Source organism: Drosophila subpulchrella, chromosome 3L (assembly GCF_014743375.2).
Source record: "Drosophila subpulchrella strain 33 F10 #4 breed RU33 chromosome 3L, RU_Dsub_v1.1 Primary Assembly, whole genome shotgun sequence".
Taxonomy (NCBI): Eukaryota; Metazoa; Arthropoda; class Insecta; order Diptera; family Drosophilidae; genus Drosophila; species Drosophila subpulchrella.
In genome coordinates this window covers 15,508,889-15,563,432 of record NC_050612.1, presented here as the reverse complement: position 1 = coordinate 15,563,432, position 54,544 = coordinate 15,508,889, and the positions used below count along the sequence as shown (strand labels likewise).

At 40.8% G+C, this 54,544-nt stretch overlaps 4 protein-coding genes across 5 annotated transcripts; all 4 read right to left on the bottom strand.

Annotated features, from left to right (window-relative positions):
* Positions 1 to 7,881: 7,881 nt before the first annotated feature.
* LOC119555032 lies at positions 7,882 to 10,735 on the bottom strand. The gene is made up of 3 exons (XM_037866179.1): positions 10,595 to 10,735; positions 10,429 to 10,526; positions 7,882 to 9,738 (listed from the first exon to the last, which is right to left on the bottom strand). Exons 2-3 carry the CDS (start codon positions 10,438 to 10,440, stop codon positions 8,242 to 8,244), a joined length of 1,509 nt encoding a protein of 502 aa, XP_037722107.1. The 5' UTR covers positions 10,441 to 10,526; positions 10,595 to 10,735; the 3' UTR covers positions 7,882 to 8,241.
* A 1,063-nt stretch (positions 10,736 to 11,798) lies between these two features.
* LOC119553224 lies at positions 11,799 to 14,676 on the bottom strand. Of its 2 annotated transcripts, XM_037863482.1 has the most exons (11): positions 13,933 to 14,676; positions 13,564 to 13,653; positions 13,271 to 13,504; positions 13,140 to 13,214; positions 12,997 to 13,092; positions 12,813 to 12,938; positions 12,639 to 12,761; positions 12,461 to 12,580; positions 12,286 to 12,411; positions 12,181 to 12,231; positions 11,799 to 12,118 (listed from the first exon to the last, which is right to left on the bottom strand). In XM_037863482.1, the coding sequence occupies exons 1-11, from the start codon at positions 14,503 to 14,505 to the stop codon at positions 11,900 to 11,902; spliced, it is 1,833 nt and encodes a 610-aa protein (XP_037719410.1). In that variant the 5' UTR covers positions 14,506 to 14,676; the 3' UTR covers positions 11,799 to 11,899. The 2 variants fall into 2 exon arrangements, with proteins under 2 accessions (XP_037719410.1, XP_037719411.1); XM_037863483.1 differs by lacking the exon at positions 13,140 to 13,214.
* A 624-nt stretch (positions 14,677 to 15,300) lies between these two features.
* LOC119553483 lies at positions 15,301 to 16,473 on the bottom strand. Its single transcript, XM_037863893.1, has 3 exons — positions 16,457 to 16,473; positions 16,217 to 16,355; positions 15,301 to 16,157 (listed from the first exon to the last, which is right to left on the bottom strand). Exons 2-3 carry the CDS (start codon positions 16,227 to 16,229, stop codon positions 15,385 to 15,387), a joined length of 786 nt encoding a protein of 261 aa, XP_037719821.1. The 5' UTR covers positions 16,230 to 16,355; positions 16,457 to 16,473; the 3' UTR covers positions 15,301 to 15,384.
* A 32,027-nt stretch (positions 16,474 to 48,500) lies between these two features.
* On the bottom strand, positions 48,501 to 50,529 carry LOC119555092 (mediator of RNA polymerase II transcription subunit 15). Its single transcript, XM_037866310.1, has 2 exons — positions 50,350 to 50,529; positions 48,501 to 49,603 (listed from the first exon to the last, which is right to left on the bottom strand). The coding sequence occupies exons 1-2, from the start codon at positions 50,480 to 50,482 to the stop codon at positions 48,687 to 48,689; spliced, it is 1,050 nt and encodes a 349-aa protein (XP_037722238.1). The 5' UTR covers positions 50,483 to 50,529; the 3' UTR covers positions 48,501 to 48,686.
* Between the last annotated feature and the right edge of the window lie 4,015 nt (positions 50,530 to 54,544).

Below are 54,544 nucleotides of genomic sequence, written 5' to 3'. Positions count from 1 at the left end.
GAAGCGGCGGCAAGGACGGCTCGATGCCAAGAACCTCTCGACCTGAGATGCCAAAGGTGCTGTGGAAATAGCTAAGGTTCAGCAGAGTTCAAGTTAGGAAGTTAGGATTGAAAAGTGTGTCCGCCTAAAAGAGAGACCTTCAATAGAAAGAAGCTATTTAAGAATCTGATAGCCAACCGTATTCAAATTGCTCTATGTCATCTAAAGTTAGTACCTACATTTTCCGGTAATGAGTATCAATAACGTCTTATAAAGTATGGTCACAGTGAAAAATTTGTGAAATGGTCTCTGAAATTCGGAAATTCTACTCCTATAACTGATCTTTCAATTTGTCTATTCTATATAACTTTCTTGTAGTAACGAAGATTTTAAATTTTATACCACTACTAAAGTAGACTTACAGGAAAAGTAGAAGTATGAAAATATGATATCACTTTTCTAAATATCATAGCATACTTTCCGGAGACCAACTGAGGCTTAAATAAAAAGGAAAACAGGAATTGGTCTTTGAGCTGTTATATTTTCCCAAGGGATATCAAATTTAGTATGTGGGTAGATGAAAATTGGGGGTATATTTGGAACAGACACTTGAATTTTTTAAGATTTGAAGCTTTGAAAGTGAAAATGGGGGTACTTTTGGAACAGACACTAGAACCTTTTAAGATTTGTAACTTTAAAAGTAAAGGGTACATAAAGAGTCGCTAGAAAATAGCCAGACTCCCAGCTCTGCTCCACCGCAGTCGACGCTGGCGTCAGCGCAAGACGTGAAAAACAAACAGGCAGAGCGACAACAACAAAAGTAGCAAGTACCAGGCGACTGAACGTGGAATCGCCAGACTGAACGGGGGTGGCAGTGCCAGTTGGCGGGCGTCCCGTCTCCGTCACCGTCTCGTCTGTCCGCCGTCGGCGATATATGCCCGAAGACCCGAGCTCTAAATCCAAGCCGAACCCAACAACCGATTCCGAATCCGAAGCCCCAACCTGTCATCTCGTCCTACCTTTGGGGTGCGTTTTACGGCTTTAGTTTGGGGCGCTTGTACATAGAGCTCTCTGATGGGTTTTTCGGGTTTTCGGGCTTACGTAGAGCCCGCCATGGTAACTGCCTCCCTTCCACTTCATCTCGTCGTGCTTGTGTGTATCTGTATCTCTCTTCTGAGGTGGATGAGTGGTTTCGGTTGTGGGTCTGACGAAAGTCGCTTGGAATTCCGGTATCTGTAGCTTGAGTCAGATATATCTATAAGCGGTATGTACACCATCAGACAAACGCGGGCAATTATACCTATTTTTGGGAATTATTATTGACTTTTTGGACTCTATAATCGCTATTGGGGTGAACCCTGTTTAGAAACACGCTATGATCGATCTTGGGCTAATGTAATTTTTATTTTGAGATTTATATTTAAAAACGATCTTTGTTTTGAAATCTCCCTGATCTTATAAAACTAATTTAGCAGTTTTCTATTAGAACTGAAATACAGATAAAAACCTGATATTTTGAAAGTAAATACAAAAATGTAACTTTTCAAAATGTTTAACTATTCGGTTTCGCCCTTCCAAATTCGTAGATCCCGTTTTAGATAATTCGGACTAGAAAACCGTGATACAAAACGATCTTCCCTTTTGGTCCACTCGAATCGCCAGCCTGTAAGTTTTAATTTTCGTTTGGCATCGGACCAATTTAAACAAGTTTTCCTATGGATACTCCGTATAAGCGAGTCGTGATGCAGAGATGCTTGGCTCGACTTCGGAATCGGGTTCGGGTTCTTGGGACATTCAATATAGGCATTGGAGACTCACATCCGTTAGCAAAGTGCCAAGGCAACTATAGCACATATATATAAATGTGAGTGGACATACAAAAAGTCCATTCCAAGCCAAAACACACATATCTTAGAGATGCTGGGAAGCTGATAGCTGTGGCCATGTGTATCTTGTATATATAGCTGTAAGTTGAAGTATCGCTGCCCGGTTTGGTAGGTGATTGGGTTTGGGATTGGGACTAAATAACAAAATAACTATGGCGTCGGCAGCGACGCCGGCAGAGGCTGAAGCCATGAGTTCGAAGCGTTTTGATGGATTAGTCCTAATACAAGTTGAAGATATAAATGGATAACGCTTAGTTTGGGTTCGTACTTTTCGGTCGGTTCCCTTCCATTTCGATGCGATTGTGTCCGGGTGGTGGGAAATCGCACACACAGCATATATCCCGGCTGGTATATATTGGGTGTGTGTATATATATGAGGAAAAGTATTGGAAAAGGTATAAAACCACAGCATCAACCTCTGCGGCGGGTGGTGATAATGGGTGGCTTCTGGGCTGGGTGGTTGTTCTGGGTGGTCTGTGCGCTTGGGGACTCTGGGTTTTCGTTTCCTCGGATGCTTGGATGCTCGGATGCTTGACGATGACGATGACTCGACTCTATTATATTATATTCCAGCAGCTATCCGCTACTGACCAGCCAGGAAAACTTTTCTACAAATGCCTTTTTGCGGTGGAGGTGAAACGAAAGTAATGGCGGCAGTCGCAGGGGGTAAAAGCCCTTGGCAACCTTTAGAAAACGAGCTGGAGCATCGAAGAAAATGACCTTTCCTTTTGCCATTTCATGACTCCGAATTCGAATCCGAAGTGATTGCGATGAGCCAGGAACGGAACCCTACAAGCACACACCCTCAAGCACACACATTTGGCCTTGCACAGTAATATATAAACAGTCGACAGTCTATAAATCGCATTTCTCTAAGCCGAACGTTCTTAAACTCGAGAAAATTGTGTGGTAATAGGGCTTAATTGGTAGCGTTTGTGCCGCTTGTTTTTTTGTTTCTCTAAAATTTTAAAAATATTTGTTTAAGCTTTCTTGTCTTGCTTTTGATTTTAATAAATTTACAAATGTGTATTTATAGAGATCAGAAATCACTGCCGTTTCAAATTTACTTATAAATGAGTCTAAAAGTATGTAACAATACTTTTTCAAACTGATGGTCCAATTCTGATTTTTTTAATTTTCAGTAATTTTTGTGGACGTAAAATGTTTAAGTAATATATCCTGAATACTTTTAAGGGACAAAAATATTTTATAAACATATTTAGTTCATTCAGGTTTCAGGTAGTAATGTTCCACTGTAAGTGGGAGGGCCGCCCACTCGCCCTGAGCTCGACTAAGCTCATCTATTATGACCTTTTTCTGGAGAGATGCGGGGATTTAGCCATGGAATTTATTATGGTTATGTATTATATTGAACCTAGCTCTCGTCCTCCCCCACTTCAACCACTGGGACAGAGCGAGCATTGTGAAATCGTTGCCACGACCCGAGATAGTATTTTTCCATTACCTTTTTTGATTAGGTCCCGGGCCTTGGCCCCTGTTGCTCGCTGGATTCCTATGCGATGCCAGTTTGAGGTTCGGTTTGGGTTTTGGTCTCAGTGTTCCGTTTTGGTCCCCCGACTGAAGCTGAAGGTATGTAAGAGGCGAGTATCTCCACTGGTATCGCCGCATCTTTGGCTCGTCTCCCCATTGTGCGCTCTATAATCTATATGTGATGTCCGCCTGCAGCGTCCGTCGGTCGTTCAGTCGGTTTTCCTGATTATCTGCAGCTATATAGAGCTTTGGTGTGTGTGGGTATCTATGCGACGACCGTCGCACCCAAAAGCACCATAGGGACCTGAATTTTTCCTAGTAATTTCCTTTGTGCCCTCTGCCACTCCAGTTGCCAGTGGCCCATTCGCTTTCCCCCCGCTCGATTCTCGATTCCATGCCACTGGCCCCTTGTTAGCACAGTCGACGCCGCTGTTAGTAATCCCAATCCCAATCCCAGTCCCAGTCCCTATTCCGATTCAAGTCCCCCCGCCGACCTTGCGATGTGAACTCATTGCCGTCGCTACTACGAGTTTATTGCCATTTCCATATCGGGGTTTTACATTTCGTGTTATGCCCTAAACAACTCGGTGGTGTAATATCGCTCCATTTGCACTATGGTGGTGGAAACTGGATATTGCAAAATCCGTTCGAAATATCTGACTATGAAATATGAGCGATATCGAACTTGTAAATTGATCACTTAATATAGTTTTTAAGATTTTAAAGGATTATGAGATGCTGAGTTGTTGATATTTAAAGAATTAAGGAAAGCTCTATAAGACAATTGGAATTTTAGATTTATAAAATTACTATAAAGTTTTGGGATGTATTGGTATTTGACTTTTTGTGCTGCTTTTGCCTGAAAAGTGTAAATATTTAAAAGACTTACTTTTAAGCTATTTTTCCTATGAGCATCTAAACAACTTGGTAAAGGGCATATCCGTGCCTAATAGGTGGCAGTTCACTTTGTGACTAATATGAATTCTGTTGAAGCCTTAGTTGCCTGCAACTCAAAGGAATAAGTACTTTTAATGAGCCACAGCATGCAAATGAGGATTATCACTGGCATGTAACTATGTTAGTCTAAAGTCAGATTGAACCTCTTACTTGTCCTTCACCACACATTTGTTGTAGTCAAGTGATAAAAATAGATAAGGTATTTCCCCTTTTTAAAGTACTCATTTTTTAAAGACCCACTTACCTGATACATATATTGTTTTAACTAATTATCAGATTTTATATTAGATGTAAATATATCGTTTGGATTTATTTATTTATTATCAATTACCTTTATTATATATAATTTTATACAAAGTTCTACGATCACACAAGTGTATGCAAATCTAAGCATTTTATAAGTTTAAAAATAATAATGCTATTAAAAACGCAACATAAAAACCCCTGCTGTACATAAAAGCTCCCCATCGCCTAATACCATAGGGAATCCCCAGGGCTAGTCATCTCTAGCAAGGCAAACATGCGCAAAACTGAACGATTTACTTTCATTCCAAAAAACGAACAAATCGATTTGTTCATACCAAAATCGAACCCAAATGAAATTCAATACATGTCGTTGGCCAAGATGATTGGATTGGTATTTACAGCGGCCTTCCAAAAGGAGTCGGAACTGTCAGACTGATGGGATTTTTGGAGGTACAGATGTTCGGAGGGAAAGCTGCTCAGAACAGAGGCCCTCTTTGGTACCCTCATTCGAGTCCTCTCGACATCTTTTGCACAGTAAAGATAGATTACCATCTATATCGAAAGATGTGTGGCACCGAGGGAAGACGAAGTGCGAGTACGAAAAACGAACTCGAAACGCTGGAGCGGCGCATGACAGAAAGCTAAGGGCCCATCGTCATCATTGTCTTCAGAACCTCCAGAGTCTCAGCTCAAGGGCCATCATCATCATCATCATCGTCTGCCTGCAGCCTCCAAAGCCCAAGAGGCTTATGCCGAACCGACAGCCCAAATCAGAAGTAAGGGGTATTATAAGCCCAAACAGCAGAACCAGAGAACCAGACTTGTTTCGCCATCATCGCCATAGTCGTCACATCCAGTCGGTTCTCACGTTTTCCGCTCGGAATGTATATACATTAAATATATCTGCACTCTAGATGAACGGGTATTCGTAGAGTCGCTCTTGAGCCGGGGTCTACAGTTTTGGCGAGCCAGTCGTATTTGGCATACAATGGAAACGATTATGGCATCGTTTGTATGTTTGGTGATTAAAGGGGTCGATTGGGTGAGTCTGTATGATGAAAGAATCGATATTATATATGCAACTAAATGCCAGCCAAAGTAAATAAATGAAATCGAATACATTTACAGGATGCTAATGGATAAAAGGGGCGATGGTGAAACAGGTAATTCAGTGGCGGTCTTCCCCCGGAAACTTTCCCAATATATTGAATGATCTTTTCAAGATTACTCATCGAGTTCGTTGAATTTTAATTTGGTGGTTCGTTTTACCTATTTCAAAAGCAAGTCAAGGTAAACCACCGATTTATTGGGACTTTTGTTTTATCTACATTATGTACATATACTGCAGGGAGAGGTTAATAGATTGCTTTGCAAAATACGCACCAAAAAGCTTTCCCGGTTCTAACAATGAACAACTTTTGTATATATAAAAGATAAAATTACCTTCATAAACTTTGGGGAACATTGCATGGCAGTTAGTCACGCCATACTCTCAAAAATCCACCCTTGTGGATGAGTAAAGCGCCCGGAACCAGTGGGACTCGATGATTCCGACACAATAAAAAAAGTTACACCCAGAAGCGCTGTATAAATGCTATAAATAGAATAGGCCCCCAGAGCTCTAACATTTATAATCTTAATAAAATGGTACGCCTTACGATATCCGAATAAAAAGGGAGAAATAAAACCGAATCAAAAGTTTATGCAGGCCCATTAAATTGCAAAGGGCCTTTAAAATACAAGTTTATTAAAAGGATGCTAAGCATCGACTTTTGGTATAAATAAATAAATACACTTTCAAAATAATAGGACTTATTAAAATTAATATTAAATAGGTTTTTCATAGACCACATAATGCCCTTTTCTAGAGTATATATTGGATAATGCCAACCCTTTTAAATACTTCTGCACATCCACCGATCACAAACAGTTGTGTAACATCATAAAGCTCGTGCCCGACAAAACCCGCGTCAACTGTACCCAATTGGACACTTTCACATGCCCTGCGGCTATACATCCTCTCCGTCCTGCGATTGGCATATGTACCATACCATACTATATATACCAGCCCGAACCCCGGTAGCACTCGAGGGTAAAAGAAGAAGCGACGGGCCAGAGGATGAGGCTGAGGTAGCTGAAGAGCTGTATATATAGTCTGTCCTTTTGCTCGTCGTATATCCCTCAACGGCAATTCCGCTTTCAGGGTTTTATGTCAGAGCTCTTAACGCGCTGGGGTTTCAATTTTGTTTTGGGGCGCAGCCGTGTGGCAGTAACCTGAGCCAAAGTTGTTGTGTTTGCATTGATGTTGCTTCTTCTTCGTGTTGTTCTTGTTCTGGCTCTACCTTTATCGGGGAACCCCCCAGCACCTAACCCTACACTCGTAGGTTTTCCGCTTCTGAGGGTGCTATAGTCAAGCCGTCGCCGTCAGTCGAGTCTGACGACGTCGGTCGGAAATCCTTGAAATGAAAGTCCTGAAGCTTCAGCTTCTGCTGCCCAGGAGGGTTGCCCTCGTATGGCGAAACTTTGCCGCAATCGAGAACGGATGGCGATGTAGCAATGGCGATGTGGCATATCCAACGCTCCGTAGATGTAGACCCGATTGGATAATCGTAGCGCTCTTACCCTGCAAAATGTAAACCCAAATATCACATAACTTAAGATGAAATTATGGACAATTTTCCATCTATTCAAATAAGTTATGCAAATTTAATAATAGGTATATCTATGATTTTTTGGCTAGGTAATAAATATTCAATATGTTTTTAAAAAACTTAAGGGATCAACATTTAAGGAGTTTAAAACCGGACCATTTCTAAGTACTACACATTAGTGCAGGACATAAAATCAATAGATGATATTTTTTTCACTGCACGTATATGCTTAACTACCTATAAGTGTGAGTGTGATTGTGAGGAGTGTCCACCTCCTGGCACCGCAAGGTCCCTCGCCGGGATGCTGCGCTGCTGGCATCCGCTCCTCCCAGCTCGTCCTTCGACCTTTGTCCTTAGCCGCACCACCTCCGGCTGTACTACCCATCTAGAATTGATGTAGCACCTACGGGGCACCGTTCCATTGCTATTCCCTCTCCATCTGCCCACTTCCGGAGCTTCTGTTCCACGCACGTTCAACTTCAACTCCGCTGCAGGTCATTCGGACTCGTTCAATCTCATCCCACATCGCGAAAAGTTTTAGAGGACGAACGTAAAGTTTAAGCGCTGATTGCGAGTCTCGCTGGAAAAATGGCAAGCTATTATGTAACCTGGTCAAAGACCCAGAGAACAGCCCCATAAAAGACCGGTAGACAGATATTCGTAATGTGTAATACCTTGACAAGGACTTTGTTTTTAATCAATACTTAAGAACAGTAGTTTAAGTATTACAATAAGTTTTTTTTACAAGAGGTGGAATAGGAAATTTGTATTTCTTTTTTATTTTTTTACCTATGAGACTCGCAGTAAATTAAATTTCTTAATATAAAGGAATTCATTTGTATTTGATTTGAAAATATGGTCAACATTCAGAGTAAATTAACATGTTTAATTTAAAGGAATAGCATAATATTTAAACGACCTTTTTTACTGTGTTGTATAAAGACAATCCTTCCAAACTTTATATCAAAGCTTAACATATTTAAATACTTTTCAAGTTTTAGGACTTAAGGCACAAGTATTTGGTTGGGTTCCTATTCTATGGATTTGTTTTGTTCCCCATTCTTTTTCGCCCCAGTCTCGAAGATCTTCTCCAGCTGGGTGAGCAGGCCGATGGCTCGGTAGTTCTCCTCCATCAGGGCGAACTCCTCCAGGGGCTTGAGGAGACGCAGTGCATCCTTGTAGCTCTCCACGCAACGTGGCAGATGGGCCTCATCGCTGGTCTCTGAATAATGACCGGGACTGTTAGCCGGTGGCAGTTCCGTCTCCCCAGAAAATGTCTCACTGAGCGATTGAATCTTTTGAATTTTTAGCCCACAGGGCTCGGACTCTTCATCCTCCCCCAACTTTCGTTTGATGGCCCTCTTCGGGGAGTCAGCATTTCTATTCTCGTCCTCATTATCCTCATCGTCATTAATTTCTATAAGTTCAGGTGGCACCTCGATGGCCACACAATCGTCATCATCTTCTGGCTCCGACTCTTCGGTCTTTGGTTCCACGCGTGGAAAGTGGACAAAGCCAGCTCTCATCTGCTCCTGTGTCTTCTTGTGGGCCAGAGTTATCTTGTGTTCATTCCGGCTGCAGTAACTCACTATGTCGCGCAGGTCCAAGGAGAGCGGAACTCGGCGATTGGTCACCGGAACACCCACCGAGAAGGTGAAGTTATAGCGACTCTTGAAGTGCTTGAACCACACCTTGTCGGGGAAGAAACTCTCGATCTTCAGGATGTCCCTCAGACTAATGGCCACCGATCGCAGGTTGTCGATATCGAGTCGACCCTTGTTGTGCAGCTGGGATCGCTGGATGTATTCGTACATGCACTTCTCCAGGAACGCAATCTTCCGCTTGCGTCGCAGCTGCACTTCATCCGAAGTGGCCTGATTCTGGGTGGACGTGGTTACCAAGGTCTTGGTGCGGTACAGAGGTCGATCGACGAACCTCTGGACGTCAAGGCTCGTCGTGGCCGAGGAGGGTTCCGGCGATCTGGGCGCCAGACTACAGGCCATGGAGGTGTGTCGCCCACAGTAGGACATAATGTCCCTCAAATCCATCGATCGCGGCGGTCGGCGGGTTATGGTGATCTGGCGATTCGACAGGGTTATGTTGTAGGCCGCCTTGAAGTGATTGATCCACGGCTTGTTCGGCACAAAGCCGTCGAGTCGCATGAGGTCCCGGAACTCGATCGCCCGGTTGCGGATCATCTCCTCGTTAATATCGCTGTGCAGATAGAACTGGGCCCTCTGGATATATTCGTACAGGCAGTGGCCCAGAAAGTTCAGTTTGCGCCGGCGCAGCTCGGCATCCTTACTGGCCGGCTGACTCAGGCGGTTGGTGGCCTCGTGAAACTCCAGGATCGCCTCCCGGTTGGACATTATGCTCTTGATCTGCTCCCAGCTGCAGTTGAAGTTCCGCGCAATCTTGCTGTACATCGGCACTATGTCATACTGCCGGATGGCGGCCACCCGCTCCTCCAGAGTCAACACGTTCCGGATGCGCTGCGCTCCATTGGAATGTTCGTGCCCATCGTCATTCTGCAATTGGATTGTGGTTTACTTAATGGGGTTCTTGGAAAGGGAAGACAAAAAACTGAGGACAGCAATCCGATACTAACAAAGAACAAAGCTCTGGCTGTTTGAATTGAATATTTGGTACATAGGTTAAAAATAAGTCAACATAAAAATAATTTTAATATATAATTAATAATAATATCTATTCAACTTATTATTTGGCTGTGGTTAAATATTTTACTTATATATTTTGATGCAGTGCAGGGTTACTTTCAAATTATTAAACCTCCTTTTCATTAAAATGTTCATATTCGATTTTGTATTTTTTTTTGCACACAACCGCCAAGTGCTTACAAAATTTAAAATTTTATGAATTTATTTTTCCTCTACTAATTCTACTAATTCAATACTGCAATTCTTCCTTGTTTTAAGTTTTAAAAAAATGAATCAACTCCTATCGAGATACAAAACTAGTGACGATCCCACCTTCAAAGGTTCTATCTTAAAATCATTTGTGACGAAAAATGATTGTACGATCGATTAAGTACGAGTACATGTTCTGAAATGTTCTCCTTATTACAAAGGCCTTGAAAAGTACTCGTATATATATATATTTAAGAAATATTTTCCTAATCGCGTTCTTTTTGTGAGTTTCAAATTGCTAAAATAGAAGTATTTCCTCTCAGTTACTCACTGTAAAAAAAGAGTACTTACGTCGGAGTACATTTCCTCTCTCACACATACAGGTTTCTGCGATGTGGTACGCTCTTCTCCACTCTCTTTTAGCTTGCCCTCCGATGAAATAACGAAGTCTGCGCATAATGAAAGTTATTCTGGATTGTTATACTATTAACGAATTCATCAAATTCATTGTACATACCTCTTAGTGACTTTTTAAACCATAAAAATTGGTTTTACTCAAATATGCAGCAGTTTTTTAGGCACATTAAACACACAAAATCTGCAGCAGCACGATTTCAGAGTTTCCAGAGCGATTGCAAATCGAAGAATGAAAAACATATGTATGCACATGCGAGGCGAAAAGTACGATCGGTACTCTCTGATGCTCTCAGAGAATGTAAAACCGGATCTTTGCGAGCGTTACGAGAAATTTCGCTCTTTCGTTTCTCTCGCGCTCAAAACCTACTGCTCCCCCGACGATCGAGCTATATCTTTGTGGTTTGGTATGGTAAGGCATGCCTGGGTTTTATTTTTAGTCAGATCGAGAGTAAATAATCTCTCGCCAAAGCAGCTATAACTGGTTTTACATGCCAAAATAAACCCATTACATTATCACTCAATCTAAACGACAACTGGCTTGCAATTTAAAATCTATTCCCATTTATTCTACGGGTCAACTGATACATTGAGTATTTTTTACCGCTCTTATCTCTTTATGAACTGTGATTTAGTAAACGACCGTTAAGGTAAAACATTAAAATAAGTAAATCTGTGTAAAATGCCATCTTATGTACATATTAGGTGAAAGGTTTTTTATCTGGTCCAATACATAGTAGTTTACAACTCCGAGTACAATAAAAAATAAAACTAATGCCCAAAATATCGAAATTTGTTAGTTGCTAGAATTTTGATCATGCAAGTAAGTATGCTCGATCTCGGTTATATACTTAACCTTCTCTCTCAATTGCTTAGAACTGTTTTCGTCAGCTTTTCGTTCAGATATATGTATCTGGGTTTAATATTTCGATAGTTCCATGGTAATAGTGTAAGAATTGTCCAACTTCATGAATAGACTGTTTTCACGAAAGAAAATTTCTATTTTTTTGTTAAGTCCTTTTTTCAATTTGTCTTGACCATAATAGTCTTTTAGGCCTTCCATTTTGCATTCGCTAAGAATCGAAAATGTGAACAAAATTGTTAACGCTAAGTTTAAAAACATAATGTACTTACCAAGTGTTCATAGCTCAAGAAAAATTATAAAAACAAATGTTATTATTTCAAAGATAAGACGGTGGCGAAGAAATGTAAATTGCAGAAATAAGTGTGGCCAAAAACACACTGGAAAACACGAGATAATTGCTAAGCCCATATCAGCATTGTTGTAGATATTTTTCGCATTTACATTTAAAAAATTGTTTAAAATTAGTTTAATAACTTCATTTCGTTATGGTACATGAGACCTCGGCAGTAATCTAAAGTTATTTTTAACGGCTTAAAAATAAAATCAAAGATCGAAATCTTCCTTCTTGGGAGGATGGATAATGGATTTTTCGACTTCCGTGAGTAGGCCAATGGCCCGAAAGTTATCATTTAACATGGCGTACTCTTGTAAAATTTTCAGGTGTGCCAGAGCCATATTTTTACTGTCGATGGATTTTAGAGTATCTTGTATGGATGTGATTATTTTGGGGTCGATAGAGTCTTTGCTTGTAACCTGGTCCTCCTGTTAATGGTAAATCAATTTATAAACTATTTACTTAAACAGTTTTTGATCAGTTTACTCACCTCAACTGCTTCCGACTTAACAGCTACGATGACGGGAAATAATTGAGTAGGCTGCAAAAAATTTTTTTATAAATTAAAATACTTCTGCTTTGTGGAAAAATTCACCTTATTAACTATGTCATTCGATATAGTTTCCCGAGTAACATGCGATGTTTGAAGGCGTTTTCCGGTTTGAATTTGTTCTTTGGGTTGCCTTAGCACTTGCTTAACTCGGGTCAGTACTTGAGGAGGCTAAAAATTTAATAAGTTAAAACAGTTTTAATTTATAGGTAAAACTCACCTTATTAAGTTTGTTATTTGAAATAGGTTGAGGTGGACCTTGCGCTGTTTGGGATCGTTTTCTGCTTGGATTTTGTACCTCAGGTTGCCCAGGCTGTTGTTCAACTCGACCAAGACGAGGCTAAATAAAAGAGTTTCTGAAATCAAAATCAGTTTTAAATTTTAAAGGAGAAACTTACCGCATTAGCTTTACCATTCGAGATAGTTTCACGTTGAGCTGGTGCTGCTCGAAAACGTTTTGCGCTTGGAGATTCCTCAGGTTGCCCCGGCTTCTTCTCAACACGACGAAGTTGCTCCGGAGGCTATAGAAAATATAGACTAAAAACCATTTATAAGTCAAAATTCAAACTCACCTGATTCACTTTGGCCTTCGAGATAGTTACTGACCATTGACACGGCGTTTGCAATCGGTTTCCACTTTGATTTTGGTTTTCAGGTTGCCCAGGTGTTTGTTCATTTAGGCTTTGTAGATGAGTTGGCTGTAGAAAAGAATTTCAGAGCTCGAAAATAGTTTTTACAATTAAGCGTAAAACTCACTTTATTAACTGGCACTGCTCGAAGTCGTTTTCCGTTTATATTTAGTATTCCAGCTTTCTCAGGCAATTGTTCCACTGGTTTGAGTAGCTGCGGGGGCTGTAGAAAAAGATTAACGACAGTTTTAATTAAACGTCATTCCTCACCTTGTTCACTTTGGAATTTGAGATAATTTCATTTTCCAAAGACCTCATTTCCTCGATCTCTTTCAATTCAACGGGCTACAGAATTATTTGGATGCATTCAATTTGTCGAAAATGTATTTGTTAAAACGAACCTCTATTTCTATTTTTATCGTAGATTCCGTTGAGCTAGAATCCATGCACACTCGAACTTCTAAATCATTCGACTCCGACTTTTTAGTTACTGTTTCTTTGGCCTTGCCCTTATCATCAGCCCATTTTTTACATACTCTACAAAGCCTGGGTTGTCCTTGTTTATTCATCTTGCTGAGGAATGCACATCTCTTGCAGCCAGTTTCATTGCTGTTATTCTTGACACCCTTGGCTTTCTAAAATAGGTTTTAGATTTATTAGTATTGAGCGAATACTTGGAATATTCTCTACTTACAGATGCTTCCAAAACCAGGGCTTCCTGCAACTTTTGGTGTTCTGTTTTCGGTTTTTCCAGTAATCTAGACTGTTGTTGTGGTTTCTGAAACTATAAAGAGAACTGTTAGCAAATAAACGTGCGTATAAAAAACCCGATCCATTAACATCACATACTAAAATATCAAATTCTATTTGTATGATCATGTAATTATGATACTAATCATTATTATTTTTGCAAAGTCTAATTATAGATGCCGCTTGGAGTTGGTGTTTTTTTTTAGTTCTTTGAGCTTTCCGTATAGATGATGTGAAAAACATTAGGATGATCAAATGAATACATTTACATTTTTGAATAGGTACCCCCTTTCATGATACCAAGACGACTTACACTCGTTGGCTTCTGAAGTAGTTGATCGCTCCTAACGATTCTGGCCTTCTTCAGCTGGTCCAGCCGATCCTGCCACCGCTCGCAGAGTACCTTGGTCTTGTGCTGTTCCCGCACCAGGTGAAAGGAGTTGGTGACGTCGACCTGGCGGACTTTTGCATCGGTCTCCTTTACGATTTTGCTCCTCAGGTTGACCAGACGGTTGTTCACATCGGTAAGTAGGTCCTCCATTTGCTCGAGGTGCTTGGTAACCTTGAAAATCTCGGCATCCTGCAGGTGGACCAGCTTAAGACGGTACTTGGTGATGAGTGCCTTGGCCCGGATCTGTTCCTTGGCGAAGGACATGGTTTTCTCCTTGAAAGACATGCGCCTGGCCTGATTTGTCTCCCTTTGCAGACGAACACGCAAATATTCGAGCCTGTTGTTGGTGTCTTTGAGGTAGGTAGTGGCTCTTCGGAGATTTGACTCCGCGATGGCGAAGGCGGTGGCCTTCGGGGGTCGAAACCCAGGTGGAGCAGGACCAAGAGCAAATACCCTTGACTGCAAGTTGTCTGGTAAATTCATTTTTTTTGCCATGATTTAAAACAAATGGAAAATTAGTTAAATATGTGTCCAGGGCTGCCGAATTCTCGAGTGAGTGGTATTGCCAAGCTGTTCCATTTGGTGTTGCCAATACGCAGTTATCGATTACGGTTTACCAAATTAAATGGAGTTATTAGATTCTTAAAAACTAAAATTTTACTCATTTTTCATTTTTACACTATTTTCTGTACATTAAAGCACGTAGCATTTATTGTTTTTGAATTGTCTTATCAACAAACTGCTATAATTGATACATCACATTGCCAGATTGGTTCATTTTAGTCAATACTCACACCATATTTTCAGGGCTGGTGTGTGTGCTTCCAAAATTCAGCAATTCATTTGGACTTTATAAATGATGTGAAATTTGCCGTTTTTGAAAAAATGCTATTGCAAGTTTTTTCTTATTACATTGAATTATTTTGTAACTGATTACAATCATGTTGTATTTGGGTTTTGAGCTGGTTGACATTAGTACATTCTGACACCACATTTAATCAGAGCTGGTGTTTGTCTTGGCTTGCTTTTTTCACTATTGCGATGATGCCAGATAACTTGCTTCTAATTCAATCACATTTTCATTAAATAAAAAATAATCAACTTTATGTTTTAATCATTCGAACATCCATGTAACTAGGTATTACCTCGTGTTCTAGTGTGCTGGCATAGAGTAAGAATTCCTACTCTATGGTGCTAGCACATATGTATAAGATCTAAAAAAATGCCTAGCAACTTAAATAAACTACAGAAACTGATCAAATTTTATATGTATAATTTATTTAATTACTTAAAATAATAAAGGGGTAATTATAGGACATGTTCCATTAATTAAATTTATTAGTACTAGCTATCTTTAATGGCTATGAGGTCTCTTTACTTTTGATCCACTTCGAAATCGTCGCTTTTTGGCGGATATTGAATGGCGTTCTCCGCCTGCATAAGCAATCCGATGGCCCTAAAATTGTCCTGGAACATGGCGTATTCCTGGAGTGCCCGCAGGTGTCTCAAAGCATCCTCCTTGGTGGCGATGGACAGCTCGTCTTTGGACTCCGCCAAAATACTGGGTTCCGGCTCTGCGGCATTGAAGACCGTGACCGGATCAGCTTCCCTGGTCGGTTGGCTTGGTTCTTTGTTTCCTCTTCCGAATTTGGCATCAGTTTCACCCATTGCCAACTTTCGTTTGCGATATGGACGCTTCTGCGGGCGGGGAACAACTGTCCGGACAGTGGTGCCGATGGATAACATCCTGCCGCTCTCCATTTCATTGACCGGATTGTATGCCTCATCGTCCCGCAGAAACGTATGCATCGCCGAGTAGTCATCCATGGTCAGGACTTGCGTCCACGGCACGGGCTCGTCCTTCAGAAGCTCTGTCATGTCGTCGTAGAACTGCCAGTTGGGATGGTACTGCGGTCCCTTCGCCAAGTGTTTGCTCTTTATGCAGTAGTAGGTCTTTTTCAGGTTCCTGAACTTTCGATCGAGCTGGGTGGCGTCTATATCTGTCATTCCCTGACTTTGCAGGGCTACGACCATTTCCCCCCAGACGTCTTTGATCTTCCTTTTCGGGTTTCGAAAATCTGCCTGTCGCTCGCTGTAGAGGGTTAGTAGCATCCTGGTGTTGGACGCATTCCACTTCTTTTCATCGTCTGTAGGATATTCTACTTAGTTTTGTTTGCATTTATAAGTTTTTATAAGTTTTACTTACACTTTATATCCATTGTTTACAATAGCAAAGAAAAGTTTCCTAGGCTGCGCATTTATTTGACGGCGCGACCATGCTATCGCAGGGGAAGGTATCATTATCATGATCCAAACATCTGGTTGTGTTTTGTGTCTATCGATAGCTATCGTTGATTGTGCGTAACATGGAGATGGCAATGCCATTTGGATTGAAATAAATGTAGCATATTATACGAATTTATCTTAAATAAGTGGACTTCATTACCAAGAATTTTTATAATTAAAGTATCGAAGCAGCTTTCCAAGTTCTAGGGGGACTAAGAGTATTGATTTGTTTTTGAAATGGTCCATCTTAGTAAACTAATTTGCAGACGGATGGAAACTGGGATGGAATATACCATAAGTTATCGGTTAACTTGCTTTTGCAATGAAATTTATACATTAATTGTACTTAGGGTCTGTCCATATACTAACGGGATCACAATTTTTCCGATTTTTGGCCCCCTCAATCAATTTATTGAGTAAAAATTTTTTTTTTCCAAGGCGTAATCATTTGGTCGACAATACCCCCCACACCCCCTCTGTGATTACGTAATATATATTATAAACATATAATCGATATATCGATATTTTGATTTCAAATAAGTTTTCTTCGAATATCAACCAACTTATTGCGGCGCCATCTGCCAGCAGAAAAGCCTAATCAATACTATACTAGTTGTATTACCAATCGCTAGGTGTCGCCACTGGCAAATTAAAAGAATCAAGCGTTGCCAGACCGAAAAAATGCTGTCTCATCTTAAGGGGAAAGGAGTTGTGAAGAAAGTGGTGAGGGGTTGTTGCAATGCAGAATGCGGGTCAAAGAGCAAGACGATGTTGGTGTTACCAGCTCAGGAAAATTATGACTCATGTTCATGAAGAGGAAGAACACTTGGCGCCTTGATTTAAAAATATTGCATTTTTTATATTCCTTTCTGATTTAACCAACAAAAAATTGTGATGAGGCATGAAATCCCCTTTCAAAAAATTAAGAAGTTGTTAGCCATCAAGTTAGTCTTTTCGTAATTATTTATTTTCGTTCTTTTGATTGCCTATATGATTTTCCGCGACCCTACCCTATAGTTCCAAAATATTATAATTTATTAAATATAATATAACTACCAACTTTATGCCATTCTGACCCCAAATTTTCTTTATTTCGAGTCACTTAGCCAGTTAATTTATTGGGCAATAAGAAAAACTAAAGCCAATGGAAGTCGTATCGTGGAATCTAATTCAAACGCAGTTTTCCATATCAACCCAATAGAGCGTAACGTTAATTTAATTTCCGCTCAAAATAAAGGAAAAATTTACATACGCGCACTGGAAGCGAATGTTTTGGCGTATCTCCTTAGAAACACCTGTGCATCGAGGGGAATGTGTGAAAAAGTTGGTCAGAAGATCTCAAGAAGCGCACTTCCGTTCTGGACTAGGTAATAACCGTGAATGGTTAAAAAACAGTAGTATATGGTAGCAGTTAAGTAGTTGCAACCCCAGAAAATGACTTGCTGAGTTTTCTACAATATTTTGGTAGGGCGTTCAGCGGAGCGCAACCTTGTAGAAGGTGTGTGGACCTTACAGACCCTTTATATGGAAGGCCCAAAACCAGAGCGATATAATTGTTGCGCAAGCCAACTCACTGATTTTCCCATGAGGAGTTCGACCATAAAATGTGGGAAAATAAACTCTCGGATATGATTGACAATGGGTCTCGGGGTCTCTTTCGACGTTTTTAGACTCTGCCCCTGGCAATGGCTTCATTATGTTGAACAGTTTGAAAATTGCACTTCGTGCTGGCGGATTTCAAATTCATTTCGCTTTAATGTGTGGCGCTGCCTTTGGGCCCCGAAAATCCCAGTTAGTTGCATTGTGGAAGCCAAGGTGAGATCGCTAAACAATCGACCAGTAAGTTGTTCTTCTATGGATTATATTTCACCCGAGCACTGAAAAAAAGGAGAACTTGAACTTGCAGTCTATAAGACTCTTATGGTCCTGTAAACATGATCTATATTATGGTAACAATTTTTAAAAATGTATTATATTATTAATTGTTAAAGCGATATGGAAATTTAAGCTTTGATTATTATTAAGACACTTCTATTTAGAAGCTATCCGTTTTTTCAAGTGGAAGCCCCAGCGAAATCCACTTCATTTGAGCTACACAGTAGACAAGATCGGTTCATTGGGAGTTCAATGTTCGCGGGTCACGACTTTGACTCCATCGAGCAGACATAAATCGGAGCAGCCAACAACTTGATGCGGGGACTTTGACAGACTGCTCGAGATTTGCGGTTTCCTTGGGACTGCGATCGGATCGGGATCGAGCCCAGGCACTTCAATCAATTGACGGAAGTGCCTTTTTCGCCAACGATCATGATCATGATGTATGTTATTGGCCCCGAACCCCAAGCCTACCCATTTGCTATTTGTCAAATTTTCATTAGATGGCCATAAATTGAAATCACGCGGCATTTGTTTTTGGTCAGCACACAAATAAATTTCGCGCTGCCGCACTGATTCTCACGATCTCAGGACCAGATGATAGGATTAAAGAGAGATGAGGGGTACGGCAGTGGGTATGCCGGCACTAAAACTTTCTAGCTGTTCACACCAGCTGGTCGCCCGATCTGAGTTTTAGTCTTGGCCAATCGCCACCTGCACTTGGGAGTTTGGCAGATCTGCCAGGGGTTTTACACTCGGAAAAAATATTATCCATGAAGGGGATTTATATATCTGCCAGGGGTCTTACACTTGGGAAAAATATTAGAAAAATAGATTTTCAAACATTCGATTAGAAACTTCTAGACTTACTCCTCCACTTAAGAGTACTTTAAAATTGTAATGCAGAGCCCAACCAAATAAAGCTTCACCATCCAAATTGTATACCTTAAATTCTGTATACCGTATAGTTGGGTGCCTAGAAGCAAATAAAACATCGGTTAATCAGAAACATCTTTTGTCACACCATAGTATAATGACTCCTTGGTAGAATTCTAGAATACCAAGCCACCTTTTTTTGCAGTGCATCGAATGGTGCTAGAGCAGGATCTGAGATGCTGAACCTGGTCCCCACACGTTCGAGTATGTTGCTTGGCTAAAAGCGAATTCCAGTTGCAAACCCATTTTTGGCACGATCGCCGCCGACCACAAAACCTTTTTGGGAAGAAGCCGCCACAAGGAGCATTGATTTGGAGTTGCATTTGGCTTGGCTATTGGTATTGGGTATTGGGTATTGCCGATTGCCAGAAGGCGGGCAGAACGCACACGTGGATGCGATATGGGTATGGTATATGGTATATCGTACATGGCGTATGGGATGGTGCTTGAGTGGGGGCTTTGGTGGGGGCTTTGGTGAGGTTGTGGCATGTGTTTTGGGGAGTGCCCAGGGGACTGCGGGCAGTGAGAGTTCGCAGGTGTGTGCTGCTGTATCTGTAGCTTTGGCTTCGGCTCCGGACCTGGATCGTGATTGCTGGCAGTTGGCTTTGACTTGGTCTTCGATTTGGATTTGGACTTGGACGCCGGGCATCCAGCTGTGAGAACGCACCCACTTGGCCAGTACACACACTCGCTCGCACACCCGCACACACACCCACAATCGGTGGGTCCAGACGAGGCCAGCGGCAAAGATCGTGTTCATGCGGTGGCCTATTGACCACACAGAGAAAAAATAGTGGCACCAAATGTTAAATAGTACAATTAAAAAGGATAATCTTTTTCATTTTCTCCGTTTCGATATTACAAATTACAAATATGAATAAAGTAGTGAACAATTGTCCAAGTCTTTGAAAATCTAGTCTATATATTTAGGTAGATAGATTACAGATTATGAATATAATATAATCTTGCTTAATCTAGATTAATGTTTTATTCAAATAATTTTAATTTTGAACAACATTATGTTGCCAAATATACCTTTATTGTAAAATTATATGGTAAATGGTTAATTTGACTAGTCTAACATATTTCCAAAAGTGTATAACCAGCATACATATGTTGGAATGGGATGTTTGCGGTTGCTTTTCGCTTTGTGTATCCCAGAAAAGCACTGTGCCCGTGCTGATTGATTAATCATTGCCGGTAATTTGATTTTGTGCCTTTTGTGCGCAGTTCCACCGTTAGACGGTCGGCCAGGCCCATTACTATAGCTCTATAGATCTCATAGCTCTCAGAGCTACCATAGTCGTACACTCCGTGCTCCGATCTGCTCGACAAGCCTCTTTCAGCGCTTTGATTGATTGTTTCATTGCATTTTGAGCACTGGGCCTGAGCTTGCCATATTCACCTGGTTGCCAGTCAGTCATACAATATACTCGAGAAACTCGTGAAACTGCGAGACAACCGACATGTGTTCCCTGCATCTCCATCTCCAACTCCATCTCCGGCTGACTTATGGATTTGTTTCTTTTCTGGCCCCGGCCCCGTCCCCCTCGCTTTTCTGCATGTCAGCTTAGCTGTCAAAATCCTTGAGCCGACTACAATGTCTAAATGGCTGGCACACTTTTGATTCGGCTGATTAACAACTCGCCAATGGAGCTGCCGTTTGACAGTTTTTTTTCGCGGAGAAAATCGGAGAAAGATCGATGACAGTTTTGGCTGATCTTCGGCCTGACGGATGGCCATAAATTAATCTATTTACCAAAGGCAATGAATAATGCAGAGAATATTTTATTTTAAAATTGAATTAAAATTATAAATCTGATTGATGGCAGTTGGGGATTTTCAATAAGATATTTGCAAAGAGATTTTCTTTAAGGCTTGGCATTGAAATGTTTTGACTTTTGGAATATTTATAACTGTGTTAAAAATAGGAAGTCGAAAAAAATATATTTCGAAATCATCCCACCAGGTCATACAAATGCATTGCAACGAAGAGATTTCCCATGGATCTTAATAAGCTTAATCGTTTAATATTTTTGTGATCCCCGCCAGCAATCAATAACAATAATATGCCCACATAATCTAGGTTTAGCCCCTGGCTTTTCTTATCCACTGGGCCAAAAAGGCACACCCATCTCTGGGCGTTTCCCCGTCGATGAAGAGGGATCCTTTATGGGAAGTCAAGCGGAGGACAAAGGCGTTCGCTGACTGGAAGGCGTCGAGTCCTGCCTCTAAACACCTGGGCCCTGGATGAATGCAAATACCTGGGAATCACAATGCGGTGAATCACATTGTGACGTCACAATGTCGCAGTATGTCAGCGGCTGCTTTATCGAGATCCGGGCAGATGACAACCCCTAATTGAGGTTGCCGCTTGCCACAGCCCCTGACGGCAACTTCTTCTTCTTCTACCCCAAGGACGCTCGCCAGGACTCGCCGGGCGGCGCAAAAAAACAATCGCAAAAAAAGCGAAATCAAATGGCGTACACTGGCAAAAATACTACTATTTTTATTAAAACAAAAATTGATATCACTTAAAAGTAACACAATAGATAAATATGAAAGTCCAATAGATTTAGCCAAAAGATAATGCCTTTTTTATTGCATACTTATAGGAACCTATACAAGTAAATTGAAATGCTTATCATTGATTAAAAAAATCATCAAAGGACATTAGCTAAATTAGTTTCAAATGTGAGTCACAAAATAAGAATTCAATAAGCAGCAGTTAGAAGGTTTTTATTATCTATGGCAACCAAACTTTAATTTTAGTTTAAAAAAAAAATTAATTTATCTTTAATAGTTGTTCCTTATTTATTTCAATGGCACATTTTCCCTCAGTGCAGCTGATGACGAAAACAGCGCGCAAAAGTGCAGCTGATGCTGTTGCTGATGCTGACGCAATCGTGGGAAAAGTTCGCGGCAGCAACCCTGACAACCCAGAACGACCACGACAACCCTTGGCCTCCCGATCGGGAGGAAAGGAGCCTCACAGCTGGTCAAGATGACTTCGATTCCTGATCCTGAATTCCCCGGTTCCTCGATACCAGCTGCCAGTCGTACAGTCGCGTCTTGTTTCACGGACGACGATGGGTGATGGCCTAGGATGATTGGACTGGATTGGATGGACTGCGGAGTCGATGCCATATGTCAACGCTGCGCACGCGCAGATACAAATGTATCTGTAGCGGGAAATCAGTCCAATTAAAAATAATAAAGGTGCAACTGCGGACCGTTCGGCAGCTTGTTAGTGTGGACCCAACTGCCAAGATGGCAGATTGCACCCAAAACAATAGCCCCTCCGATATTCCTCCTTGTTCGAAAAAGCGCCTCTAGGCGCGTGGGAAAGCCAACAGAAAATAATAATAAAATCTGCACCTGCCGCGCCCCTTTGGCAGAGGAAAACCTGCGTTCCACCTTATTTGGCTCTTAGTCGAAATATGTATTTGCTTTATGGGTTCGTGATCGAATCAAAAGCGCGGCCATAAAACCGCTAAATTGCGGAATTCTAACAACAATTTGAACGCAACACGAACATGCACCGGAAAAAAATGGGGTGAGGATGCGAAAACATGCTGTCTCTAACCGAATAAACATAAGTTCTAAAAACAATTTTTTATAGATGGAAATTTAAATCTTAAATTTGATTTACTCAAACTTTAAAAGTAATTTGGTTTACATTCCCTAGAGAACACTTTTCAACCAATTATCGCTTTATTAGAACATTTAGATGATGCAACACTACTTACAACAAGTTTTCTATGATCCATAACAACCTTATACCAGATCTATCAGTTTTTTCTCTGCATGGAAGTTAGCCCGCTGACAATTCTATTTGGCACGAGCTCATTAAGCTCCATTTATATGCAACCTGAGCCATGACTGGTCCAAAAACGCGCTGGCACCCGCCTCTCGGTCTCCTGGTCTGCCGATCGCCACTCGAGACCCACTCCAAAACCGAATCCGAATCCGAATCGAAAAGCATACTCCCCGTATTCCGTATTCCGTACTCCATAGACCGATGACAAGTTGTTGTCCGTTGTCGCTGGCGAATGATTTACGGCTCTCTAGAGAGCCAGCATCTCGACATCAGGTCGCATGCCAAAAGCCAGCCAGCAAAGTGCTGAAAATAGGAAAATAAAGTAGAAAAATGGAATCACAGGTGGGGTGTTCAATGCAGCTTTTTATGAAAAGAAATAGCTTCAGCCAACATGCTGGCAACATTCTTGTCTTCGGTCATAGGGCGACACAGATAAACAAATGGAAAACAATGTTGAAATATTTTAATTGCCTGCCGGTGACATTTGAGCCGAGTGATGTTAACTACTCTTTCTAATAATAGTCTATATTGTTACAAATATATTTGAAATACGTTTAATTCAATAAATTTGGTTGCAAATTACCTTTATTTCTTGAAGATGGAAAACCTTATCAAGTTATTGTTTTTGATGTACTTAAGATTTTTAAAAAAAAAGATATTCCATACTTTACAAGAAATATTTAAGAGCATGTTAAATAAAATTAAAATTTAAACTAGTTTCGGTTTACTGATACCAATTGTGTGTATATTTACACTGGTCGGCATATGTATTTTGACAAAATAAAAGTTAAGTATACTCATAACTTGAATTTACTTCTTGTAAACTATAGGCATCAATGAAAAGGTAATTTCAATGCCGTTTGAATGATACAATACATTTCTTTACCCATTCAGTACTTATTGAAAAGGACGAATTTGTGTAAATCAACTTTGAAATTTAAAAAAAAAACTTTTTTCCTCGTCTTGAAAACTTAAATTTTTTGATGCAAAAAGTTTCTTCAAACAAAAACAATAGTAACTGCAAAAAGAATTTTTCAAAAATCATTTTTCTTATATTTTTTATGATTTTTTGAAGGTGACAATGTCGGAAAAAATTTGTATGAAAAAGACAAAAATATGGCTCAAATGCCTGTTTTTAAGCATTTTCAAAAATTCATAAAAAATATAAGAAAAATGATTTTTGAAAAATTCTTTTTGCAGTTACTATTGTTTTTGTTTGAAGAAACTTTTTGCATCAAAAAATTTAAGTTTTCAAGACGAGGAAAAAAGTTTTTTTTAAAAATTTCAAAGTTGATTTACACAAATTCGTCCTTTTCAATAAGTACTGAATGGGTAAAGAAATGTATTGTATCATTCAAACGGCATTGAAATTACCTTTCCATTGATGCCTATAGTTTACAAGAAGTAAATTCAAGTTATGAGTATACTTAACTTTTATTTTGTCAAAATACATATGCCGACCACTGTATATATTTTTTTGTACCTTCATTAATAATACCATATAATAGGAATTAAAATAATAAAATGCATTATATGAATTTTCTTAACAAGATTACATTGTGGTTTTTTTTTCTTGATACTCATGGGATCATAGATTAAAATTGCCTGGCCAAACATCTTGTCACCCTGTAGACATATGGCTTCTGTACCTATTTTACGGAATCGACACCTTGTCACACCCGAGAGATATTTTATGGCGGGGGTCATGGGGTCATCTGACAGTCAATCAGCGACTGGGTCTGCGCAACTGGTTTTCTTTCTGCAAGAATGCTAAATCTTTTTGTCAGCTGCTGGCTGCTTGTCGCAATTAGTGGCCGCCTGTGTTCACACGAACTCTAAAACTCCGGCTGCGAATTTTTTCTTTTCGCCGGACCTGCGATTTTGAGTAATCATCGGCTGGCGGAAATCCAAAATGCAGCGCCCCGGCAGCAAACGTGGCAACTCTTGACCCACAAACTTGACAAATCCATCAGCGGCAGTACGCCCCAAAACTCTTGGAGCTGCGGAGTTGAGGAGCCTCTCCCTCGATCGTAAATCAAACGCTCGTAACTTTTTCTGTAAATCATCGGAGGGGCAAGAAGGCAGGAAAAGAGTGAGGATTCCTCTGAAAAATCATAAGTCACTGCATGTCTGGGTAGTCATCTTCATCTTCAGTCCGCTCCACAGGTGGTTGAGGGGCATATTTGGGGATGGGAAGTGTACAGGGAGGACTTTACCGCCTCATATGCAAAGTGTCAGTCATAAGTGACTTTTTTGATTTTGTCTGCCAGAAGCAATAACAGCAGTACAGCAACACACCAACACAGCCAGCGCAGCAAATTAATTATAGCCAAGCCATTTTCAGACGTATTTCTTTCGCGGCGATTTTTATAACCCCACAGAGGGTATGGCCATTTTCGCAAAAGGGTTTCTACCGCTTAGAGAAAAGAAATTCTGCGAAAAATAATCTTGAGATAAGGAAACTAACTTTTTAAGGCTATCACATTTTCCAGAGAATCTTAATCCTACCATAACTTTATCCTATCCGAACCTACTTTGAATGGAACTACATAGTTTTTATGATATACACAAAAAAGAATTTCCATGCTCAGATACAATAAAATATTTTTATATTACAGAAAAGACATTCCAAATTTTGTATAAATATTTAACTATATTTAAAACAGTTTTATTTTTAATATCCTTTTGATAATTTGTATTAAAAGTTGTAAATATGCCTAAACATTTGAACCTTAATATTTAGTAGTATTTATTACGAAAGAATGAACCACTAAGGATTGCAAGGGTATTTCCACCTTCGACCTACGAGATTAACCTTTACCATTCTGTTTTTTTTTGTGAGCTGGCAGTGTTGCATGTTGCATGTCCGCGCAGCACCTTTCACCTTAAACTGTTTGCTTTATGACCTCTTTCAGATGGATATTGTTGACGGCTGTGGCTTGGCTGTCAGGTGCTGTTTCCCCCTCTTTTTCAGCTCTTCCCTCATTTCAGTTTGCCTGATGGGTGCCTGTCCGGCTTGACGTGGCCGAGGGCCAAAAAGCCAAAGCTTCTAGGCACCTTTCACTCGAATCCCGAGAATACGCAGGTTCGCACCTGTGTACGTGTTTTTGGATGGTACCATCTCGTAAGTCTCTAATTAATCGACTTTGCAGGGGCCTCGATTAAACCGAGCTTTGTGTCTTCCTCCTCTTTTCACAACTCGTTGTTGGCAGCATTTGAACTTTCGACCCGGGCCCATAAATATCGGCAAAAGATGTGAGATATGCGATGTCGTCGTCGTGGTACGCAGCAGCCACTTTGTGGCAGCAACAGCAACAGCAGCAACTTCCCAGCAGCAACACCAACAGAGTCATCATTAGCTGTAGCTACACAACTTTAAGCTTCATCGGAGGCCGATGTCGATGTCGTTTAGGATGTCGGCTCTATGTCAATTAGATGTTCGTCTTCGATTAAGTCCAAGCCACTGGGCGAGTGCATATAATTTGGCGCTTGTGACAGCAATTTGCCTGCCCCCCGAGCCACGCCCCCTAATAAGTGTATATGTTATAACGCCCCTTTTTGGGTGACACTCGACGCACTTGCGAGTGACAAGTGAACCCGCCTTGAGTACCTCGCCGACCCATTGACCAATCGATTAGGTTTGATTGATGTTTTGGGCTCGCGAACGCAGGAAAGTAATTGTAATTATCGATTGGAAACACTGAAAATGCCAAAGGATTATACGAAAACTCTGTTACGTATACGTAACAGATTAAATAATTGAATTTTCAAAAAATAAAGATCATATAATAAACCTTAAAAAATGTACTTAGATGTAGTAGTGATAGTATCAATGTAATAAAAATATTATTTGTAAGTAATACTTGTTATTGTAAAAAAATAAAAAAACAAACGAAGAAATAAAATGAACAAATATAATATTTGATATAGTCATAAAATATCTTTAACTAAGTCTAGTCTTTAAATGCGAAAACTAGGTAAAACATGGTAATAAAATATGTTTCTCCTTTTTTTTATTAGTATTCTGCTCGCTTCTAGATCTTAAAATTTGAATGGTTAAACGGTGGTTAGACAAGGATCATCATCTTAAATAAATAAATATTAATTTGGATATATCTTAAAAAAGAATAACAAAAAATTGTTTCAAAGCCTTTCTTATACACCGTCTGCAATCCCATTATTGTATTCCCAAATTTTCGCCAGTGTAGTCGCGGCTTTTGTGTTAAGCACTTTTGATTGCCCTAATCATCGCAGGTGCTCTTTATTGTGCCCTGGTTCATTGGTTCATTGCGTGAGTCCATCGAAATGGAAAAGTGGGAATCGAATCGCCATTGATTTTCTTTCGATTCCGGGTTAATTCGATAGTTGTGCCATGTTCAAATTGATTGATGGGTGTAATTTGGAAGCAGAAAGCAAAGGTCTAACGAGGAATCTAATAAGAACACTTACGGCAATTTACTCGGTGGCTAGGTATTCTCTGTGGAATTTTTTTGCTTTAAATCCAGTATTGTTTACATTTTCAAAAATCAATATATTTGGTATTACTCGTAGGCTCACAACCTTCAAAGTACACAAAAGTTTAATTTGGCTATTTCTTAATTTTGTAATTGCTGTAATTTCTAAAACACTTTAATCTGGACTCTTGTGGCTATATTTATTTTTCAATTTGACGAATCTGGTTGGGTTTCCTGCTTATGTGGCTCAGCGGCAATTTGCCTAATATTTTTTGGCCAGCGGCTTAATTTGATATTAATTGTGCGGCCTGACTGACTGACTACCCCTGACTGATTGCCGCAATTTGTTTGGCGCAACCTGGCCAAAAGCCCACGAATGTGGCTCTGACTTATCGGGAGTAAGCGATTTGGCACTCCCCTCCCAACCCAGTCTTTGTGACCAAGACTCCCGCTGGCTTCGAGCGCCAGTTTCCCAGTTTGCAGATCTCGGGCACGCTCCCCAAGTTCCCAGCTCCTAGCTCCAGATACCAGATATTACCGACCAAACAGCCAACTCCCGGCTCATTAATAAGCGCCGTCTTTAAGCTAACGTTGGCAGGCACTTGAACCACTTGTAAAATGCAACATTTGTTTGAGCGATAAAATCGAGTCCAATAAATTCACAATGAACATACCAAAAGGTGCATAAAATGCAGCCACCAGCCAACCAGGCAGACGATCTCCGATCCAGATACAGATACAGATACAATATGCCGCCTGCCATCTGTATCTGCGAGGTATGCGATGCATTCTATGCACGATGTCGATGCAAAGCCAAAATGCCGGTGGTGCGGTCGGCTCGGAGTTAGGAGGTCCCAGTCTTGGATACTTGGTAGCCACTGGCCAGCCAGCTAGCCAGTCTAATAAACGAGCGACCACCGCTGCAAACTGACTTCGGCGAGCGCGACAAAATAAAAAATAGAGTTGTACGACGACCACCTGCAGACCGGGTCGCTCCACCAAAAGACCCCCGGCCAGAGGAGATCCAGAGTCGAAGCCCCGGGAGCGGGATTGCACCAGGAAAAAATATTAGGAAAACGTTCCAGTTAAGGGAATATTGAAAAGAAGTTATATAGGAAATCCAAGGATTAAATAGATCCTTTACCAATAGTAATAACTTACTATTGTATTGTAATGATAAGCAAATATAGTTAACCAACTAATACTTGCTGTCCATATTAGAATGCAACTTATAATTATTTAATTTAGTATTTCAATACACCTTTGATCCGCCAATTAAAAAAAAATATATATATTATACGAAACTTTTCTGATAATATTTTTGCAAATCATATTGTATGCGGTCCCTATCCCCTTAACTTTCGCCCAGTGCATTTCCTGGGTTCTCTGCCATTTGTCGTCATGGGGCTGCTTGGCACTTGTTGTCCATTGAAATGTCGCCGTGTGCCTCCTAAAATATTCAAATCTTCTTTTGAATGCCTTGTAAAACGAGGCAGTGACCCCGACCCGATCTCTTTGCATGTCGGTGTCATGCGGAAAAGCTGATGGGCTGCTGCAGTTGCTCCAGTTGCCGGTTTCGGAGAGGTCGTCCCATGTCGTGTGTGTGGGCTGCAGATTCCGCCTGGGGGATTTGTAATTTAAGCTCCTCCATTGTTCGGGGTTTGAGGAAGAACAGGCTTCTGACATCTACTTTTGGTTGGGAAACTCATTGTAAGTCAGTCAAAAGAAAGAAAGCGGATCCTAAACTTAGTTGAGATCAGTCTTCCCCTAGTTTGGTAATAGGTCAATTATAAGTCTCATGGTATGTGGCTCCGTTACAATCAAATTTTATGAGTGCTGAAGTCCATACAGTTTAAATAAGTGATAGAAATGTTTTAAGTCTTGTTCCGCCATGTTAATTACTTGTATTGGCTGATGTCGCAACATTACCCTACATATCTCCTTCCACTCTCTGAAGCCAACTATTTCCTAGTAATCCAGACAAGCTATGTAGCTTGACCTTAACTGGTCACACCTTGCCGTACATGCGGCGATATTAATTGTCCGACATTACGAGTTGTCATTTGACCCAAACCGAGCTGTCTTGAGTTCGAATAAGACAATTTTCAATTGCCCAACTGCAGTGGAGTAAATTGAATCAGCAGCACCCGGAGCAGCGATCGATCTATCTATTACGATCCCAACTCGAACAGTACCCAAATACACAAAGAAAAATTAAGATCAATTTGATCTTGATATTTTTTTTAAGCAAAAATAAATAAAATCTTTATGGGTTAACAGATGGATTTGAACATTTATCTATTAACCTTTGCTTCTATATTATGATATATTACTTGTATTGTCTTTGTGACTTCGGATTATTAATTGGATATCTTTTTTGCTCTGTGTATGCTTTATATCGAAACCGAAAGCGAGGCGAGCAATTGAGGGAGAATGCTGCGTGTCGATTGCATGTTCCGCAAACTAATCGAACGAATTGATCAAATTCTCAGCGCCGCCGCAACACGCAACCGCCGAAGATCAATATATAAATGGGTATACTGTATATAAGGAGGGCTGGGCGATCGTCTAGCGGTAACTGGCTGGAGTAACGCCCGCCGCTGGAATTCAATTATGACGATTGGTTATAGGCGCGATCGCCGCGGCAAGCCAATAAACAAATGTACGGACAGCAAACGAACGTAATATTTAATAATAATAAAGCACGCGGCTGACTCGACCGAACAACTAAGCTCCATAGCTACTCCAAACAGGGAAGGGGGCTTCGAGGGGTTAAAACAGGTTCAGGACACATAAAGATATTACTTAAAATTAAAGGAATAACATGTATTAGTTCTTTATTAAAACTACATTCCCAAAAATCCATTAGCTTAGATTATAGAAAGTTAATTAATTACTTTTTATATACTATTATACTATTTTTAAAACCGTTGCTTAAAAACATTTCCTGAAGATTTGAAATAGAGGATATATAAGCCATTGTAAAATAGTTAAGTGAGTCTTAATAAAGCATTTAAAGTATTACCATTTTAATTCGAGTAAGTAATTAGTATCATGGAGAAACCCCCTGATAAAGGTGTCTTAGTTCGCCCCTGACTTTTTGTTGGCGCCCGTTGGCCATGTGGCTTGGCCACCACCCGCACCCAACTCGAGAAAAAAAACGGGGAAAAATTGAGAAACAGACAAAATGACTACGGTGGCCGAGTGGCAACAATAAAACTTATTTATGTCTCTGGTCAAATTTGCGTTGCTATTTTGGGACTTATTTGACGGAGCCGCGTTTTGTTATTGTTATGGCCACCGACCATCGTGAGCTTGGCTCAGATTTCGGGATTGGGCTTTGGGGATCTGGAGATTTCGGATCCCCGAGAGGAGTGGGAGTTCCGAGTGCCAAGTGGTTTCAGCGCCTGTCTTTTGTTTGGTCGCGCCAAAAGGTTTACGACCTGTTAATGTCCAACTAGGCAAACTGCATTGGCCGTTTTGCCATTTTGGCCACCGTAAAGGTGGGATATTGGTATTATGGCACTACATATTACACACAGACAGCCACAAGATACGAGACACAAGACACCCACTGCAACAACACGGCTGCTTGGCTACGCAATTTGGCGCACATTTTGTTTATATTATTAAATAAATTTCGTGTCGGACATATTTTCCTGGCATTTTGCCTGTGGGGAAGGTGTGCTGACCCGATCTGTTTTACATGTGGGCTGGTAATAATGTTTTGAAAGAGCGAATGCGAAATATTATGCATGGATTCGAAATTGGTTGGAAAATTGATATATTGCCTTTATAGTTTCAATCTAAAGTTTTATATACTTTGATCTTGGGTTAAAATTGATTTATGTTTAAATTTGCTGCCAGATTATTTAACCTGAGAAAGGCTACACACCATCAATCGCGATGTAAAGTTAAGTTCTATTATGATATGATCATTAATTATTTAACAAAAATTATTTAAGTGCTAATAATAATTGGGTATTTGGTTATTATATGATTGTAAAGAACTCTGTTTACCCACAACTATCGAAGTGGATAGTTTATTTGACATTCCTACGATATTTTGTTTATTTTCTCAGGCGACTGCAATGCTGAAGAACTTGACTCATATCTATTCGCATTATTCTACGAATATTGCTTGGTTCTCTATAGAGGGAGGAATAAACACGATTAGACTTACATTTGCCATAGGGGCGCATTAGAGAACTATTCATTTCCGTTCCCAGCAGCCTCTCCAATTGTCATCTTATCATTCTCGGGTCTTGGGAATGACCAATTGATCGACTGAACTGCTGGACCTCTACAGACAGCCCACATATGCGCACGTGCACTTAATTTATTTCAATAAAAACATAATTTCAGTCTATTATCCGCACTCTCTCACACACACAGTGTAATACTACCAAAGCCGATCCAATTAAGCTCTAAATTTCTTATGGAAGGAAAGGAGGGAGTTCCGGGGGTTTCGAGCGTTAATCGCACCGAAAATTGGACACGCCGACCCGTTGGCATTTATGTGGGCTCAGCAGCATTTAAATTCGGGCTGCGGTGTTCTTTTCTCAATACTCGTACAATAAATCTCGAATTACATTATGCATATGAATGCGGCTTGTATTAAATTTCGTAGTGTTAAAATGGAGCCCGAAAAACACGAAATCAGAATCCCAATCGAAATGCACCATAAAACTGTCACAGACGGCGGGTTCAGGTTCATAAAACATAATGGTACCCGACTTGGGGTCACGACGTGACTTCTCCGGGTCCACCACATATCTATCTTTCGTTTTCTTTCACTCGAAAGTTCTTCGGCCTGGGAAAAAGAAACAAGCCGAGGCGATTCAAAAACCTTAAAGACAGTGCACGGTCTTGTGGACGTAACTCGATACCTCATATTGCCGTGGACATGGATTCGTTCGGTCTTGACAAACATGACACTTCATAATTCGCCCGACCGAAGGCAAACACACTAGTGTACAAACACCAGTTTTAATTTATATACCAGTGTGTACCTTTTTCCAACTCCAACTCTTGGTCGCGATGTGCGTGGATGTGGATCCACTTGTTGATGTTGAATCAATGTAGAGTGCTCGGGCACAGTGGTTTTTGGCTATAATATAGTTTATGTTCATTAAGGTTAATTTTAATACATTCTTTTACAGTTTTTTTAATCTTATAAGGAAATAATTGTATAAAAGATTGATACGTCGCGGTTGTTATTGGAAATAAGCTAAAAACATATTATCTGAAGAATTCGCGTTTACCTTAAATCGAATATTACAAACTAATGAAAAGGCGACTCCCACTGTGTGCCTCCTTGGGACTTTTGCTGTCATGCTATTACCATGAATTACATTTCTTATCAACGACTTTCGCCGCACTGAAACACTACGTTCCCTGACTTATGGCATGAATGCATTTCCTGTGGCAAACGAAACGTCTTGGTCTTTAAATGAACTGACTTGAGGTTCGACTTTCGTTCGGCATGGGTGCATGTTTGCTCAACTCACGCGTTGCACTTGAGTCTAAAGTTGGGACCCTAATATTTGTGCTTGTTTTTGGATCGTCTTTTTTTATCAGTCCACGATGACCTAATGCAGGCTAAATATTTGCTCCGGTTTTGAAGTCTCGGTTGATAAGTGCAACGCGATTACACCAACATGAACTGCCCTGAACTCCGAATCGCAGCCGAAGCCCCAGCTCCTGATAATAATTAATGGGAAAAGCAATTTCCCTGAAGCGGGTCAGCGATCAGCGTTTTTAATCAGGTTACATAAGAACATAAAGATATGGCAGGAAAGGGCTGCCAGGAACCAGAGACCAGAAACATGTAAATGGAATTCAAGGAAAATATCAGGGTGGAGTTGGGGAAATACCAAACAATCGACAAGTGCCTGCCAAGCCAAATTGGAATAATTAAATGCCTCATCGGTGGCGAGATAATCGGCCCCCTCCGGTGCGTCGATAAACCTGAAACCACCACCAATCGTCAGACGACGACCCCAGAAATACCACATGCAGGCATCGGGATCGGGATCGGGATCTCAGGGGTCTCCCCAGTGCCATATCACAGACTCGAGCTGCACTTGCTCGCGACCTCTGCCCCCGTCTCTCTGCGATTCGGGATCCCCCTCCCCGATGCTATATGCATGGCATTCCTCAATCTAAACTCAAAACTCATTAATATGCTCGCAGGCAGAGGCTTGCCCATTTGCCCCTGGCTGATGTGTGGATGAGGATGAGGAATGGAGCCGGGATGCAAGGGCATTATGCGGTTTGTTTGCCCTGCCCGACGATTAATGTGATGCGTGCATGCCACGCCCTCTGCCCCGGATGCACTCGGAGAAATTACATTAACAGGGTTGTTCTAGAAACCTTTTTCAACCTAAATCCAACCCTAAACAAAGGATAAGATTTTATTGAATTTTATTTCTGGAACAAATCCTGATGAGGATATCTTAAGGATAATGAGCTCAGATGATATTCCTTTCCCTAATATTAAGGGATATAAATTAGTGCATTATTATAAGAACCCTGAATTCAAAATTTGTTTAGTTTTTAATACTTTTACATTCTGTTTTTCCAGTGTTTGTGCGTGCTTTCCTTTTGCTCTCCGAAATGAGCCACGAAAATTAACAAATCTTTGGCTCATTAATTTGAACACTTGTTGCAACCGATCGAGAGCCTCGGGGCGGGATCACCGCAGCCACATTATAAATACAGTAGAATCAGGAGCTGAGGATCAGAGCGGGGTTCCACATCCTTGCCTGTGTGGGAAAGGGAAAATTGAGTCGCCTTCTGCATACAATTTGTCCTTAATCAGTTTTGTGTGAGCCCGACAACTTAACGCTTATTAAAGCCAAACAAAAATACATCCCTCAAGAAAGGAAACGAAGCGACGTGATCTCGGACAGCTTGAATATATATAACTGGGTAATGCGAAACCGAAGCCCGGTTGGTTGTGTCGGCAAAATATCAAAAGGTCACCGGGTTCCTGGAATGTCAACAGAGATTTCCACACGATGCACACGTGCAAAGGCATCGCCTCAAGTGGATTTCGGGACTCGGGAACCTCACGGTTGCAGATAGCAACAGCACCACATGGATGGGTAGATAGTCCGGTGGATAGGTGGTGGGGGGTACCAGAATTTTCGGTGACTCAGTACCTGCGATAATGCTTCACACCAGCAGCAAACAGGACAACGCAAAGTGGAAATTATGAGGCACACATACTGAAAATGCAAGACAAATGTGGCGAGGATAAGGAGACAAGTGCCAGGGGTTGATTCAAGAGTTTCGGTTATGCGGGGAGAGGTAGTTTCCAGATATGAATTATTTTCAAATATTCAGGTAGAAATAAATGCAATTCTAAATAGTTATCTTATATGTTATCCTATTAACCATAATTTAAGGCTATAATAACTGTTTTTTGCTCACTCTTTGGGATTATGATCCATTGAAAAAATTTTAGTGGGTATAATATTGGTTTTAAAGATCATTTGAAAAGTTATATTTAATGTTTATTAATGCCTTCGCTTTTCAAGCAACGTAAATAGGAAAGAGTTAATATTAAAGACGAGTTAAATATTTAAATTGTAAAACAGTTTCTTGTTTAGTTTAAAATATACCTAGTTTTACTACTCTCAGATCTCCCACCGCTTTGATAACTAGACAATTAGCTAACAGCCATTCCTCTTCAATTATCTCGGGCCTCTCCTCACTATTTGTGAACCCTGGGAACAAGTGTCCCATGGGCAATCGTTCAAGTCATCATCGGGAAATGGGCATTGGAATCGGGAATGCAACCGATAAGATAAGACCACTGCGGCGGTGGTCCTTGGATTGGGACTGGGTTTGGGTTCGAGACCTTCTCCTGGCCTCCACTTGGATTTCTGCTGCTGACCAGGCAGAGACAAATGTTTGTTTGCCGGGACTCGATAGCGAGTTGAAATTATCTTTGGACAGGGCCTTGCTTTCGGTTCGGCTTTGGTGTGTGCTGGCTTGGTTTGCCTTTCGGCCTGTCTACCGGTCTCCTGATAAGCGAATGCAGACAAATTACATGGACCGACGACGAGTGACAGTGCAGTTAACAATCTACCAAGTTGCAAGGGAGAAAGATACAGATGGACGTCTATAACTCGATACAGGGATTAAACAAGGAAAAATATAAGGACAATTGTTAAACCTTATTTCTAGATAGTTTTACAATTATTATTTTAATAAAACAGTACATATCAATTGAATATGTTTATAGGTATTATATATAACGTAGGGAGGTTGGACTGTAAGTTTACTTCTTTCCTTTCCATCCGTAATGTGCATCACCATCTCCGCAATGCGTTTCACCTGTGACAATTTAGCGCGCCGGCGAGTGGTAAAAATATGTAAATTATGTGCAGCCTGATGATGCCCTCAGGCATTCGTGGAGCACCTCGAAGATCCGAAGACCAATATATTGCGGACCGAAAGGAAATTTCCATTTTTGGGTGAAATTACCAATGTCTGACCAAATAAATTACGCGCATGATTAATAAAAATGCAGTAGGAGCCGCGCCGCCAAACGGAAAGTTCAATTTGGGCCAAAATATTTTTATCGCCTCCTCCTGTCCAGTTTCTTGGTCCTCCAGACCGTGGTCCTCCTTGAGGAGCTCCTTCGGTTCCTTTGGCTACCGCGCATTCCCATAAATTAAACGCCAAGTTATTTGAATTCCCTTCGCTGCTCGGGACAGGCGGAGATTGGGTTTTGCTCCTGCCTCCATCTTTGCATCTCCCCCAACTCTTCTCTACTCCACTGAAGAATATTTGGGGGACTCAGCGGTTGAATTGGGGAGAATAAATGATCAGGAATTTATCAGGGGATCTATAGGTGTAGAATTTTAGGCAAATCTATTTAAATAGAATAGTAAATTAGGACTACATATAGTCTTTGCAATTATTTTAAATTTGTTTATGTATGATTATTTAAAACACTTGTTATAATTTTTATAATTGCTTGAGATTATGCTATACCCATGTATATTCAAGATATGTTTGTAAATTCATAATTGAGATTATGTTATACCCATGTATATTTAAGATATATTTGTAAATTCATAAATATAATCTAATAATGATTCTTCGCCTGCATAATATTTATGGTTATACATGGTTGGATACAGTTTATTAAATCTTCCTTATGAACTTAAAAAAAATCCCTTATCCCATTTTTCCCCAGATATGAGCAACTTTTCTCTTTGTGTGCCTACCCCTTTGTTTTGATTTCACTCGGTGCTTTTGTCAAATGAATTTTGCAGCTGCCGCAACATACAAGATTGCTGGAGCTCGGGAAGGGGTTCCGTATGCCCCCTCTTTCCAGCGAGGAAGAACAGGAGCTGGAGTGGGGGTCTCGAGACTGAGGATGAGGTTGAGGAGGAGCCCAGTGCCCAATGCCGCTGGGCAGGAAGACACTGATTTGGATACTGTAATTCGTATTTGTCCATTTCGCGTCTTTGGCAATTTTTCCACGCTGCTCAATTATCGTGTTTCATGTTTGCATTCTTCTGGGGCTTCTGTCGCGCCTCTTGTTCTTCCCATTTCGAGGGGATGGGGCACATTTCCTGTCCAGAACACTTTTCGATTTCGCCAGCGAACAGGAGCCCAGTCACCCAGGCTCACAGTAGCTTTTGGCAGATTGTTTTCGTAAGGGCTAAGAATTAGTTCAAATAATTAAGTTCGGCCTCGGTGATTAAAGAATGCTCTTTCCCATATATATTTGTTAGGGAATTTACAAAATATTGGCAAGGATCCAAAAATCAAATGGCTTAATATATTTTGATATGATCGAAATATATATTTATGCAGTATTTTGTCAAAACATAGATTGTCATCCCAAGTTGAGTTCGTTGTTCGTTCAAATCAAAAATGTAAATTTTTTTTTTCAAATAAGTGTAATGATTTTTTCCATTAGTCCTACATTTTAATTTATCACAAAAAAACAGTATTTTGTTCGAAAAATTGCAACAAGTTGTCCAAATATGGATTATCATACATCGTTGAACTCGTGATGAAATTCCCTATCGACTAGTGTTCAAACCTGTAAATTTTAATTTTTGACCATTTTTTGCAAAAATAAGTGATGTTACCCCTTACAAAAAATTAAAAATTTGACGATATTTTATTTTATTTAAATCAATCTAAAAAAGTGATGGCTCGTTAGCTGAGGTTGTAAGCTGGTCAAAACAGTATTTTGTTTAGCTGTGGCACTCAATTTAACAGAATTACGACAAAAAAATCATATAAAAATTCCTGTTTTTGTCATAAGTCGTACCTCCTAATTTGGCCCAAAAAAACACAGTATTTTGTTCGAAAAATTTTAACATATTGTCCATATATGGAATGTCATACATCGCTGAACTCGTAATGAAATCGCCCATCGATTAGTATTCAAACTTGAGAATTTTATATTTTGACCCATTTTTGCAAAAAAACGTGGTGTTACCCCTTACAAAAAATTAAAAATTTGACGACATTTTATTTTATTTAAATTAATCTAAAATAGTAATGGCTCGTAAGCTGAGGTTGTACGCTGAACAAAACAGTATTTCGTTTAGCTGTGGCACTCTATTTAACAGAATTGCGACAAAAAATCCAAGATCAAAATCCATAATTTTTGTCATAAGTCGTACATTCTAATTTTTCACAAAAAAGAACAGTATTTTGTTTAAAAAATTCCTAAAAATTGTCCAAATATGGAATGTCATTCATCGTTGAGCTCGTAATAAAATTCTCAATAAAATAGAGTTCAAATCTATAAAATTTATTTTTTTACCATTTTTATTCAAAAAAACTGATGTTACCCCTTTACAAACTAAAAAATGTACGATATTTTTTTTTGTAAAATCAATTCAAAAAAAATATGGTTTTTTAGCTTGGGTTAAAAGCTGGACAAAACAGTCAGCCTTTTGTCTGGGGAACCTGTCTTCCGAGAACTACTACCAAATATATCAGAAGAAATGCCTTGTTTGCAAAAGATCCATAATGTTGAAAAGCCACTGTGCCGAAGATTAGAAAGTGTTATTATAAGGATAACTTAATCAATTTGAACTGCCAAATAAAACAGAGTGTTCGTCTAACGATCTGAGGGGTCTCTAGAGTCCAGAATGCAGAATCAGTGCCCTGCGGTAGGGTATCCGCATCCACTTCCACAACTCAGTGACCAAATTGCTGAGCATGCAACGCGGCGTGGCATGCAACAACTGGCTGCAATTGTAAATTACCGTCTTGGCAACATTTTTGCGCATTTAGTCGCGCTTCGAGTGTTGCAGCTCCGTTCCGATCGGTTCCGTTTTCAATCCGCAGCTGTCTGTGCCAACATCCCCATCCCCAGCCCAAAACCAAAACCAACGCCAAACCCAAAACGAAAACCCAATCGCAATTACAATTCACTTTGCGCCAGGACGAAAGCGCCTTTCGGCCATTTAATTTGCGGCTTGAATTCGGCTTCGTTGTTGCTGCTTGTTGTCGGTACTTAAGTGTAATTACGCGGCGAATCTCGATCGCAGGCACTGTGCGACCTCTTTTGCCACATCGTGAACTTTTTTCGACGGGGGTCTTCGAGGGATCCAGGGGAGTTGGAGTGGACTGCTCATCGATGTCGCTGGTTGTGGCCCGCGGGCCTCTGATCAAGCACTTAACCGAAATCTTAAGCTCAAGTTTTCCAGCAGGATCAGCAACACTTGAAGAAAAAAACAGTGTTTGGTGGTCATTTAATGTTATGGAAGAAGTCTTAACTATTCAAAGTGAAATGTCGGTTCAGACTAGCAAATAAGTTTGTTCTTGACCACTCTGCAATGCTATAATTCCCAATGGGTTCTAGCTATGGCATTCCCCGACCTTATGATTCCCAACCGGTTCTGGCTGTGCAGAGATAATAGCTGAATAGATCAATGATGGGTTCCAGGGGCTGAGGTCAAAGTATTAACAGATCCAAACATTTTAGTATATTGGATAGTTTTATGAAGTGATTGATAAAAAAAGTTTGATTTAAGAAAAACAATATGTACCTTTATTGTTACTTTTCAGATCTTTTTCCCCAGTGTACGAATGGGTGTTACTGCTGATTTGGTGGGTTGCATGTTCTCTTTGTATGTGCAACATTAACGGGAATCATGTGGTGAAACTTTTAATGGTCCGCGATACTGGGGCTGACTGTAACAAGAGCTTAATTTGATTTGTGTTTAACATTTTCGGTTGCTGTTGTCGTTTCGGTTTTTCGGCTTTTTGACTTTTGTGTTCTTTCAGTGGCCGAAAATGCTGATGAGGATTAAACACGAAGCCCACTAATAGCAGGGCAGCAAACGGTTAACCCATTGAAGCAGCTTAAGTGGTGCCCAAAAGATTATACAAATAAATTCTGATATCTAATCGAAGAGATAAAAGAGAGAGAGCAGGGTATTTTTAGTTGGCTGGTAATTCTTGCAACAGGAAAAATGTAAGCTTTAAAATGAAATCTAACTAGAGAAATTACTAACTTATCAAGGGCTATAATCACTGCACAGCTAGAACCCATTGGGAATTTTAGCATCGCAGAAGTGATAGAAACTCCTAAATTCATGTTGCACTACTTAATTTCATATTACCTATTCAAATGTGCTCCATGGGTTAATGCCTTGGCCTGACAGTCAGACAGTCAAGGCCAGGTCTAAATTATTTTGGGGGCTAGAAGCAGAAGCCGCAGCCACTTGGCCACTTTGGCTCCCTGGTTTCCTGGCTTCCTGGCTTCTTGGCTTCTTGGCTACCGTCTGCTGCCACCGAGTGCAATCTATGTCAGAGTTTGACTCGTAATTAGGCTACTTGGAGTGGCACTGGATCCCAGATCTCCAGATCCGCAGATGCCGAGCAGCAGCTGTGGCGCGAAAATTGTTAACACATTGCTGTCACTGTGGCTACCGGACGGTTCGGTTCGGATGGGATAGATCTTGGGATCTTGGATCTCTTTCTTGGCTCTTATCGCGCTTGACGGGCCGTTTAATTGAAATTCGTTAAGCACTTGGCGAAGAGGGGCAGCCAACGGAAGGCTGGCATTCCGGCCTGGGAATGGGAATGGGAATGGGAAATGCTAAGACCTGGCCAACTAAGTTGCAATTTCCAGTTGCAGCTGCTTTTCTCAGCTGCAATAATCCACCCGCAACTGCAGTCTAGTTGGATAATTGCAGTCAGTTGTAACTGCCGCCGCTGTTGTTGGCGTAAAAATGCTAATTAAAGTTGGTTTGTTGTCAGTGGGAGCTGCAACTGCAACTTGGCTAAGACGGCCAAGGGTTGTCCAGAAAGAGGAAAAATAAAGATTAACGAGCCAAAGAAATCGTTAAAGAAATGAAACCAGAAACTGATATAAGTTGGTCAGATCTGTGATTGCAGAAGGTTGACTTCGGAATACCCTTAAGGTGAGAAATATGGCTCCAACCAAAGTTTTTATATTCTTTTGTTGTAACCTTTCAAGATTCTTGAACCGTATATATTTTTGTAAAGGACCTATATACAAATTTCACTGTCTACCGTTGTTTTGTTTTCGGAAAGAAACCTATGCACTTAAATAATAATATTTATTTGTAAAAAGCTGATAAAAAATAAGATTTTTAAGCAGATAACACTAGCAATAAAGATAATGATAAGTCACTGGCAAAACTAACAAACCAGAGGATTAAGATACAATAGGTTAAGCACACATCTGGAATACCCGAAAACCCAAAGTGTATCCCAAAAAATGAGTTGGGAAAAAATGCAAATTGTTCGTTGATGAATTAACAAAAAGGAAAATCGTGACTTATGTTTTTGGCAGCTGCAAAGCGAACCGATACAACTGTCCAGTAACTTGTAGCCCCTTGTAGTTGTAGCTCCCTACGCTTTCCTCAGTAGGTATATGTACAATATATATATATATCTGCAGTCTAGTCCGATTTCTTTGGCTAATCAGTGACGCAGCTTTTTGGCAGAGCGAACACCTGCAAGATCAATGGCTGATGGCTGATGGCTGATAGCTGATTTTCGATCCGAGGGAAGGCTGCAGCTTCCGCACCACAAAGCTGCCTCATTAATGACAGCGGATCGGAAGATCGGGGAGAGCCACAACAATAACGATGCCCACTAATTTGATTGCCTGGCTATAATGACTGGAAGCGGTCCTAGCCTCTTCTTAGCGGGTTCGGATTCCTGGCCAACCGCTCCTTTGCTCCCGCACGTTTTTCGCGTTGAACTTCACTGAACTTGAAGCTGAAATTGTTGGCAACTTAAAGAAGAGGAAACATATATTTTTATCACACTCAGAAATATATTTCTGGAGAAAAAACCATATGCTGGAATTAATAATGCCCAAAATAAATCTATAGTGCATTTATAAGACATATCAAACTTTATAGTTTGAGTGATTTGAAAATGTATCTTCTTAAATTCAATATTGTACTATTTATGAAATGGAAACGTAACTCCCATCCTTGGCATAAAGATGTTGTTATATTTGACCAGGTCAGTATTTTCTCTAAGTGCCGATTTCGTTTTGGACTTTAGTCGTGATTTGAGTGTCGTGCGAAATTTTTTGTGCAACTTTTTATAAGTAAAGGAATATTTTTCAGTCTGCACTTTTGGCACTGAGTCGAAGCCTGAACTTTGTGCAGTCATTTAATTTTCCCCCGTTCAAAAAAAGAGAGCTGAGCTGCGCGGGAATGATCGCCAACATTTTAATGTGCTGGCTCTGAGCTTTTGTGAAATTTTTCGACCATTTAGCAGAGTTTTTGTGGGTTTTTTTTACGTTTTGTGTGGCTCCAAGTGGAATTTTAATGCTTTCGCACACCTGCGCACAGGCGCAGTAACGGTTGTGTGCCCGTAACCTTGTTTCTGGGCCAAAAAGCTGGGGACTGTCAGCTGGCGAAATTTTTGTGACTGTCTCTGGTGGTTTCAAAATGGCTTTCAGGCCTGGCAATGACAGAGATTTATTGATTTCAATAAGTATAACATATGTCAAAAGATAATTAAATATTTGCTATGTTTTACTTATTTTATCCTAAAAGATAAACCAGTATTTCATATATTTCAAAATCTTTTGCAATATAACGGCTATGCAATCCTTCGTTTTCGACTTTCTTTTGACGGCTAGACAAATCCACACTGCCTAATTAAAATGCATTAGGGAGTGAAGGTTTAAGGTTACTCATAAAACCGGACACGTCATGCCTTTTGGGACAATCACAACAAACTACCTGGGATGAAATGAAAATCCTTTCCAATCACACAATCACAGTCCCAATCCCCATCCCAGCCGACAATATCGTGTTTTTAATGGCCGATGACTCAACCTCGGAGAGGACAGAAATGAAGAAGTGAAATAAAATAAAGAAACAGCTCACATCCAAACATCCGAACATCCAAAACACACACACACCTGAGCTCCGGGGCTCTGCACACCTGAGAAACGAGAAATGCATGCAGGTGTCAATCGCCGGCCGAAGAATGGTCAGCACAGTGCAGCAGCAGCATTCCAAAAAAAAGGAAAAATACAGAAAATGTAAAAAAACCAGGGGGAAAGAAAAGAAAACCGAACGCAGGCAGACGCATTACAAATTCACACCAAGTGGCACCCACAGCCGCAGAAGATACAAATTCATCTGCTGGCCAAGTCGGGGGATCGCGGGGAAATGGTTAATCATTTAGGTATAAATCTCGATCGCGTCTTTGTCTGGCATTGCCCGTGGGGCCCACTATCCAGCCATCCAGAAAACCATCCAGTAACTCTCACACAAGCGCATATTGGACCATTAACGTCCTTGTCGGTCGGTAATTTTACACTGGTGAGGAAAGGTCTGGGAGCTGGCTGGAATTTATTCCAGGGCGAGGAAAAATTCTACTAATTGCTACCCAATCATTGGTACTTTATAGGCCTCAGTGTCGACCATAACTGTTTTACAGAGTATTAAGAAAATACTTATAAAATCCCAGAACTTCAGATTCTAGGGTCAGAGGGAATTTTTAAAAGTACTTCTCTATTGCTAATCTATATGTATTATTTTTGTAAGATTTATTTGAGACCATTATTAAACCGTTCTTAAATGAATGTACATAAGATCGTAATATACCTACTTGCATATTGGATCGCTTTGTTAAATCTCAGAATAATATAATACTTATACAAGGGTTTTAAATTTTAGATAAATATTTTCAAAATTTTGAAAAACATAAAAAGGCTAGATATAACATAAGAGCTTACTCTCCATCCAACCTTTTATTACACTCCCCCGTCCACCTTATGCAAATGAGGTAAATGCATCCAATTCGGAATAGCTCCGCAGAGCTCCATGGAGCCATAGATAGAAGATCAGGGCCGAGAAGGAGCTCTCAAAGAGCGGCGACAAAAAATTCCAGGAATTGTGCGCGTCAATTGATTTACTCAGCTGTGCGACGGTCGTCGGTTGAGTCGGTTGATAACTCTGAGATTTGTTATATTTGCTTCATCATCGCGCCACAAACGAGGCAGTTGAAGCCGCAGTTGGCAGTGGAAGTGGAAGTGGATGGGGAACCCATCCAGAAGGAGCGAGGCGATCTTCGTCATCATCATCATCATCATCTTCACGTCGTGGCGAGCACCGCACACATGTGCGCACATTAAAAAGCAAGTTTCTCAGGTGTTTAAAAGCGTTTAAAAAGAAAACAGACGCTGTGGCGAGGCGAAGGCAGAGGGACGAGGATCCCAACGAGACAACAATAAACGCAGCCGCGTCCAAGTCCAAAGGAGAGTTAAAAATACTCGAACTCGTACTGGTACTATTCCAAGAGCCAAGAGCCAACAGCCAAGATCCAAGAGCCAGTTAAAGCCATGATCATGATCTCGCGACTTGCGAGCCATGGAAACCGCGGACGGACAGCTGGCGACGCCAACAACATCTACAATGGGGGGCGAAACCATAGATCAAGTTTATAGGAAAAGTATCAGAACCTTTTCCGAAGTTAAGAATACTTAAAAAACCCAAGGCAATAGAAGAATAAAGCATTTGTGATAATAACTATAAAAGGGGAATCACTTTCTTGTGCGATACAGGTTTATCGAAAATGGTTTAATATAAAAATCTTAAATATAAAGCCGAAATTCGGAAAAAATAATCTTTGATAATGTTTGACCCAGAAGACCACCAAAGGACCATCATTTGAAAATCAAGGCATAACCAGTGAACAACAAAATCCTTGATTATTACGTTTTTTTTGTTTAAAAATAATATTATGGTTATATTTTAACCAAACCATTTTCATATTATATCTTTAATTAACCACACTATAAGTGTGACCCAAACTGTGAGACGCCGGCGACGACGAGCACGTGAAGGTTGCCCAGCCGCTTGGCCAAGTTGGAGATTTACTTAACGAAATCAAGAGGAAGCGCGTAGGATCGCAGATGTGATGTGGATGGGGATGGGGATGGCGAGGGGCCTTGTAGACGGGGGCCGGAGGTGGCAGTTAACCTAGCTGTCATACAGCATTGATTGCTCCGAGGCAATGGCAACACAAAGGCCCCACTGACTCCGCTTGATTGCTTGCCTTGCCGGCCCAATGGAAGAGATATAGAAAACATTCGGGCGGTCGAGGGACCTGGCCAGGGGGCTCTGATGAGGGCGGTACATTTTTGGACCACGTACGAGTGACTCAGCAACTACACACTTATTTTTTGTGTGTTAACGATGTACGTATAGATGGCCGGGGGTTCAGCCAAATGTTAAGTGCATGTTTTGATTGGTTTGTGGCGGCCCAAACGGATCGAGATTATGGCCCATTGAATATGGGAGCTGACTCCGAAAGAAGCAGCATTTTCCAGGGGATTGGAATCATCTGGGGAGCGAGGATAATGTGCAACCTTATGTGCATAATCTTCTTAAGAGGTGTCACGGGCATTTATTATGGTTAAGGTAAAAGTCCGTTCGGGCCGGCCACAAAAGCCAAATTAATGATGAGGCTAAATTATAGAGTTGCAAATCTGACTGGAAGGTTCTGGGTAATGGCCTTTAAACTTGTAAGACCGTATAAAAACAAGAACGAAATAATTATATTCATTCAATAGAGAGTTGATAAATATGAAGACTGCACTTGTAAACTTTGAAATATTAAACAAAATAATGGCTACTAAATTCGTTACTATGTACAACCCTTATAAGTTTGGTATTGGAATTAATATTACTGGTACCTGAATTTTAACTCTGTAATAAACTTTTTAATTTTTGTTAATGGTTCAAATCAAATGGGACACCATTCCCAAACATATTTAAGCATATACCATATGTTGCTATAATAATACGCAAAGTGTTCATAAATAAAAGAAGCTCAATATCCCAAAAAGAAACGAATATTTAAATATTCTTGGAAACAAGGTCGAAAATGAACAACTGGCTTCCTGAACTGGATTACTAAGTACAAAAAAACAGTCAGCCTAACCAATTGCCGGGCCAAATGTTGCCCAATCCCTTTGTTGCCACCCTTTTATAATACCAATCCATTGAACATCTGCACCATTTATGGCTTTCGCACCTGTTGGCCATGCAAAACTAGGCAGAAAAGGTGTTAGCGATGGGATATTTGGGCGGAATGCGAAACCCTTTCATACCCCCGAGTGATGAATTAAGCGAATTCTGGAAATTCCGCAACATGCAACAAGCGGTGGCTCTACGAAATGAGGATGAGGAGCTGGATGAGCTGCATTAACAATGGCCTGCGAGACTTAACACCTGTGTGCCAGAATGCACTCTCTCATGGAAATCTCTACAAATATTTGACGTGAGCTGAATAGAGGGAAATTTGCATTTGCCGTAACGGCGGCGAAAGAACAAAGGCCAACAGGTAAATGCACTTCTTGGCCATCCGCATCATTAACACTTCGAGAGGAGAGGTGCGAAAATCCATCACTGATTCGAGTATCTTTATTGTTCTTTTTCCATTCTTTCACTCACTTTTTTGTGGCCCGGTTTCAAAAGTCCGACGGCCAAGAGCGAATGGAAATTAAATTTGGAATGTTCGGCAGCGTGGAATTCAATGCATTGGCCATGGGCACGTTCGAGTGACAAATGTCAATTTGCATTCGATTTGCAAATGTTTTTCTTTTGGCTGCCGTTAATTGCGCCCCCGCCCCTGCAATCGCCAATCCTTTCTGCCCAGCTCCCCAACACCCCAGCCCCAACTGTTTCCAATCACTGGAATCGGAATCGGTAACTGCCACTGTGGGCTCGACGGCTTTCAAGCTCAAGAACACACCTTAAACTGTTTTCCGAACGCTTTGCACACTGCCAGAAACTATGATCTAAAGGTAACTTAAAAGCTATAAAAGTAATAGTTTTAGAATACTTCCTTTTAGTACTCACCTATAAAATATTTTGGAACTATGGTTTTTGACTTTAGATTTTTATGTCAAGCCATTTTCGCTCCCCAAAAAAGGGTCCTTTCTTTTATAGTTATACTTTAAATAAAGCTGTAATTTCAGAAAGTGGTTTATTTCTTATAATATATTTATATTTTGATTCAAATATTCCTTTTAGTAAGCACCTATAAATTATTTTGGAACTATGGTTTTTGACTTCAGATTTTTATGTCAAGCCGCTTTCGCTCCCCAAAAAACGGTCCTTTCTTTTATAGTTGTACCTTAAATAAAGCTGTAATTTCAGAAACTGGCTTATGTCTTATAATATATTTATATTTTGACTCAAATATTTTTTCAAAGTGCATTGCTAACCTCTGTGGCTGGCTGCTATTGAAATTGGAATTCATGGGGCAGGCCAAGAGCCAACAACCAACAACCAAGAGCCATGCCCATGTCCATGCCCCAACTGCCGAGTTGGCTGCAACAAGTTCAAACACATGACGTCGCCGAGGCAAAAGCAAAGCCAAGTCGATTGTTGTCGCCTCCCCAGAGTTCCCCTCGTAACCCCCATAACCCCCGTAACCCACCGGTTCTCTGGAGGCTCCAGCCGCGGTTCAATGTCAATTTCGATTCGTCATCCGCAGCTGCGTTGATTTCTCGAGCGACCTATTCCCCGTCCTCTGTTTGCTTTTGTAGCCGCGTTCTTTTTTATGGTCATGTTAACTTTGGACTTGGCTTTTAACACACGGACGGACAGACGGAAAGAGCAGGACCACCACAGTCGACGATGGGGTTCATTCTAGTGTACAGTAATTTATTGAGGTTCCCCGCTTAAAAGCGGACATGTGTGGGCAGCCGGAGGCGAGATTACGTCGGATGCCCTTGCATCTGCATCTGCAGCTGGCAACCAGGCTGAAAAGCTGAAGTCGAAGCTGCAGAATCCACTCGAACGCCCACACGATTGTCACTATCTTCTGGGGTCTACTTTGCAGCGCAAGCGAAGCTAAGGTCCATTGATCGCTGGCAGAGGGCTCAATGATTAAGCCAAATTGAAGTTATACACAGTGTAGCTGATGGTACTGAGCAGACGGACCTATGAAACCTAACAGAGGTCATGGGATTTATTGTCTGCCGACCCTTTGCCGACACACGCACAATATACAGCACACAAAACGTTCATGAATAAAATTTAATTTATAACTATATTACATAATTCACTGTTATGAACAAACATAAATTTAAATCACTTTCCGTTAAATTTTTACTTATTTTGAGGTGCGTTTTTCTTCTTCAGTATTTTTAGGACCTTCACCGCCTGATTTATATTATCGAGTTTCTGTAGCATAGCAGTTGCCAGTCCTGAAGAGGTTGTGGCATTGCTTGCGGAACTGTTCTGGACATTCTGCATCAGGGAATTGTTATTCGGATCAATGTCTTTGGTGAGCGAGATCCACACTTCCTTAATGGCCATTTTGTTAAACTATTTTCCTTGAATTGCAAGCGGTTTAAAGGGGTTTTTAAGGTTATATATCTACTTACCAGTCTAGGTAATTTTACACTTCGACAGGACTGTAAGAGTATTTATGAGTACTGTTCTCAAACTGACATTTCAAAAATGGGCTTCTATGTGGTAAAATAAATCTAAAAATTTACACATTCAGATGATCAACTGTGTAATATATGAGTTTCATTATTAATTATGAAACAAGAAGAATAACAGTCCAAATTTTAAGAAATAATTAAATCATTTTAAAGAATGTATTTTTATAAAATCATTTGAGTACGCTTTTTTTATTCGTATGCAATATTAAATTATAAAATAATCTCTCCGAAAGCCGCCCACTGTGCACTGGCCATGCGCACAGTGGGGCTCTCTTCGTCGGTTCGTATACATTATAGGGCTTACACGTACATATATCTCATTTGTTCAGTTCCAATCCCCGATTCAGTTCCAATTTGTGGAGCTGGTGCTCACTTGCGCCTGATCCAAGGCCATTTGCTGTTGGTTCAACAACATTTGCGAGGGCTGCAGCTGCAGTTGCTGCTGCTGCTGCTGTTGATGTTGCAGTTGCATGGGCTGTTGTTGCTGCTGCTGCTGTTGTTGCATCGGTTGCTGTTGCACCGGCGGCTGTTGCATTGTCTGCAGCAGAAGCTCCCCCATTTTTGCCCTGAAGAATACATTCTGGATGGGCGTCATTTGCTTCATCAGCGGCACAAAGCTGACGAGATAGTTATAATCAGAGTCGCCCACATGGATGACACTCTTGCACCTGGCTAGGTCCTGGCTGGTGGACTGCATCAGCTGCTGCTCCTCGCGTTCCAGGTTCTCCAGAAAGTTGACCTGCTCATCCACCCGCTTGGCGCAATGGCAACTGCTGGCCGCCGCCGCCGCCATGGCACTTCCATGGTGCAAATGCGGATTTATGGTCAATCCGGGGCCAAGTCTGGAGGCAGTGGGGGGCTGGGGCAAGGGCAGCTGCTCCTCCGCCGCCGCACTGGCCAGGGAAATGCTCTCGGAGAGCCGCCGCAGTGCCTGCGGCGTGGACACATCCTGGAATTCCCGCATCAGGGCATCGTTGTCCGCCTCCATTTCGTCGGCAACCGAGGTTTGCTCGCTCTTAAAGGTCGATATTATGGTCTCGGGTTCCGTCTTCATGGCGCCCTCCGCCTCCTCCTCCTCGTTGTTGCTGCTGTCCCTGTCGTCCTTTGATAACCGCTGCCCGTCCAGGAAGGCCATGGCCTCCGCATATGACCACTGGTGACCCGGCGAGGGCACCGCCTGGGGCTTCAAGACGCCACTTCGCCGGTTCTTGCGGCGATAACTGCATCGCAGATTTTTCCACTTGCCGCGACACACATCCACTGAAAAGAAAGAGAGACAATAACGTGATTGAGAATGAGAGAGCGTAAGCATTACAGGGTGCACTGAGCGAAAATTAGGTGTATTCTTCTGGTTTATGTAATACAAAGAAAAGGGGTATTCAGAAGATTAAATGTTACTTAATAAAAAAGATTTAAATATTTAAGTAAGAATAAATTACAGATTAAGATCCAAGGAAAAAAATTAATAGGAGCTAGCCTAAACAAAATAAGTTGACAGTCCTTATGAACTATAGTTCATAAAGAATAAGTATAAAACATAGGATAATCTTGATATTTTTAATAAGTAATATAGTAATGAAATAAGAAAGTTTATATAATATATAAGATAATTTGGATATTTTTAATAAATAATATATTAGATTAATAAGCAACTATACGTAGTATAACTAACTTAACTATATAGGATAATCTTGACATATGTGATAAGTTATTTTATAATGAAATAGGCCACTACATATAATAAAATTTTAATATATATATAGGATAATCTTGATATTTTTAATAAGTAATATATAATAATGATATAAGCAACTATATATAATAAAATATTAATATGCTATAAATATATAGGATAATCTTGATATTTTTAATTAGTAATTTAATAATGAAATAAGCAACTATACATAATAAATATTACCCTATAAATATATAGGATAATAATATTAAATAAGTAATATATTGAACTAAGCATCTAGTGTGTGGGTAATTTCTCGCAGTGCACTCACCACCGAGCCCCACGTTCTCCGCCACCAAGTTCCAGAGGCGCTGAGTCTCCGGGCGGTTGGCGTGGTCCGGGTGCGTCGAGTCCCAGAGAGCCGGTCGCTGCTTCACCTCGTAGATCAGCCTGTGCATGTCCATGTGGCTGCGTCTTTATCGGCAAACTGAGCAAAATGCGGAATTTTAAGCCCTCAAAAGAGGCAATTGCCTTCGCGCAGGAGAGCAGGCGTCTCTCTCGGCCTGTACCTACGCTCTCGCCGGGAGCTCTCTCGGAGAATGTGGAGAAGGTTGAGTGTGCTCAAACAAAAAAGGTTTTTATTTTCAAGCAGGCTTCGAAGAATTATAACATTCATAGAATATTCATAATATTGGTAGCCCTTAATACATTTTGATTAAAGTTCTGACATAAGTCTAAACGGTATCATGATTTCATGAGTTATTAAATGATATAGTACTATTATAATATTACTTAAAAGGTATCATGATTTTATGAGATGTCAAATCATATAGTACTATTATAATATTACTTAAAAGGTAATGATACCTTTTTTTTTATGAGATGTCAAATCATATAGTACTATTATATTATCACTTATTAAAACAGTATTTTTAGTATAACTAGTTGTAGTTAAATATAGTTAAGTAGCCAGTTAAAATTGCATGAATACCGGGTGTTTTAAAAAGTGATAAAACTACCAATAATACCCACTGTAATGGTTTTATTTTTACAGGGCATTTATCAAGTGGCTATATCATTTAAATATATTATTTCTCTCTGGAACGCTTTTCACTCGCATTTTGTATTTATGTATTTGCTTTTCGCTTTTTGTTCTCGCGGGCTGTTATTGCTGATGTTGCTGTTGCTGTTGCTGTTGTTGCTGTTGCTGGAGAGCCAGGCATTGAACTTGGGCGCACAGTGGAGCGGAATGCATGGAAAACATGTGCTGAAGATGAATACTAGCCCCTCTAAAGGAACTTCCTATCGGGGGAGTTCCAAATATTTGCACAGCCGGGCGGTCGACTGAAGTTGCAACATGTTGCCGTTGCCATAATCCAAAAAGGCAGCCGGCCAAAAGCCGGGAGCAACACATGTTGCTGCTGTGTCTGCAATGCTGCTGCTGCTGCTGCTGCTGCTGTTCGCCGGCGACAACAAGTGGACGTGGATGATATGCGACAGCAATTATCTCTGGATATGACCATATAGCATACATATCCCATGCAGCACATCCATATGCTGTCGCCTGATCGGATTTGCGCACGACTTTCGCTCACCATTCCAGGCCATTGTTGCTGCTGCTGTGTGTCTCATGTTGCTGTTGTCAACAGTGCAGCTGCTGTCAATCTGTTGGCCGCTCGCTTTCAAAAGGCAAAACAACGAAAATTTCCATGTGTCATTTCAAAAATGCAAATATGGACATGATCTGGTGCCCTGTCTCTCCGGTCTCCGATCTCGGATCTGGGATGTTGTTGCTCCTGTTGCTTCCACATGTCCAACTCGTCAGGCGATCAAACCCCAACTGACAGCCAAGTGACGTCTAAATTTTGTTCAACGAAATGATTATAAAGGCATTTATGCATGCGTAGTCACCAGCCAGAATGGAGAACGGAGGCCGAGGCCTAGCCACTAAGGAATCTGAATACCAAGGCACTCGGGAAAAATTACCTTAAAAGGTTTTCATTTCTCAAAAAAAATTTTTTTTTATTCATCTGAACACTAAAGGCACTTAGGGAATAAAATTTAAAATTTATAAATATCAATTACCAAAACATTTGAAGAAATGTCTGCTTAAATCTCTTGTTCTAAAGAATTCACGGTTATTGAAGAATCGACAAAAATCAAATCAACCAAAACTCTTGAAACTAACTTGATAGAACAATTTTCAAAATATTATTCATGAATATTGCACTTCTTATGTCATGGAAATGTTGAATCTAAGTTAGAAAGGTATTCGAAAAATAAAACCATGGCATAATATTATTAAATTAAAGTTTATTTCAAGCTTATTGTTGTTTTTTAATTTGTATCTACTCTTCTTTAAAAATTATTGTTTTGACTTCAAATTTTTGTCCGACTGTATGCAGCCAAATGAATGCGATTGTTTCTGCTACTGCAATTGATTTGTTGCTACCCAATGTCTACCGACAGACTCCGTCAATTGTCAATGTTTGTATTCAAATTTTTTCCGATGCAGGTTTCAAGTTTATTATGGCCCAAGGCGATTTATGAAGGCTTTGTTCGAGTCCTAGAAGAGATCAGTGAAATGGAAGAAAATGCTTGAGCTGACGGGTATTTAAATATGAGCAAATAAATAAGAACTATCACAAGTGATTATGTACTAAACTTATATTCTAACGCCCATAAATGGCAATTGCAATCGGTGTTGACGGCATTTAACGCTGGCCATAAAATGTTGCTGTTGCCGTGGTTGCCGCTGATTGTTATAACAAATTTGCATAATTATGCCGCTTATCTTGGCCATATGTCTGGGTTTGGCTGACTGGGCTGACTTGAAAACTGGTAGATTGGTAGACTGGTAGACGTTTCACGTCTGCAACACGCGCCGCGAATCGGCAGCAGCAACATCGCAACAGCAACAGCAACAGCAACAACCACTGAAGCAACTCCCACATGCAACAATTGCTTTTGGCCATTGTTATGGCCTCATGTTGCTGCCGTGTTAATTGCAACTGCAACAACATAATAAATTACCAACTGCCAGAGAGCGGTAGAAAAACAGTTAGTTGACATTGACGCACTGCGAATCATAAAAACGGACAACAAATTGATTGCCAATCAGCAACATGAACACGACAGCAACACCAGCAACTCCAGCAACCTGCAACTCCACGATTGCAGGTGTCAATGAATGTTGCAAATAAGGAAAAGCGCGACAAGCGTGGCGAAAAACGGGGAAATCGGGGAAAAGAGAGCGAAAATGTGGAGAAAAAAGTTAATTGACCACTGCCAATTGCTGCTAATGTGGCCAGTTATTATGTCAAACGGTCAGCTCTTGCTTTTGGCCAGCGGCTTTAATTGAATTCAGTATCGCCTGGACAATTGTCACGCAGTTGATGTTGCGGCAAAGGCTGCAACTGTTGCAGACCAACTGCTGCGATACAGTTCGCCAACTGGCAACATGCCACTTGCAACGTGCAACTGGCAACCCACACGAATCCGCAATCCGCAACTCGCAGTCCTCCATCCGCAAGCGAATGAAAGATGTCCACGAGGCGCACATGGAAAAATTCCAATAGCAATTAAAAATATTTCCAACGCAAATGCAGCCAGCGGGCAAAATGTACAGCTGCTATAATGCACTGCAAGAAAAAAGAAAATATTTAAAAAAATTGCATAGAAATTAAGAAGATTTTGAAACCAGACTGCATGCTAAATACTTAGATATCAGTTCAAGTAATCTTATGGATGACTCTATGATTTGATATATCATATATATACGAACTGTTATTAGTGATAGTTATGGTGACTCTCTACAATATCATGCTAGCACAATAAAAATCATATGAAATTAATAAAATATTTGTATAAAATTAAATAATAATCCCCCTCGTTGTTCTTATTTAATCCCCCATTTTCTCCAAGTGCACCTGGACGGATTTCACCTTGTCCCGGCCGCCCGACGATGTCGTCTCGGATCGATCCAGTTCGCGTCCAGTGTTCGGCATCCAGGGGCTACTTACTCGGAGGCGCTGCATCTGTTTGGTCTTCGGAGTGGATTGGAGTTCGTCTTTGCCAGCTGCGTTGGCCGTTAGAAATGCTAATGAAAGTCAGGCAGTCCGTCGGCATTGGCAGCTGCTTGGCTGCAGTGCCTCAACTTCCACATCCCAACTTCCCTCGCTCGGCGGTGCGTTTGCGATTTGATTGCATGGGCATAGAAAGTTGCACGGCTACCGTTTTTGGTGGCCAGCTTGGAACAGCTGCCTGGGGGATTTCGCCTGCATCGATACCTTGGTCTGGGAATGCTCCGCATCCATCCAACATGTGCGATACATTTCCACATTTCCTTTCTTTTTGCGCGAGAGCGCGCGGGAATTCTGCACACGTGTCGATCGTTCAAGTTTTTTATGATTGCACATATGTAGCTTCCTGCTGCGGGGCAAGGACGTTTCGGTTCGGCTGGCCTTTGTTTCTGCCCTCCCTGCCCTTCACCCTCCCTACTTTGCCGCCCAACCCCCTCGGCAAGG

Bases quoted from the DNA above. Each gene is read 5' to 3' on its own strand.
- LOC119553224 (XM_037863482.1), bottom strand. From the start codon at position 14,505: ATGGCAAAAAAAATGAATTTACCAGACAACTTGCAGTCAAGGGTATTT. The intron at 13,093-13,139 runs GTGAGGAATGAC...CTTTTTCTACAG, and splicing joins CAAATTCCAAAGTGAACAAG to CCCCCGCAGCTACTCAAACC. The intron at 12,762-12,812 runs GTGAGTTTGAAT...TATTTTCTATAG, and splicing joins CGAAGGCCAAAGTGAATCAG to CCTCCGGAGCAACTTCGTCG.
- LOC119555092 (XM_037866310.1), bottom strand. From the start codon at position 50,482: ATGGACATGCACAGGCTGATCTACGAGGTGAAGCAGCGACCGGCTCTC. The intron at 49,604-50,349 runs GTGAGTGCACTG...CTTTCTTTTCAG, and splicing joins GGAGAACGTGGGGCTCGGTG to TGGATGTGTGTCGCGGCAAG.